This window comes from Girardinichthys multiradiatus, chromosome 8 (genome assembly GCF_021462225.1).
Source record: "Girardinichthys multiradiatus isolate DD_20200921_A chromosome 8, DD_fGirMul_XY1, whole genome shotgun sequence".
NCBI lineage: Eukaryota > Metazoa > Chordata > Actinopteri > Cyprinodontiformes > Goodeidae > Girardinichthys > Girardinichthys multiradiatus.
Window position 1 is genome coordinate 19,233,721 of NC_061801.1, and position 62,106 is coordinate 19,295,826.

Here is a 62,106-nt window from a genome sequence, read left to right on the forward strand (position 1 = left end):
TAGCAGTCTGTATGTTATAGCTTTGCTAATTTTAAAACATAGCGTCACATAACTGTCCTGCAAAACAGTTAAATCGAACATTTATGGACATAAAAATTAATTATTTTCCAATGATTTCACTAACTTCGTTTTGTTTGTTTTTCCAATATTTTAACCATATACAAGATGTTTGATTCTTTAAATTGTTTTTTGCTGACACAAAATAATTTTTTACTGCATAAACAAAACTCTCCCCTGGCATTTGTTCACATTTAAACAACGTAATCAAAATGATCCAGCTCCAATTGCCCTGCAATGACACAATATTACTGTCAATAATGCAATGTGGTTTTTTTTGTGACAAGGTTAAAGCATACACTGAAAAGCTGCCTTAAAATTGTGATTTTTCACCTGCTAAAAAGTTATTTTACCATCCAGTTTGAAAATGAGGGATTTAATCCGCCTTATAATGTCTTTAGTATTAAAAACGTATTAAAATTGTGTCTCTGACACCCCTACTGCTAAAGCTAAATGCTAATAGCTTTGCTACATGCTAAAATAGGACTGCTATTTTGAAATGCTAATCTGGATGGGACTTCAACCGCCAACTCTCCGTTCGTTAGCCATCTTATGAGAGGCCATAAACAATCCTCACTGCCATCTTAAGAGTTTACAACTCCATTCATAATTATTCACTGAGGGCTAATTAATCACAATAAAAATAAATTGTCCAAACAGTTATTGACTTCTCATTCAGCAAATTATTCTTTAAATATTATATAATAATGTTTTATTTAGTCTTCTAATTTGCTTTGTGAACTGGTTGCTGGAACACAAATTGCTTAATTAGCTTTAAACTAATTTGGCCTCATTTAAAATTTTCTAAAACAAACCTTGGTTCTTAAACATAAAAATCCACATTAAATAGTGATATCCTTGCAACATTTTATTGGCTATTGGTTTCAATTTTTTTTCTTTTATTCCCCCTTTTTATAGTTTATTAGTTTTTCTTATTCTTTAATTTCTCTGTAGTTTAGTTGAATGATACTAGCCTAGTTAAAGAGTTTGTTAACTGATGTATGTTGCTGTTTGAGAAGGCCAATGCTCAATTTCCCTCCTTCACATAGTGTTCTATAATGTTAATAATTATTTATTGTTAATTGTTAATCAGTAGTTGCTAATAGCCAATCCATTGTTATTTCACAACTACATGTAAATTCTTCTGCTTCCACAGGCTGTTCAGAACTTTTTTAATACTTTTTAACTGTTTGGACATTCATCTTTTGCTAACACTCAGTTCTCTGCAAAGGCTATTTTGCACAGCACCTGGAACCCGCATTCACTAAGAATAAAAAAAGCCCTGCTGAACACAAGCAGGGGCGCCAAGCAAGACATCTCATGGGGAAGTTCTTACTTAAGCAGAAACTAATAACCATGTTAATGAGCTCAAGCTAGGCCAAGAGAAAAGGATGGTGAAATAGAGGTTTGTCCCAGCAGGATTTACATGATTTCTTCTTGCAGTTTTCAGATCTCTGTAAAAAATGTTCAGAACATGCAGCTCTTCATTAAAACCTGCAAAATATAATTTTCATTAGGCTTTCTTTCTCCCACCCTGTGCAGGACACTGGTGACACATGGAGGGCTATTCTGCTACATCCCTGCTATTCTTTGAACAGTAGTTTTGCACAAAAGTACTAAAAGTACAATTTGTACATGATCCTAATACACGTCTGCACATTATAGTATCTGTATCTGCTATTTTTTCATAACTATACGGTTTTCTTACCTTTTTAAACTAGTACTTTACAGTCTGTTTTATTTTTATCATTTTGCTTATTTTTTGTCACTTATTATTAGTCTCTATTCTATTCTCTGACATGTTTACAACAACGTCCAGTCTGATGGAGTAAAAGCCAAATTGTGCTTCTGTTCTGATGCTTCATCGTGAATCATCCAGGACTGTGTGGTCATCTAGGACAACTGAACCTGGGGTATTTGGTTTTTAAATTCTGTATATCTAACATAGACTCTCAGGAAACTTCAGATCCTCAAAGATCCACTTCTGGTGCCTCAACACAGTTTATTTTCTGTATGTAATTTATATTCTCCCTTGGTGCATTTTAGGTTTCAAGTAAATCACTTCTTTTCAAATTTACTTCATGCTTTACATGAACTCTATATAAACTGTGTATAAATCTTTCCAGTTAAATCAAAGAGAAGGGATTTATGCATGGGGGGAGATTTAATTCTTACCTGCATTTGTGGTTGTCTTTTACACTTAAAGTCGTGTGGAAAAAATAGGACACGTGTGTGTTATTCCGAAATATTTGGACGTGGATATTTTACATAAATTGTCAATGTTGTGGGTTTGGAGGCAGGACCGGGATGCATGGCGAGGAGGCCGCATGGTGAGTAGATGAAGTTTAATAATGAAACTGAAGGTGGAGTTACAGAAGGCAGGCAGGCAGAGTACAGGCAGGTTATCCAAAAGCACAAGTTCAGGAGGCAAAACAGAAAACAAACCACAAGGAGAAACTCGGGAAGATTGCAAGGGTTGATAACATAAGGAACCAGCGGGGAATAATGAAAACTAGAGAGCTTATAAGCTGAGGGAAGTGGAGTATGGACCAATGAGACTGGGAGGCAGGTAATCAGGGGAAACATGAAACAGGTGTGGACTAGGCTGCAGGGAACTAGGGTAATATGTTACTATGGAAACGGGAGCTAGAGAACGCAGAGACAGGAGGGGAAAACTAAACTAAACTAAAGACAAAACTAGGGAAAGGAAACCTAAACATAAAACACAAGGCTAAATCTGGAAGGAACACTAAGTAGACAAAGCAGGGACATGAAGAACTATACTAAAGAGCATGGCTGGGAAAGAACAACTAATCTTAAGGGGAACAAGCTACTGGGTAAATAATAACATAAAAGGGGTCTTAGGCCGAAGGGAAACAAATAAACTAGAAGAATGCAACAAGAACAAATAACCTAACAGTAAACAAGCACAGAAACACTAACTGAGAAACTAAACAAACACAAAACCCAAAATGGCAGATCCTGACATATATAAAGATAATATAATAAGTAATACTGTCAAATTCTAGTGATCTCCACAAATAATTAAAAATGAAGTAAAAAAATGTTTAAAACTATTTAGAAAATGTCATTTAAAAATGTAATTTCATGTGAGGAATGAAATAGAACATCACCAAGTTTATTCCCACTTAAAACAGCAAACAGCTGCACATAATGAGAACATAATTCCTCAGCATTTTGATGCAGGTCTGCCCTCCTTAAACCTCATATTAAGTTTAGAGTCGTCCTGACTGTTGAAGCAAGAGTGAACACTATGGTGAGATCTAAAGAGCTGTCTGTGCCAGTGATCTGGGTGGTGTTGTGTTTGTCTGGTGTTTTTTTCCCAGTAAGCCACAGGTTTCGCCAGAGGGCGGGGCTGAGCGGTGCGCTCCTGCACACCATCTATTCCATACTGAAACCCAGCTCACCGCTTGGACCAGCACCCAGGGACTCTGCTCACTCCTTCCTGGCTCCAATCCATCTACTACAGACCAATAAGATCAACTCTCTGATTCACTCACCTCTATATTGACCCGTTTATTTGCTCAGCTCATCTCTCACCCTCTTCCTCGTGGTGATCCGCCTTTCTGTGACAAAGGAACCCCGTCCCTTTTATTTCAGTAAACCAGTATTAACCTTGATCAAGGTCTGTCAAGAGTTTTCTCGCATGTGGGTCAGAAGTTTGCCAAAGAGAAGTAGACAAACCCAGGGGTTCTGGAAGAATGTTTAATGAATTAGAAACCAGAACTGAGGACATTTTTGCCATAAACCGAATACAGCATTGTGGGAAAAGACCTTCATACCAACTGTAAGGCATGGAGGTGGACGTGTCATGGTACAGGGATGCTTTGCTGCAGCAGGATCTGGGCAACTCAGCATTATAGAATCCATAATAAATTCCACCATGTATTAGAGGATACTCATAGAAACTGTGAAACTATCTATAAAAAGTGAAAGCTAAAGCAGAACTGGAACCTTGAACATGAAACTGACGCAAAACGTACTAGTAAATCCACCAGGAGCTGACTAAGATTTAAGAAATGGAAAGTCCTGTGCTAAATCAAAGCACAGATCCTGATGTTATTGAGATGCCACTAGGTCACTTGAAACAAGCTGTATAATTAAGAAATCCCTGAAACATCTCACAGCTAGAAGTAAGGAGTGGGGCAAACTTTCCTTTGACTGATGTCAGAATCTGTTGGACGGCTACGCAAAGTATCTTAGCCAAAGAGGACTTGCCATCAGGGAATAAGGTGTCCTAACTTTTTGCTCAGTTAGAAAACAAACTTTGTTTAATGAGTAAAACAAGGTTAATATTTATTTTTTATGTTTAATTAAATCACTTACTTTTCATCCCTTGAAAGACCCTGACTATTTAATAGGGTGTCCTAATTTGTTCACATGACTTTATCTACTTTGCCTGTCAGACAATTTGGGTTCTCAGTGTTTGAAAAGTGCTAAATTAATAAGGATACCATGAGTTGTATTAAGTGCTCTAAGCAATTGGAGACTATCTTAATCCCTGCTATGTGAAATTTGAGCGCTGTCATTAATAATTCAGCATTTGTATTTCTTATAATGATTCATTAGCCATTAAAGAGCCCTTCAGAGCTACACTAAAACACACCGATTCAATTCTCTTGCCCTATTTTGTTTGGTGTAAAACTACGCCGACACATCTATGGGAGGTCTGTGGGATTGTGCCTGAAGGCTGGTGTCTGAAACACTGCATCCGTATTATGTTTCCATTAAAATATTCTAGTAATTGATTGCTTTGTATGTGAATTTGCCCTGATTTCCTAGGGAGAAACAAAACAAAACAGAAATGTTCTTTCGGGAAAGTATTACAGAACACCACACATCTGGCATATAATATTATACTGTGTTTGTTATTCTGTTTTAATGACATTTCAAATGATCTGATGGGCTTTTAAACAGATTACAAACTGATGGAGGGTTTACTCCATTAACTTTACATTGTCCAATGATGGAAATATGCACACACCATCTGTCTCATAATACAGTCTTGGAAATGTCATTGAGAAGTGGTCTGACAAATAAACACTCAGCATCTTCAAACTAAGCTCAGTGTTTTAACCCATTGCAAGACATCACAGTTTAATTCAAAACATGGAATAGTCTTTTTTTTTTAATAAAGTATCTTTATTGAACTTTTTCATTTGAAAACACAATCATGTATCAGTCTGTTATAATTATTACATGACAGTAATATAAACCTATAAGCTCTCTATGGGGCAACAACTGGTCCAAGTTGGAAACATAACAGTCAGAATAAAGATAAAATAGACCACAATAACCTTAAAAGTAAAAAAAATAAGAGAGAAAGGAAGAAAAAAAAAAACAGCTTCTCAAAATAACAAGGGTAATTGAGCATTGTCAAACTGTTAGAATAGCTTTGTACAAGTCTATTCAGCATGTCGCCTTGCAGGTTCCAGCAAATCAAGAGTCCAACAAGCCATCTGACAAGTCTAAGTTCTTAGAAATAATCATTTTACTAAATTCTCTTCACAACAAAAATTTAAATTCTAATTACATTTTTAAAAAACTTCTCATATATATCCTCTGTCTTAGAAAGCATGGCTATAATCGAAATGTATTATGTTTTATATGGTTTACATGTTTCACATAGATGCATTACAGCACATTGTGCTATAGTTGAATTATTTAGAGCCTTGCAAAAGTGTTCAAGGCCCTTAAACTTTTTCACATTTAGTCATGTTAAAATCAACAACAGTATGTTTCATTTGGATTTTACATAATAGACACATAAAGAAGTGCATAATTGCAAAATGATGTGAGAGGAACCCGAATGTCAGGGTAAAGCATTCGAAACCGTTATCAGCGTGGTCTGTGTGGTAGACGACCTGCAAGGGTATTTGACCACACCACCAGGCACAGGTTTCATCGTCTTGCATGGGCCAGCGAGCATTTACGCTGAACGAAGTACCAGTGGGTCTCAGCCCTGTTCTCTGATGGGAGTTGATTCACGTAGAGCAGAAATGGCGGTCTCCAAAAGTGTTCGCCCACCCATCCAAATAACTTAAATCAGGAGTCCGGTGAATTCCAGCACAGTACTGTTAGACGACGCCACCTGTGCAACAAGCCCAGTCGTGAAATTTCCTTGCTCCTAAATGTTTAAATATTCCACCGTCAGCTGTAAGCGGTATAATGGGAAAGTGGAAGTGATTGGGAACAACAGCTACTCAGCAATGAAGTGGTAGTCCACAGATGTAACCAGATCGGGGGCAGCAGATGTTGATGGTCATAGTGTGCAGAGGCTGCTGACTTTCTGCAGAGTCAATTGTTGCAGACCTCTATACAGGTCCTTCTCAAAATATTAGTATATTGTGATAAAGTTCATTATTTTCCATAATGTAATGATGAAAATTTAACATTCATATATTTTAGATTCATTGCACACTAACTGAAATATTTCAGGTCTTTTATTGTCTTAATACGGATGATTGTGGAATACAGCTCATGAAAACCCAAAATTCCTATCTCACAAAATTAGCATATTTCATCCGACCAATAAAAGAAAAGTGTTTTTAATACAAAAAACGTCAACCTTCAAATAATCATGTACAGTTATGCACTTAATACTTGGTCGGGAATCCTTTGGCAGAAATGACTGCTTCAATGCGGCGTGGCATGGAGGCAATCAGCCTGTGGCACTGCTGAGGTCTTATGGAGGCCCAGGATGCTTCGATAGCGGCCTTTAGCTCATCCAGAGTGTTGGGTCTTGAGTCTCTCAACGTTCTCTTCACAATATCCCACAGATTCTCTATGGGGTTCAGGTCAGGAGAGTTGGCAGGCCAATTGAGCACAGTGATACCATGGTCAGTAAACCATTTACCAGTGGACCAACACCAGCAGCTGACATGGCACCCCAGACCATCACTGACTGTGGATACTTGACACTGGACTTCTGGCATTTTGGCATTTCCTTCTCCCCAGTCTTCCTCCAGACTCTGGCACCTTGATTTCCGAATGACATGCAGAATTTGCTTTCATCCAAAAAAAGTACTTTGGACCACTGAGCAACAGTCCAGTACTGCTTCTCTGTAGCCAAGGTCAGGCGCTTCTGCCGCTGTTTCTGGTTCAAAAGTGGCTTGACCTGGGGAATGCGGCACCTGTAGCCCATTTCCTGCACACGCCTGTGCACTGTGGCTCTGGATGTTTCTACTCCAGACTCAGTCCACTGCTTCCGCAGGTCCCCCAAGGTCTGGAATCGGCCCTTCTCCACAATCTTCCTCAGGGTCCGGTCACCTCTTCTCGTTGTGCAGCGTTTTCTGCCGCACTTTTTCCTTCCCACAGACTTCCCACTGAGATGCCTTGATACAGCACTCTGGAAACAGCCTATTCGTTCAGAAATTTCTTTCTGTGTCTTACCCTCTTGCTTGAGGGTGTCAATAGTGGCCTTCTGAACAGCAGTCAGGTCGGCAGTCTTACCCATGATTGGGGTTTTGAGTGATGAACCAGGCTGGGAGTTTTAAAGGCCTCAGGAATCTTTTGCAGGTGTTTAGAGTTAACTCGTTGAATCAGATGATTAGGTTCATAGCTCGTTTAGAGACCCTTTTAATGATATGCTAATTTTGTGAGATAGGAATTTTGGGTTTTCATGAGCTGTATGCCAAAATCATCCGTATTAAGACAATAAAAGACCTGAAATATATCAGTTAGTGTGCAATGAATCTAAAATATATTAATGTTAAATTTTCATCATTACATTATGGAAAATAATGAACTTTATCACAATATGCTAATATTTTGAGAAGGACCTGTATATATACAGGGGTTGGACAATGAAACTGAAACACCTGGTTTTAGATCACAATAATTTATTAGTATGGTGTAGGGCCTCCTTTTGCGGCCAATACAGCGTCAATTCGTCTTGAGAATGACATATACAAGTCCTGCACAGTGGTCAGACGGATTTTAAGCCATTCTTCTTGCAGGATAGTGGCCAGGTCACTACGTGATGCTGTTGGAGGAAAACGTTTCCTGACTCGCTCCTCCAAAACACCCCAAAGTGGCTCAATAATATTTAGATCTGGTGACTGTGCAGGCCATGGGAGATGTTCAACTTCACTTTCATGTTCATCAAACCAATCTTTCACCAGTCTTGCTGTGTGTATTGGTGCATTGTCATCCTGATACATGGCACTGCCTTCAGGATACAATGTTTGAACCATTGGATGCACATGGTCCTCAAGAATGGTTCGGTAGTCCTTGGCAGTGACGCGCCCATCTAGCACGAGTATATGGCAGCCCAAACCATCACTGATCCACCTCCATGCTTCACTCTGGGCATGCAACAGTCTGTGTGGTACGCTTCTTTGGGGCTTCTCCACACCGTAACTCTCCCGGATGTGGGGAAAACATTAAAGGTGGACTCATCAGAGAACAATACATGTTTCACATTGTCCACAGCCCAAGATTTGCACTCCTTGCACCATTGAAACCGACGTTTGGCATTGGCATGAGTGACCAAAGGTTTGGCTATAGCAGCCCGGCCGTGTATATTGACCCTATGGAGCTCCAGACGGACAGTTGTGGTGGAAACAGGAGAGTTGAGGTGCACATTTAATTCTGCCGTGATTTGGGCAGCCGTGGTTTTATGTTTTTTGGATACAATCTGGGTTAGCACCCGAACATCCCTTTCAGACAGCTTCCTCTTGCATCCACAGTTAATCCTGTTGGATGTGGTTCATCCTTCTTGGTGGTATACTGACATTACCCTGGATACCGTGGCTCTTTATACATCACAAAGACTTGCTGTCTTGGTCACAGATGCGCCAGCAAGACGTGCACCAACAATTTGTCCTCTTTTGAACTCTGGTATGTCACCCATAATGTTGTGTGCATTTCAATATTTTGAGCAAAACTGTGCTCTTACCCTGCTAATTGAACCTTCACACTCTGCTCTTACTGGTGCAATGTGCAATCAATGAAGACTGGCTACCAGGCTGGTCCAATTTAGCCATGAAACCTCCCACACTAAAATGACAGGTGTTTCAGTTTCATTGTCCAACCCCTGTACATTATATGACACTTCTCTCTTCACCTCACATAAGTGGCTATAAGTGCCTATAATGAGATTCTTTGTGAAGGACAAACTTCATCATTCAAGTTGCAGCAAGTTTTTTGAAAAGTCCAACTTTCATAACTGATAAACACTTCAACATATAATTACAATGTTCCTTCCAGCAATCGCACCACAACAGCATTTGGAGGTCTAATATTTTTAAAAGTAGGCTTTTTGTGTGTAAGTGCTATTCAGACACAGTGCTTTTAAAACTATTCATGTTCAATGGTTCTTTTCCTTTCTTTGTTCCCTAACGCCTGAAATTGATTTTTGTGGGGTTTATATATTATGTCAATCACAGAACAGATATTTCCTTTTGAAGGTTAATTGCAAAATAAAACTTGAAATAAGAATATAAAATAAAAGTGAGAATTATTATTTAAGCTTTGCATCATTTATTACACCCTGCATTTTACGATAGTATTTTTGCAATAAGACTGACAAGTGTCTTCCCAATGTACTTATGGGATTTTGTGTCTTTTCACTGGGAATTTTATCTTTCTCGTACTTGTACTCGTCGTCTTCCGCTTATCCGGGACCGGGTCGCGGGGGCAGCAGACTCAGCAGAGACGCCCAGACGTCCCTCTCTCCAGACACCTCCTCCAGCTCCTCCGGGGGGAGCCCACGGCGTTCCCAGGCCAGCCGAGAGACATAGTCCCTCCAACGTGTCCTGGGCCGTCCCCTGGGCCTCCTCCCGGTGGGACGTGCCTGGAACACCTCCCGAGGAAGGCGTCCAGGAGGCATCCGGTGTAGATTCCCGAGCCACCTCAACTGGCTCTTCTCGATGTGGAGGAACAGCGGCTCTACTCCGAGCCCCTCCCGGATGGCCGAGCTCCTCACCCTGTCTCTAAGGGAGTGCCCGGCCACCCTACAGAGGATGCTCATTTCAGCCGCTTGTATCCGAGATCTCGTTCTTTCGGTCATGACCCAAAGTTCATGGCCATAGGTGAGGGTAGGAACGTAGACCGACCGGTAAATTGAGAGCTTTGCTTTTCGGCTCAGCTCTCTCTTCACCACAACGGACAGGCAATCTGAGAATAAAACAGGTTTTCCACAAGAATCAGGTTTTATTCTAGTTGATCAGATTCTATTTTAAAGGTCCGGTTAATAAGAATGCGCTGCTGCAATATTTCAATGGTATATTTGATAGTTGCTGGTTGATAAGCTTTTGCTAAAAACAAGCAAATTTTGTATATATTTTCTTCAGCTCCAAACACACACATTTACAGTATTTTCTGTCCCCTTTTCCATAAATTTAACTCTTTTCGACTTTTTGAATAGGAAATCATTGACGCTAAAATCTTCATAAGTTAAAAATAATGGGACTCGTATAAGGAAAGGATAGTATTTTTATCTGTATACCACTTTATAGTTTCTGTTCAGACTATTTTCAGACTATTTTGTGAAATAAACATATTGAAAACCAAGAAATATTCAAATTTTATCTTTTTTTCCTTTTGTTTCACACTAATGTTTCAGATCATCAAACTAATTTTAACATCAGACAAAGGCAACTTGAGGAAATACAAAACAAAGTTTAAAATGATGATTGTCAATATTAAGTGAAAAGCAGTTGTCCAAACCAACCTGTCCCCATGTTAAAAGGTAACTGCCACCCTTGTTAAATCATGAATTAACCGTGATTAACCCCATTTTATAGAAAGCTGAGGTTAATTTCTTTAACCATAACCCAGTCGGACCTGCAGAATCAACAAACCATTTAAGTAGAATCTGAATGTGTGGCTCAATTAAAACAATTCTGCAAAACACTGTGGTCCAGTTTCTCATTGCCAATTATTACAAATGCGTAATGGCAGAACCACTTATTAGGTTTAAGGGGCGATTTCTTTTTTAGTTTGGTTTAGAAATGTTTTTTTTCTCACAATAAATGAAATTATCCTTTAAAAAACTATATTTTGACAGGGTGAGGTTTTTACTTATGTTATCTTTGTCTAATATTAATGTTTATCTGATGATCTGAAACATTTAAGTGTAACAAAAAGGCAAAAACTGAAGAAATCTGTAAAGCGGGCAAATATTTTTCACAGCACTATATACTGTATATCACAGGCTGATTTCAAACAAAACAAGTGAACAAGTGAAGCACTGACATCAGATTATTTTAATTGAATCTCAGTTCATTAATAATGCAAAGACACATTCTGTTATCTTGTGAAAACAAGCTGATCTCAAATTAAAAAGAACTATCTTTGTTCCTATAAAGATAAAACATTCATAACAAACTAATCAGATTTAAAGCAAGATATGTGTCCATACAAATCAAATTTTAGGTACTTAATCAGATTATTAATTAGATTATATTCACCATGAGGAACATATTTATGTCTTTAGTACAGGAAAATTAGTGCATTAAGAGCTTGTGATTACAGAGTACCTTTTAAAAAAGTTCCGTTTATAACGGCTACAAAGACTGATAATAGAGGTGGTCAAAAGTGACGTTTTGCTGTTATTACAGATAAAACATTTTTTACTGATGAGCTGTTTTTTTTCTGTCTCGGTCCTCGCCTTTGAGTCATCTGACCTTTATCCAAGCTTTCACCTTCTCTCCATGTAGTTGTGGACAGACTTGTTAAAAACTTCCACAAAGAAGTTGGCATCTTCCTTTGTGATGCACATGGGGGGTTTGATGCGGAAGATCTTCAGAAGAACAACAAGAAATAAATCAGTAAATGCAACACATCGAGAGATTAAACATTCTTGTACAGGTACACAGACAAATATGAAATAATGCAGTGCTCTGACTAAAGTAGGTATTAAAAGGTTCTATAAATGTGCTTTTTTTAAAAATAAAAGTCAACAGTTATTCTGGTTTTGTATTAAAGGTTTTTTGTAATTTAGTGTTTCCTCCTTTTATTTTTTTTGTGTCCTTTATCCTGTCGAGATCAACTGGACTTTATGTGATCACTTCGTGCTTTGGTTTTTTGGGGGATTTTTGTGTATTTGTGAAAATTCTGTTCAGAGTTTTATTTTGATTTTTCTCTTTAGTCCTTGGCTCTGGTTTTATTTCTTTTCTTGAACGCTGTGTTCCTTTTACTGCCTGTTTTCCTGTTATTCCTGTTTCTGGGTTTATTGGCCCTTTTTCTTGGTATCTGGGTTCAGTCTCATGTTGGGTTGTTGACTGTTTCTGGTTTGTATATAGGGTCACAGTTCAAAGCCATTTATATTTTGTGGTTCAAGTTTTGTAACCTTGTGAACCTGGTGTTCGGGTTATGCATTTCATTTGTGTTTGTGTTTTGATCACTTCTGAGTTTGTTATGTTGTTTAAAAGGTGCTGCTGTATACTGTCTGTCTGTGTTTATTATTGCTAGAAAGATGTTGGCACATTAGTTCATTCCTTTGTGTTACTAACCCCAAACATGACAACATACCAGAATATTTACCAAAAATATTTAAATTGGTAACTGAGATTTTTACATTTGTACAATAACGGTATGCCCATATGTGATCTCTTCTGGTTTTTATTGTGTTTGTATTCATTCTGTTTATTAATTGCATTCAGTCTCTCATTTGTAACTACTCTGCATTTCTACCTTTGGGTCCTCCAGAAAAAAGCAAACATTATGCTTTTTATATATCAAATGCTGATTGCTGTTGTGTCATTCCTCTTTTTTTTTTACTACATTGTTGACATCTTCATGTTATCTATCATTAGCTACCTGGCTTACATCTTTACGGTGAATTAAGATAACGTATAAGGAAAAAAGCTAAGGATAAATAAACTGTACAAGTAGGGGTTGTTTTCATTTTATATTTCATTTTCTTTTTTTGTTTGTTTTAGTAATGTCTTCTTGTTTTACATAGCTTTTTATCACTATTGATTGATTGACAAGTGCATCTCAATAAATTAGAACATATCTAATTTTTTATTTAAAAGTTGTACTTCAAAACTTCATTCATTTCAGCTTGACTCATGTTTGCCGACAACATGTCTGACTCTTGGGTCTTGTTTTGCTATAATAAACATTAATAAAACATAAGAGAAAATGAAATAGAAAAATAAATTCAACATAGGTTCATGTCAAACAGCTTTCAGGTGTCAATACATAATTTTTGTTTTTAGGACACATTAAATTTAATAGTGACTATAGGTGAAGTGGCTTGTATGAAGCTGCTACATTGAATAACTTTTTAAGAACATTACTAATATCAAGACAACAATCAGCCTGCTTCTTTCTTACTGTTTTTGGCCAAGTCAGCAGGTTTAAGTTGATACATTTTCATTCCTTTGAGATGTTCCTCTGTGATGTTACACTGTGAAAACTACAGGATGGCAACTGGTAACACAGGTACCTGTACTTTACTGCATCTACTCTACATCCCATTAATGTGACTGAATAGCTAACCAGTGTTAATGATACAGTAACACACTAACAGAGCTTCGCTAAACTATTCATGATCCCTGGAACTTTAACATTTTGTCAAAGTATTTTATGGGGTTTTTGTGTGACAGACCAACATAAAAATGTGCATTCCTGTCAAGTGAAAGAAGATAATGCATACATTTCAAAGACTAGAAGAAGATCTCATCAGAAGATCTAGAAGAAGATCTTAGCAGGAATATAGGTGCTATATGTGTTACTTCAACTTGCTATTATGGTAATAAAATCAATATGAGAAATACAAAAGTGAATCATGTTACCTGTCCATAAACTCCTCCTTTACCAATGAGGACTCCCATATCTTTAACATCCTCAAAGATCTCAGCCATATCTTCTGGAGGCAACGGCTCTCTGCTGGTCTGCAAATGGAGGAACAGAAACATATGAATGGAAGATGTAGTCCTTAGACAGCTACAGATCAGAAAAGCAACATCTCAATACATCAGCCTGGAAGGTAAAGCTTGGACACAAATGGGTCTTCCAAATGGACTATGATCTTAAGCATACCACCAAATTATAGCACTCACTGACAGAGCTGAAAAGGTTTATGCGATGAATTAAGCCTACAAACCTGACCCAGTTACACCAATTCTGTCAGAAGGAATGAACCAAAGTTCCAGTAAACTTGAGGCATAACAGTTGAAAAGGAAACTAAAATCAGGGTTCTGTGTGCATCTTCTGGTAACAAGTTGCTGAACCTAGAGCCTCACACTCACTCTTGCAAAAGTTCTCCAAGTCTATCAGACTTTGAGGACATCTCACAGTCACACACATTCAAAAGGGTTAAAGCTAAGTCTTATGTGTAGGAACAGGCTTAAAAAAGATGAAGACAACTAGTTGTTATAATATAGGTCCTTCTCAAAATATTAGCATATTGTGATAAAGTTCATTATTTTCCATAATGTCATGATGAAAATTTAACATTCATATATTTTAGATTCATTGCACACTAACTGAAATATTTCAGGTCTTTTATTGTCTTAATACGGATGATTGTGGCATACAGCTCATGAAAACCCAAAATTCCTATCTCACAAAATTAGCATATTTCATCCGACCAATAAAAGAAAAGTGTTTTTAATACAAAAAACGTCAACCTTCAAATAATCATGTACAGTTATGCACTCAATACTTGGTCGGGAATCCTTTTGCAGAAATGACTGCTTCAATGCGGCGTGGCATGGAGGCAATCAGCCTGTGGCACTGCTGAGGTCTTATGGAGGCCCAGGATGCTTCGATAGCGGCCTTTAGCTCATCCAGAGTGTTGGGTCTTGAGTCTCTCAACGTTCTCTTCACAATATCCCACAGATTCTCTATGGGGTTCAGGTCAGGAGAGTTGGCAGGCCAATTGAGCACAGTGATACCATGGTCAGTAAACCATTTACCAGTGGTTTTGGCACTGTGAGCAGGTGCCAGGTTGTGCTGAAAAATGAAATCTTCATCTCCATAAAGCTTTTCAGCAGATGGAAGCCTTGATACAGCACTCTGGGAACAGCCTATTCGTTCAGAAATTTCTTTCTGTGTCTTACCCTCTTGCTTGAGGGTGTCAATAGTGGCCTTCTGGACAGCAGTCAGGTCGGCAGTCTTACCCATGATTGGGGTTTTGAGTGATGAACCAGGCTGGGAGTTTTAAAGGCCTCAGGAATCTTTTGCAGGTGTTTAGAGTTAACTCGTTGATTCAGATGATTAGGTTCATAGCTCGTTTAGAGACCCTTTTAATGATATGCTAATTTTGTGAGATAGGAATTTTGGGTTTTCATGAGCTGTATGCCAAAATCATCCGTATTAAGACAATAAAAACCTGAAATATTTCAGTTAGTGTGCAATGAATCTAAAATATATGAATGTTAAATTTTCATCATGACATTATGGAAAATAATGAACTTTATCACAATGTGCTAATATTTTGAGAAGGACCTGTAGTGTGTTTTTCTCAACTCTTTTCAAAAAAGAAAAAAGCAGAGCTACAGTTAGAGAACATGCACTGCAGATTGGGTTGCACTGTTCACAAATGCAGATGACCAATGTTGCAGCCAGTGATTAACTGGGACACAGCTGAACCCTGCCCCCAGGCACATCGTGCAGAGACGCATGTTATACAAACATGTGAAAAGAGGTCAGTGTCACTTCTGTCGCACACTCAGTACCTTGTCTTTAATCATTTCCACACCGATCTGCAGCCCTTTCCCACGAACATCGCCAATGATTTCATACTTGTCTCTGAGTTTTGCCAGCTCTGTCATTAGATAGGTGCCCACATCAAGGCTGTTCTTCTGTGTGCCATCCTCTATAATTGTCTGTTTAAAAAAGGCAATCAGGAATCAAGGCACATTTTTTTCAAGGTAACTTTGGTCAAAAGAAAGGAAATTACTTACATCAAGCACTGCTGAAGCAACTGCAGAAGCCACAGGATTTCCGGCAAAGGTGTTAAAATGCACTCCCTTGGTAAAAGAAGCAGCAATTTCTGGAGAACAAAAAACATGAATAAACAAACTCAGACCTTCAGCCACTGCAGGTTCAAATTAATATTTCTGCAACAGAGAATTCAAAACATCATACAAAAAAATGCATTTCAAGAAGGTATTTTGTTTTTATTTTGGTTTTTGTTCCTGATCAATTTGTCAGTCAGTCATTTTCTACCACTTATTCCATAGTGGGTCGCGGGGAAGCTGGTGTCTATCTCCAGCAGTCTATGGGCGAGAGGCAGGGTACACCCTGATAGGTCACCAGTCCATCGCAGGGCAACACACAAACAACCACGCACACTCTCATTCATACACCTAAAGGCAATTTAGAGTGACCAATTGACCTAACAGGCATGTCTTTGGACTGTGGGAGGAAGCCGGAGTACCCGGTGAGAACCCACACATGCACGGGGAGAACATGCAAACTCCATGCAGAAAGACCCCCGGCCGAGAATTGAACCCAGGACCTTCTTGCTGCAAGGCAACAGTGCTACCAGCTGATCCACCGTGCAGCCCTCTGATCAATTTGTTTCTCAGAAAAATAAAACAATGTCTTGAAAAAGCTAGAGGGGTCTCTAAGTATGGAAAGGTTTGATTACTAACCGAGTACCATGGAAACTTGCACAACATATACCACAACTTGTGATGTGCTTACCGAAATAGGATGTACTTGTTTAAAAGTGTGAAGCAAATCCTTATGGTAATCAACACACAAGGCTGCATAGATTAGAAGGTGGAGAGTAAAATCAATAAACCGTGGGGGTGAGGGCCAAGAGAGCTCGTTTTTCCGGCCCTGATTTATAATTTTTTTTTTTGCCAGACATTTTGGAAGTCAATAAGTCTTGCAGGTTGCTGATAATGTTGCATTAATAGGGATGATACCAGAAATCGTTCTGTTCTTTATTAACCAAGAGCTTTGACAGCATAATCCTCATTATTCACAGCTCTTTGTCTTCTGTCTTCAGCTCATAGACTTACTACCGTTGTAAGAAACAAACTGGAAAGCATATATTGCTTTTAGAAATAAGGCATGATTTCTGGTCTGCATGTCAAGTTGAACTGCTTATGATATTTAAAATCCCAGATAAATGAGTCCTAAAACTGCTGCGGTTATAAATCTAGCAGTATTGAAACTGTTATTTCACCAGTCATTACTGAAGCAAACAATTCACGGCCTTAGATGCCAAACATAGGATGTCTATTCTCTACACTCAAGATGTTAAAAAAAATTTATTATTTAAGCTGACCCTTAACTGTTGATAAATGTTCCGATGTATATTTGATGTATAATTGATGTATAATCTCACCTGGTGATGTAATAACAGCTCCCATAGGGAATCCATTACCAATGCCCTTTGCCATTGTAACCATGTCAGGGATGACATCATGTCCTTGGAAACCCCAGAAGTGGCTTCCAGTTCGACCAAATCCAGTTTGAACCTGCCAGGTGCAGTAAAAGACAATATGGGGAACCATCAGCACCTTGTGATGTGGTGATTGCTTTGCAGTCCTTCCTCCCAGGGATAACATAGCAGCGTTGTCATGGAGTAATCCAACCACACGTGCAGATATACATCATTTCTATTTTAAGGTTTATTTTAAGACATGCAGACGGTAGACTCTACCCAAACACTAATTTGCTATAATAACAGAAGGCAACTAGCTTTTATTGTAATGATTCTTTACTAATGAAACACAACAGTTGATGCTGCAATAAAATCACCATGTATGCCAAAGTAAACTTGGCACTGACGTGTGAAAATTCACATGTGAAGGTTAGAGACCCATAAATTAAGATTGTACAGTTTTAGTACTATCCGTAACATGCAGTCAACAAAACGACTATGAAATGAGACACAACTTTCACAAGGACGCAATCGTGATTGAAAAAGAAAATAGGAACTCTATCGGTTTGGATCAGTTTGGAAAGCCATTTCTAAGGTTTTGGGACTCCAGTGAACTACAGTATGAGGCATTACCAAAAACTAAAGAAAACATGGAACAGTGATTAACCTTCCTATGAGTTGTCAGCCTATCAAAATTACTCCAAAAGTGCACTGACGACTCCTCTAGGAGGTCACAAAAGGACACAGAAAAGCATCTAAGTGTTGCAAACCTCAGTGAGGTTTGTTGACTAAAAAGAACACAAATGCCAGTCCCACATTTTCCAAAAAAACATCTTGATGATCCCCAAAACCTTTGGAAAAAATATTCCGAGGACTAACAAGACAGAAGTGGAACTTTGGGGAAGCTGTGGGTCCTGATACATCTGGTGAAAATTACAGCATTTTAGGAAAAGAACATCAAAGAGATAGTTAAACATGGTGGTTGTAGGGTGACGAACTGCTTTGTTATTTTAGGACCTGGAAGAATTGCCATAATGCATTCTTTTCATTAGCAGTTCATGGTGAAACATAACATCACATTTCTGGATAAGTTACTGTTATCTGGAAATCCTGAAGGAGAATGGCCAGCTGTAAGTGTATGACCTGAAGATCAAGGGCATTTAGTTTACGCAGTAAGACAGTAGTCTGAAGCACACCAGCAAATCAGCATCTGAATGGCTAAAAAAAAAAACCTAAGTGAAGGTTTTGGAGTGGCCTAATCAAAGGACTTAAATCTGACTGAGATACTGTGGCATGTAATTAAACTGGTTGTTCATGATTAAAAACTCTCTGCAACAATTCCTGAAAGCATAGAGGGCTACAGTTCCTCCACAGTAATAAAAAACATTAATTGTCAGTTAATACAAACAGTTGATGGCAGCTGTTGGCGCAAAGGGTGGCAAAACCAGTTATTAGATTTAAGAGATATAACTTTTTCAAATAGGATGATGATGGTTTAGTTGTTATTATGAATATGAATATATTATTTCATATTAATACTTTAATATTTTATTAAATGGAGGTTAAACCAAAATTCAACATGGAAGACTCACCATCACCTCCAGCTTCGTCTAATTACTCCTCCATGCGGCTCTGCTCCATCAATCAGCGTCAAGTCTGCATTTCTCCCTGGCCAATCATCCTTCAAGGCTCTGCTTTAAAAGATCTTCATCCATGGATCCCTCCGTTCTGCAGCTCAACTTTGACCCTAATCCACCCCATCTCCACCATTTGGCCTTCAAACTCCTTCCAAATCTCCTCAGGCCTCCCCTTCACCACCAGAATTGGATACCAGGTGGGAAGACACCTCTAAATCTAACCCTAAGATGTTCATTCAACCGCATCTCATTCTCAGCATTCACGTCTTCCACTGGGGTCCGAGCGCCAAAGAAATAAACATTCACTAATAAACTTTTCTAATTGCATCAAAATTGAAAGGGATGAGCCAACCTCTGGCATTATTGAACAGCAAACCTCTGTTCATAAACTGAATTAATTCACACAATTTCCTAAAATAGAATTCTTTAACAAAAATAAGTCAACTCAGAGTCAAACATATTTCAATCAACAAACTCTTTACTATGCTAAAACAACCCATCTAAACTACCAAGCAGAATGAAAGAATAAAGAAGACCAACTATGTAAATTATGAACAAGTGAATCAAAGATGGTTGAAAATCATGACCAAAAGAGTGATGCAATATTACCATGCAATGTTATTTATGTTTGCGAACCAAGGATTATCTCCAAGAATCCGGAAATGAAGTTAAGTTAGTCTAACTAACTTAGGCAATAATTGGTATACCTTCAAACAACCATTCACAACGCAAGACCAGATAAAACATTATTTTAATAAAATAACATTTTAAAGAATGATTTGCTGAATAAAACCAACCTTCTGGATGATTAATTCTCAACAGTGTTTAATTAGCTGCCTTTATTCATTAAAATAATATTTAAAGAAATATGATTAAGGAAATATTAAAATAATATTTAATACATTCTTGTACAGTACACACCAAAGGTTTGTACACACCTTCTCATTCAAAGAGTTTTCTTTATTCTCATGACTATGAATATTGTAGCTTCCCACTGAAGGCATCAAAACTATGAATTAACACATGTGGAATTATATACTGAACAAAAAAGTGTGAAACAACTGAAAATATGTCTTATATTCTAGGTTCTTCAAAGTAGACACATTTTGCTTTGATTACTGCTCCTCACACTCTTGGCATTCTGTTGATGAGCTTCAAGAGGTAGTCACACTTCACAGGTGTGCCCTGTCAGGTTTAATAAGTGGGATTTCAAGCCTTATAAATGGGGTTGGGACCATCAGTTGTGTTGTGCAGGAGGTGGATACAGTACACAGCTGATAGTCCTACTGAATAGACTGTCAGAATTTGTATTATGGCAAGAAAAAAGCAGCTAAGTAAAGAAAAACGAGTGGCCATCATTACTTTAAGAAATGAAGGTCAGTCAGTCCAAACAATTGGGAAAACTTTGAAAGTGTCCCCAAGTGCAGTCGCAAAAACCATCAAGCGCTACAAAGAAACTGGCTCACACGAGGACCGCCCCAGGAAAGGAAGACCAAGAGTCACCTCTGCTGCGGACGATAAGTTCATCCGAGTCACCAGCCTCAGAAATTGCAGGTTAACAGCAGCTCAGATTAGAGAACAGGTCAATGCCACACAGAGTTCTAGCAGCAGACACATCTCTAGAACAACTGTTAAGAGGAGACTGAGTGAATCAGGCCTTCATGGTAAAATAGCTGCTAGGAAACCACTGCTGAGGACAGGCAACAAGCAGAAGAGACTTGTTTGGGCTAAAGAACACAAGGAATGGACATTAGACCAGTGGAAATCTGTGCTTTGGTCTGATGAGTCCAAGTTTGAGATCTTTGGTTCCAACCACCGTGTCTTTGTGCGGCGCAGAAGAGGTGAATGGATGGACTCTACATGCCTGGTTCCCACCGTGAAGCATGGAGGAGGAGGTGTGATGGTGTGGGGGTGCTTTGCTGGTGACACTGTTGGGGATTTATTCAAAATTGAAGGCATACTGAACCAGCATGGCTACCACAGCATCTTGCAGCGGCATGCTATTCCATCTGGTTTGTGTTTAGTTGGACCATCATTTATTTTTCAACAGTACAATGACCCCAAACACACCTCCAGGCTGTGTAAGGACTATTTGACCAAGAAGGAGAGTGATGGGGTGCTGCCCCAGATGACCTGGCCTCCACAGTCACCGGACCTGAACCCAATCGAGATGGTTTGGGGTGAGCTGGACCACAGAGTGAAGACAAAAGGGCCAACAAAGCACTTGTTGGCCCTTTTGCCCTTTGTGCTTAGCACAAGCATCTCTGGGAACTCCTTCAAGACTGTTGGAAAACCATTTCAGGTGACTACCTCTTGAAGCTCATCAACAGAATGGTAGACGTTTGGTCTGTACTGTATTTTAAGAAATTGTGTAAATTCATTCTATTTGTGAACAGAGTTTTACTGTTCAATAATGCCAGACCTTGGCTCATTCCTTTCAATTTTGTCCTAATACTACCGCCTTATTTGGATGGTATTCACAGGACAACCCTTAACAGACTGAAATATTATTTAATGAAATATTAAAGTATTAATATTAAATCATAAATAACATATTCATAATCACAACAGTTTGGATAGCTTTTTCCCTTTCCTTGTATATACTGGTGCAGTTTTATGAATAAAATTAAATTATCTTACCTAATATGACGTAAAAAAACTCTGGTGTCGATATTGGTTGCATAAAATTATGCCAATACTATTCTAGAGATGTGGCTGGGCAGATGTATTACCTTGTAGAAGTATTACCTCAAAACTTTACTGATATTCTTTACAGCTTTTAATTTCTAAATAAGAAAACCATTTAAAATATATATCAGACCTCATCAGCAATGCAGATTCCTCCCCTCTCTCTTACAAGTTTGTAAGCTTCCTTGAAGTAGTTTTTAGGGTACTGTACGGCTCCTCCGACTCCCTGAATAAATCAGACATAACAGCAAAAACATGGAACATAGTGTAAAGAAACATAAGAAGAAAAATTATAGTTTGGAAATGTCTTGATTGTAGCTAAATGTACTCAATTACCATACACGCATATTTACCTATGCATTAAATACTAATGGAAACAAAATTATCAGTAAGCTTTCAAGTAAAAATTTAAACTGAAAACAATCCAGATTTATATGTGCAGCATTTCCAACATAAAGAACTGCATGATTTCTTGCAACATAAAACAGCACCTGAATAGGTTCTGCAAAGAAAGCTGCAATTCTAGGAGGGACGCTTGTAGCTAATGTCTCTTTGAGTTGTTTGATGTATTGCTCATTCGCCTCACAGTGACCTATAGCATAAAAACAAAAAAAGGTAACAGGGTAGAAACTTTTAAAACATGTTCAACCTCTCTCCCATGTGATTTTGACTATTTGTTTAGTTCTACATCGATCTTTTTTAAGATAAATAGTTTTTTAGGAGGAGGTTTTCCTTGACTTATTTACTGTGTCTACAGAGCTTAGTAGACAAGTAGTGTCAAAACAAACCTTGCAAAATGGGAAACATTTAATAGTGGTTACAGTGGTTAAAAAGAAAAAAAAGTCAATGATCAACAGGAGGAGAGTTTGAACTTTATTGTGATCATTCAGCATTTGTTCTTGTCTCCTCACATCACATTATTCGTCAAACCATAATAATAAGTAAAAACTGCTCACAATATAGCATAATAATGTAAGATACGATTGAGAGCTGTACAAACATTTAAAGGCTAGGCAAACACTGTAGCTCTCAAACATCAAACATTCATTTTCCAACAAAACATGTCTTAATGACATAATGCTACGATTTCCTTTGCCTGTCAATGAGAACTGAGATGTGTGTGTACCTATTTGTACATATTTGTGTACCTTGAGCACAGCTACACTCTCTGGTAGTCTGCACAGGTGAGTCCCTGCAGTGCTTTCCTCCCCATGGACCTCTGAACACATCTGGACACATGGTCTATTTAATTGGCAGAAAACAACACAGCTGGGTTAGGGAGGCACAAACAGTGATTCTTACATAACAGAGTAGCAGAAAAGGTTTTAAGACTAGGGAAACTGCAGGAGTATTAGTTATGTTGATTTAGTGGTATGACTAACTGCTGACCTCACCAAAAAATTTTTAAAAAGCATGAAATATGAAATGTAATGTTCTGAATTCATGTATAAAATAATAGAATATTAACTATTAAGTCCATGAAAAAACATTAGATTGACACTGCACTGTGAATCCATCTCTGTCCATTAGAATATAAAACAGCTCCTTTTTTTCAGTAATTAATTTCAAAAAGTAACAATCCTTTCATTACACACAGAGAGAGATATTTCAAACATTTATTTTGATAATTATGGCTTACAGGTAATTAAAACCCAAAATTTAGTGTGATGCTAACCGCATAGTTTATGGGTCTGGTGTCTTTTTTCTTCCTCTTAATAAAACTCCATAGATTCTCCATGGAGTTTAGATCAGGTGAGTTTGCCGGCTAATCAAACACAGTTATACCACGGTCATTGAAACAGGTATTAGTACAAGTCCTTCTCAAAATATTAGCATATTGTGATAAAGTTCATTATTTTCCATAATGTCATGATGAAAATTTAACATTCATATATTTTAGATTCATTGCACACTAACTGAAATATTTCAGGTCTTTTATTGTCTTAATACGGATTATTTTGGCATACAGCTCATGAAAACCCAAAATTCCTATCTCACAAAATTAGCATATTTCATCCGACCAATAAAAGAAAAGTGTTTTTAATACAAAAAACGTCAACCTTCAAATAATCATGTACAGTTATGCACTCAATACTTGGTCGGGAATCCTTTTGCAGAAATGACTGCTTCAATGCGGCGTGGCATGGAGGCAATCAGCCTGTGGCACTGCTGAGGTCTTATGGAGGCCCAGGATGCTTCGATAGCGGCCTTTAGCTCATCCAGAGCGTTGGGTCTTGAGTCTCTCAACGTTCTCTTCACAATATCCCACAGATTCTCTATGGGGTTCAGGTCAGGAGAGTTGGCAGGCCAATTGAGCACAGTGATACCATGGTCAGTAAACCATTTACCAGTGGTTTTGGCACTGTGAGCAGGTGCCAGGTCGTACTGAAAAATGAAATCTTCATCTCCATAAAGCTTTTCAGCAGCTGGAAGCTTGAAGTGCTCCAAAATCTCCTGATAGCTAGCTGCATTGACCCTGCCCTTGATAAAACACAGTGGACCAACACCAGCAGCTGACACGGCACCCCAGACCATCACTGACTGTGGGTACTTGACACTGGACTTCTGGCATTTCCTTCTCCCCAGTCTTCCTCCAGACTCTGGCACCTTGATTTCCGAATGACATGCAGAATTTGCTTTAATCCGAAAAAAGTACTTTGGACCACTGAGCAACAGTCCAGTGCTGCTTCTCTGTAGCCCAGGTCAGGCGCTTCTGCCGCTGTTTCTGGTTCAAAAGTGGCTTGACCTGGGGAATGCGGCACCTGTAGCCCATTTCCTGCACACGCCTGTGCACGGTGGCTCTGGATGTTTCTACTCCAGACTCAGTCCACTGCCTCCGCAGGTCCCCCAAGGTCTGGAATCGGCCCTTCTCCACAATCTTCCTCAGGGTCCGGTCACCTCTTCTCGTTGTGCAGCGTTTTCTGCCACACTTTTTCCTTCCCACAGACTTCCCACTGAGATGCCTTGATACAGCACTCTGGGAACAGCCTATTCATTCAGAAATTTCTTTCTGTGTCTTACCCTCTTGCTTGAGGGTGTCAATAGTGGCCTTCTGGACAGCAGTCAGGTCGGCAATCTTACCCATGATTGGGGTTTTGAGTGATGAACCAGGCTGGGAGTTTTAAAGGCCTCAGGAATCTTTTGCAGGTGTTTAGAGTTAACTCGTTGATTCAGATGATTAGGTTCATAGCTCGTTTAGAGACCCTTTTAATGATATGCTAATTTTGTGAGATAGGAATTTTGGGTTTTCATGAGCTGTATGCCAAAATCATCCGTATTAAGACAATAAAAGACCTGAAATATTTCAGTTAGTGTGCAATGAATCTAAAATATATGAATGTTACATTTTCATCATGACATTATGGAAAATAATGAACTTTATCACAATATGCTAATATTTTGAGAAGGACTTGTACTTTTGGTAGTCTGGGTAGCTACTAAATATTGCTAAAAAATTTAATCTGCATCTCTAGAAAGCTTGTCAGCTTGTCAGCAAGACTCATCGCCAGTTATCACAAACGCCAAGGGTGGAACAACCAGTTATTACATTTAGGGGGGCAATTACTTTTTCATATAGAGCCAGGTTCCCTTATTAAAGGATGATTTGAAACTAACTTTTTCTATTTTCTTAGGTTTTTTTGTCTGATAAAAGGTGTTTAATGTTCTGAAACAAAGTGTTTAAAAAAAGAAATCTGCAAGCAAGCAAATACATTTTCCTTGTGTAATAAACGTAGATGAAGTTCACATTTTGAATTTAATTACTTAAATAAATAAACGCTTTTTGATGTATGGAGATGTAACTGTTCATTGATCATCATTTCTGATTCATGGATTGGGTTAATTTACATCCTCTTCCACACCAGCATGTTTCAGTTAGCCACTGATGTTCCACACTTTAGAGCTGCACAAGAATAGCCACCTGAAATGAGTCATTGCCAAAGCTATTTATCAACTTATATTAGTTTATATATTGTTTACAATAACAAAACATGCTCTTAATAAAACTTAAATGTGCATAATAAAAACAGCATAACAGATTCTGAGGTACTGCCACATGAGGGGCACTGGATGTATGAATGGCTTCTTGAGACATTTTACTGTTATACATACATTTGTACAGCCTAAACCATTGGCAATAGGGTATTTATATGCTGCGTTTGATGTAAGACCCATGGTCATCGGACTGCCACCATGATACGATCCTCTGAAAAACAGACAAAACTCTATGGACATGTTTATCTTAGACAAGTATTCCTGACAATTCAGCTATCCTGACAGAGACTAAATACAATTAGAAAAATGTGTCTTCTTGCTATCTTCCAATTTTGTACAAATATGTTCAGGTTTAATGTAGTCTAATAGGGAGCTTTATTAACTTTTGCGTTATTTAATATTTATACTCTAACAAAACTAGTCATTTATGTATAAAAAAAGAAAATCTCGTACCTGAAAGTGATTATGTCAAAATTGCCAGTGTAGAGACGAGCCATAAACATTGCAAGTTCATTAGCTTCAGAGCCGCTGTTTGTCAAAAAAACCACCTGTGCATGGAAACAGACCAGCATACATTTTAATTACAGCATTAATTTACATACCCTTGGCTAGTCTAAAAATATACCACCGTACCTGAAGAGGATCAGGGAAATAGGAGGCAAGTTTTTCACAGTACTCGTGGAGAGTAGGATAGACGTAAATTAAAGTGGTATGCCAAAGTTTTTTCAACTGCTTTTCTGCAGCAGCATTTACCTTCCTGTGCACAGAGATATCGAATAGCAACAAAAAGTACACAAAAAAGTGGAAAAGTGAAAGGAAACAAACAAAAACAAATCCTGCTTGGCAAAAGGACAAAAGGACCTTACGGGTGGCAGTGGCCCACGCTTACAGTGGCAACACCAGCAAACATATCCAGATACCGGGTCCCATCCACATCCCACAGATACTGCATGTATCCCTGATGGATGAACACTGGTTTCTTATAGTAGGTAACCTTCATGGTCATGGGGTTGCAGTTCTGTTTGCGGATTTCTATCATTCGTGCTTTCGACATTCCCTGGAGAGGCACATGAAATAGAGTTCAACTTAATAGGAAATACAGCAGAGTATGTTTTTTTATATTTTATTTGGTCTTAGATTTTCAAAGTACAAGACAGTGTGTGCTTATCAGCGCACTTGAGTCTGAAGGTGCGAGTAAAACCTTTTTTTAGCATAACAAGCTCCTGCCAGTTGGATAGATAACTTAGTTCTTACATAATACAAAACCGCACCATCCAAGGTTGATCTACTGTGTGTCCACAGATGTTGCTACTTACCTTGTATTCCTCTGGACTGAAATTGCAAGAAGGCATCTCTGGTATTTCTGAGGGAGAGCATCTCAAACCTGATTTCTGACATGATGGACCTGTAAAGCATTGGTGATTGGACTTCACATATTGCGTCAAGTTACAAACCCAAATGTAATCTATTGTGATTTTACATGCTAGACCTACACAAAGTAGTGCATGACTACGTGGAAGGAAAAAACACCGGGTTTTTAAAATGTTTTGCAAATAAAAATGTGAAATTTCTTTTTATTCATTCTGCTCAGTCAGTACTGTTTTTAGCTGTTTCCACCTTTCGTTGCCATGAAAGCTGCTATTCCTTTGGAGTTATGTCTCAACCAGCTTTGAACACTAAGAGACTAAAAGTTTTGTCTTTTCTTTATTTGCAAAATATCTTATGGTCAGTAAGACAAGGAGCACCTTTGAACAGCAATTTTCCAGTCTTGCTGTAGATCTTCATTTGGATTTAGGTCTGCACTCTGATTGGGCCATTCCACTACATGAATATGCTTTATATTGTAGCCCTGGTCATATGTTTAAAGTTGTTGTATTGTAAAACAGTATGTTTCACATGTTTGCGGTGTCACCTACATGGCTTGTTCTGTACCAGACTGATACTTGTTTTATGTCTACAGCTCCTCCACAGCTGCTGCTGACCTAACGGCTACTTTTCTGATATGCACTCCTTGCCTGGCCTATCAATTTAGGAGGAAGCCCAATGTTTTGGTAGGTTTGCAGTTCTGCGGGACTAATTACTTTTTTGGATGATAATTGAATGGTGCCCCGTCAGCTTGGCATATTATTATGTTCTCCAGAACCTATTCTCCAAACTGTCTGGTGTGTTGCTTTGTCTTTATGGTGTAATATCACTCCGGGCACTTCACATTACAGCTGAGGTTAAATTACATATAGATGAAGTCAGATTACTAATTATGTGGAAATTGATCGTAAAGGAAATTAAAGAAAATTGATATGGGAGTTGTACAGGGGGATAAGTAAACATTTAAAGGTTTTTACTAGTAAAACAATTACAGATCATTTATCTTTTCCTTCTACAGCAAAATTGTGTGCAAAACCAAAAATAAAATAGATTTTTTCGCCGCGTTTGAGATGATAAGGTATGCAATAATCCAGTTTAGTTCATTCCAAGAAGAAAATCATTTTAAATTGAGTTTATGTAAAAGAATGTTTTGTATTGAGATTTTTGGTGCTGTGAAGAAATCAATCCAGACTATTGCCGCCTCCTGTAAGGTAGCCTACTACCTTACAGGAAGTAGTAGGCTACTAAATAAACACCCTGAGTCACTTGCTGTGTAAAATGAGGCCAACAAAATGATTGAAGCAGTTTTCTTCGTGCTACATTTTAACTTTTTTCAAACAGAACTGGGAATTGAAAAAAAAAAGTGAATATGTTCACCTTAATACAGCTAGATACCAAACTATTTTAGATACAGAAAGTGTTCTCGCTATAGGAACATATGGTGAAATGTGTATCAGCCTATGATGACAGATGAGTTGTTGTAGTTCAAAAAACCAAAAAATATGAATATATAGAGTAAATCTTTACAACTGTACCGTCTCTACCTTACCCCAGTTTTACAAAGTCAACGGTTTATGTTCTTTGAAACAGCTGGAGCGAGTTAAAACTGGTTAGATCTGGATTTGCTTGGTCTCCATGGTAACTCACCGCTCGCCCGGAGGATTTTAGCCGAAAGGAGCCGATTGCCGGGATGTCCTGTAAAAACTGCCCAACGGCCACTCACACAGGATACAACTTTGAGCATGATGAACAGGTGGTGGTTACGCTCTGTTCAACTTTCCCCAGGACAGCAGGTTCTCGTGCGGGTTTTCTCAGCCTACAAGGTGGGCGTAGATTATCTCTGCCTCGCTAATGGTTCTTTTCTCTTCCAACGCACTAAGAGGTGTGCGCCTCCAGGAGCCCTGCACGGAGTCCTATAAACCACCCCTAGGTGTGCCCCCATGCATTTTTCTCCCCATGGTTTAACAAATGCGATCTCAGCTTATTCACTATATTAAGAAAATCATTAGCAATTGCTGGTTATGAGGCCCAAACAATGTGGTGTGAAAAGAATATTGGGGGGAAAAATGGTATCACATAGCTAAATCTGATATATGATATGAACATACAACCATGTAAAGAATGCCAGTCCACCAGTCTACTGTCCAGAATTACTGAACTGATAATAGTCATTATTTTTCATATCTAACTCTGTGTTACACATAATGTTGTTAGTGTAAAGGTAAAAAGAAAATAAACAACATCCTGTTACAGCATAAAGTAAATTTATTACAAGCTCTATCTTTAAAGCAAGCTTTCAAAAATAATTTGAAGGCTGTTTCGTATGCATTGCAGATGTCACCACAGGTGTAGCTACATGTATACATATGAATGCACAAAGACAGAACTGTGATATACAGGGAGATCCAACTGTTAAGACAGAAGTTTTCCATCAAAAACTACACATCTTTGTAGATTTCTCTGACTTAATAAAGGTATGCACATAACAATCTTCTCTGAATAGAAAATAGCTCAATAAATCCTCGTTTTTTTTCTTTTTTAAATCTTATGTTAAACATTCAAACACACACACTCACACACACACAGACATATTAAAACACATGTATAAACCAAAATAAAATTAAAATTAAAATAAAAAAAAAAGTCTCTCTATATCTCTGAACTTCTATTGGCAGGATGGAAGCCACATATTCCCAAAGACGTTCCCTCTTTTAGTGTTTTTATGATGCTCCAATAGAAACTCTTTAACATGTCAGCGAAACATTTCCCACTGGTGCTTATCTGCATTGAGAGCTGGTAACATATTTATATCCATCTAACGATTCCTTAACCCAGGGGTGTCCAAACCTTTTGTCATGTGGTCGAAAGTACTCGTGGGCCAAAAAACAATGCAATAACGTAAAAAATTAAAATCACAAAAAAACTTTGTTTTGATTTTTTTTTTTTTTTACCTGCTCTACAACAAACTTGGCAAACATTTAATTAAACAAATAAAGTAGTCAGAGATGTTGTGATAAAGGGATGTGTATATCACTGTAGACCCAAAACTTAAAAAGGGTTTTGCATGTTTTGCTTATTAAAAGAAAGGCATCCAGTTAGCTAATTTTTTGGGTTCGACTGAAAAAAAAAAAAGCCAAAACAATTTAGTCTATTCTCAGTCATAAGGCCAGAATTTGTGTCACTCTCTAAAAAAGCTTCTGTAATTAATGAATTATTTAATTATGTAAAAGTAGATTTGGGTTCACCAAACTCTGCTTCTTAATAAAAGTCACTGCATAGATGGGGTCCTATTTACTTTGAAATAAGTAAAAAGAATGGTTATTAAAAGATTAATACTTTGTGTTGTTAATACCATCTTCCATTGCAAAAAGATTTTGATTTAACAGGAATAATTTTGCCCTCAATAAAAATACAAAATCTCCATCTGCATCAACTACCAAATCTGTATCATTCTTGAATTTCAGTCGGCTCTTTGGACACCCCTGCCTTAACACCCTCCCTGCATTAAAGGGATGTTGTCATGGGGTTCGGAATATTTAACATCAGCACAGAAATGATCAGAAAACAGACAAACTTTGCATTGATTTGCACAGACCCTTCCCTCAGAGGGGGCAACTGGGTCCGTACAATGAGGAGAGACCTACAAGCCCCCTCACCGGGTCAAGGGTTTAGTCTTTTTAAATAATTTTTGTCATGTTTGTATATGTACAGTATGCAACAAGCAGCCTTAAAATCTATTTTTGGAGGTAAAAGAACAGTTTACAGTATAATAAAAATAGAAGCATGTAGTACCTCATAAATTGATATAAATTTTATTCATTCTGAATCTGAATAAAGATTATACTTCTAATCATCTGAAAAAAAATAGTGTCTCTGAAAGATCAGTATTTTACCTTAAAGTAAAAAGGAAAATAAATATTTCTTTGCAACCGTTTTTGGAAAGCTGCTTTCAGTGTCAGTGTGATTTTTCTCATTGTTTCAGTTCCTAAACTTAAAGGGAGCTGCTTGCAATGTCCAGTAGCTTCCAATGGAATGTCCGCAGCATCTAGTAAGTGGGCAGGCCAAACATGGTAGTGGTGTCAACGTAACCACTGGCTGCCCTTTCGTCCAGAATTGGCAGGGAGGTGTTAATGCCAGCCGCAGACTTCTGTGAAGTGGGAGTGATGGATGCCGTGTAGCCATTTGATGTTACTCTGCTTACCACCTCTTCTTCATTAGGGCACATGTCCATCTCTTCCTCCATGCTCTCTCTCTGAAGCAGAAGAAGCCCTTTGTCATTGTTCAGTGTCTTCACCCTGCTGTAGTCCTCAGTTTGGCGTCTTATGGTACAGCTGTTTTCCTGGCCTGAGGAAACAGGGTGAAGAAGAACCATATTCTCGTCGCTAACCCTTTGGACTTCAACATATTCAGTGGGCCGGACATTGGGCACGTGCACACCCAAAGGTGCTCCTATGTGCTCAACGCATGCCATGATGGTGTCATTCTGAGCCTGGAGGTGCTCATGGGCTGCTGTCTGGGGATGGAGTGGATGAGATTGCTTGTGGTTGAAGTTACACTCCCAGTAATTTGATCTAAAGTCCGTTTTGGTGCTGGGGCCAGGGTGAGTGAAGTAAGATGAAAGGGCGTCTGGGGCGAACGGGCTGTCAGAAAGGCAGTGTTGTTTCCCCATTTCAGGAGGGCTTGGTTGATTCACTGGGCTTAGGCTGTACTGGGGCAGTGGAGAAAACAAAGAAGGCCAGCTCTTTACCTTCTCACTGGAAATATCAGGGCTGTGAACATTTCCATGAGAATATTCCAGGAGTTCCTCTTCTGGGGCTTGCTCGTGCCTTTTTGAATCCATCTCAGGCTGACTGCCCTCCTGATCCGACTGCAGCCCATCCTCTTTGTCACATCCACCCTTATCAATGAGCAGGGTGTGGCTATCACAGCTGCCCCTGCCAGAGTCATTGTCACATGTGGAGGTCTCTGATTTGAGGCTATCTTGAAGCTCTTTGCTATCCTCCATGATTAGTTCTCGCTCCTCAGGGACGTACACCTCTAGGTATTCCACAAGAAAGTCCTCATAGTTGGATGTGGTTGGGGGGAAATCAGACACCACCAGTGAGCTGAAGATGTCCTCAGACTTGCCATTCTACACAGAGATCATGATGCAAATAGTTACTTTTAACAGTCGCTATTTAGTGTTCAGCACAACTTCAATCAAGAAGATCTGGTTTACCTTGAGCTGTTTATCGAATCCTTTGATTTTAGGTCCTGGCACCGGTGGCAGAAGGCAGTGCTTCAGACTACAAACACAAAAGGTTAGAAAGATAATAAAAATCAACACCCTTAACTTCTGTTTTGCTGGAAAAGTGTAAAATGAAAACTGGAGGTACTTGAAAACAAAAGAATACAATATTAGATTTCTTGTATTTTCACTAAATTGGAAATACTCATACATTGAACAAAAGATTTGGAGTCTGGTTAAATCTCTTTATACAGTCTTAAAATCACTATTGAATTGCTGTGACTCTACGGTGAAAAAACAGTACTTCTACGTGTAATTGTTAATTATTACCGTATCATACAGGTCCTTCTCAAAATATTAGCATATTGTGATAAAGTTCATTATTTCCCATAATGTCATGATGAAAATTTAACATTCATATATTTTAGATTCATTGCACACTAACTGAAATATTTCAGGTCTTTTATTGTCTTAATACGGATGATTTTGGCATACAGCTCCTGAAAACCCAAAATTCCTATCTCACAAAATTAGCATATCATTAAAAGGGTCTCTAAACGAGCTATAAACCTAATCATCTGAATCAACGAGTTAACTCTAAACACCTGCAAAAGATTCCTGAGGCCTTTAAAACTCCCAGCCTGGTTCATCACTCAAAACCCCAATCATGGGTAAGACTGCCGACCTGACTGCTGTCCAGAAGGCCACTATTGACACGCTCAAGCAAGAGGGTAAGACACAGAAAGAAATTTCTGAACTAATAGGCTGTTCCCAGAGTGCTGTATCAAGGCACCTCAGTGGGAAGTCTGTGGGAAGGAAAAAGTGTGGCAGAAAACGCTGCACAACGAGAAGAGGTGACCGGACCCTGAGGAAGATTGTGGAGAAGGGCCGATTCCAGACCTTGGGGGACCTGCGGAAGCAGTGGACTGAGTCTGGAGTAGAAACATCCAGAGCCACCGTGCACAGGCGTGTGCAGGAAATGGGCTACAGGTGCCGCATTCCCCAGGTCAAGCCACTTTTGAACCAGAAACAGCGGCAGAAGCGCCTGACCTGGGCTACAGAGAAGCAGCACTGGACTGTTGCTCAGTGGTCCAAAGTACTTTTTTCGGATGAAAGCAAATTCTGCATGTCATTCGGAAATCAAGGTGCCAGAGTCTGGAGGAAGACTGGGGAGAAGGAAATGCCAAAATGCCAGAAGTCCAGTGTCAAGTACCCACAGTCAGTGATGGTCTGGGGTGCCGTGTCAGCTGCTGGTGTTGGTCCACTGTGTTTTATCAAGGGCAGGGTCAATGCAGCTAGCTATCAGGAGATTTTGGAGCACTTCATGCTTCCATCTGCTGAAAAGCTTTATGGAGATGAAGATTTCATTTTTCAGCACGACCTGGCACCTGCTCACAGTGCCAAAACCACTGGTAAATGGTTTACTGACCATGGTATCACTGTGCTCAATTGGCCTGCCAACTCTCCTGACCTGAACCCCATAGAGAATCTGTGGGATATTGTGAAGAGAACGTTGAGAGACTCAAGACCCAACACTCTGGATGAGTTAAAGGCCGCTATCGAAGCATCCTGGGCCTCCATAAGACCTCAGCAGTGCCACAGGCTGATTGCCTCCATGCCACGCCGCATTGAAGCAGTCATTTCTGCCAAAGGATTCCCGACCAGGTATTGAGTGCATAACTGTACATGATTATTTGAAGGTTGACGTTTTTTGTATTAAAAACACTTTTCTTTTATTGGTCGGATGAAATATGCTAATTTTGTGAGATAGGAATTTTGGGTTTTCATGAGCTGTATGCCAAAATCATCCGTATTAAGACAATAAAAGACCTGAAATATTTCAGTTAGTGTGCAATGAATCTAAAATATATGAATGTTAAATTTTCATCATGACATTATGGAAAATAATGAACTTTATCACAATATGCTAATATTTTGAAAAGGACCTGTATTAGTGCAACTTCACTTGGTCACTTTAATAAAGACCAACTCAATTTACCAGGAGAAATGCACATTTTGTCAGCATCACAAACAACACGATCTATTGATAAACAATGGTTTGTAAACACAGACTGAGTTTATGCCTTGTTGCTTCAGCCCGGTTTGTATAAATATATTCTGGGCCGTTAGTAGGTTAAAAAAAAACTGTTGGGTTGGCTTACATTACTTTTACAAGACCATTTTGCAGCAGGTATTCTGGTGTTCATGCTACATTTACAGAAACTGACATTGAATATATGGATTCTGCACTAAATAAAATGAAGTAATTGATTTAAATAGTATCCAAATTTTGTTTGCTAGAAAAGAATCTAAAAAAAGAAACACATATTAAATAGATGCGGACATAAAGATTACAGTTTACAGAACTGTTAGTTCTAACCTCACTGCTGTGCCTGTATAATAAATGCAGAATATGAAATAATTTAATACATAGTCTAACCTGTTAACTCACAAATACATTCCAAAATGTATACAATTTATAAAGTTAGCAATTAATCATTTATTTGTCTAAAATAATATATCTAATTTTATTTCTTTTTCTTGACAACTACCCAGCCAACTTTACTGATAATGATAATCTTTTTTTAACATAACTCTTTTTTTAGCTCATTGTTTTCTTTTTAAACTTTCTTTGTTTTAATATTTTTAACTAGTTCCATATTAATACAGAGTTTAAATGTTTTAAGATTCTGCATTTTTAAAAGTTTTATTATACATTGTCTAAATTTTGTCAAAAGGTAAAGGTCATGAAGTAGATAGCAGTGACTGGGTGGTTTCTATGCAAGAGTAAAAAACGCACTAGCCTCAGTGACATGTCCTACATATTTATATCAAAAGATGCAAATGTAGATAATGTCTAAATATACATAATTCATTAAAATGTTTACTCTTACCTGTAAATGTTCATGTATATCAGCCAGCTGAAGATGAAGAAGATGAAGGCAGAAAAGACCACAATGAGAATCCACATTGACTTTTCTCGTGGAAAATCTGAAAGAAACAGAAGAATAACGGTTTTAGAACAGGTAAATGACTGCATTAATGTGGCATTTTTCTACTCAGGGCCACTCAAGGCACTTTTATGTAATGAGTCAAATTTTTCCAAGGTGTGGTTTAGTGAAAAAGAAAAAGACGATAAACTCAATAAAGAATTAGGGCACAATTTAAACACATGCTAATTCAGTTTTCTTTACAGTTAATTGCTTACTTGTGTGTGTGAAGATAGGGTTAACTAAGCATGCAGGTTACAAAGGGGAGTATGGTAAGCATGGCTGTGGTTTTAATTAAAAACAAACCCTCCCACAGCTCTCTAAATTACTGATTGACACTTTGTCTTTTCACTGAATCCACACAAAAACCAGGTAAAGTTAATTCACTCCGACCAGAAAAAGTAAAACATCCACTCCTCTAGGTGTAAATGTTGTATTCTGCATTAAAAAATAATCAGACTACATTAATGATGAGGGTTGATGCTGTGAAATCTTATGGAATGCCTTGACTGATTCAGTCAAGGTTCTGGCATCTCAATGAATACAATGCCTTGCATTTATATATTATACTCCTTTTCACATTTTTTTTCATGTTACAACCTCAAATTTCAGCGTGTTTTACTTAAATTTTATGGGACAGACCAAATAAAAGTTGTACGTAATTGTGAGGTGGGAATATAATGGTGATGTAAATACTTTTTTACTGTACTTCTAAACAACAAAAATATTCTGTGTTTTTGCTTAAAAATGTACGCTGTGCATGTTATGTGCAGATTAATATCTGTGGGTGAAGGTCTTACACTCAGGAACTTTGACATATGTTGAGGGGCTCCATTCACTCCAGAAGCCATGATCAGGCTTACAACGAACTTGAACTTGATATGTACCACCTGACCTCGGGCTGAAAATGTTAAAAACCTTCTGCTGGCCGGCAGGGTGCACCTGAAAATGAAACACATGTAAATAAGAATCAACTAAAGCCGCCTTCAGTATATGTATTTTAAGTGTGGTATTTGTGTTTATACATCAAACTCCATCATTGTGACATATCAGCTAATCCTCTAACATGGGGGTTGAACTAAATGCAAAGTTTCACATTTGAAAGACAAATACTGAAACCACCAGGCCTCTCCATTGCACTGGCAGTGGTTTACTCACCTCCCATTCATCCTCATTCTCCAACTGGATTCGGACCTCGTAGATGAGAGTGATCCAACCCGAGCGGGTGTCAGCCTTTTTGGGGGGTTCCCATGACACTCGAAGGAAAGGCCAGTCTGTGTTCTGCGTGACGCTCACTCTCACTTCCTCTGGAGGATTGGGCATGACTGGGGAGAGAGAACATGAGATTCACTGACCTGATGAGACACAATTAAGAACAAAAGTAAATCAAAGAGATGTGTTCCTCACTTCAGAGGAGCTAATACTAATTAGGTCTGAAATAAAATCAGTAAAACTATTTGATGCAAAGGTTAGGAGGAGCACTTACAAATAGGTAACCTGGAGGCTATTTCGTATCCTTTAAATCTTTAAAAATATATGCACCTGGTCTGTGTGTAGGTTAAAAAATGTCAGAGAGAATAAAAAAACAGCAATAGCAGAAAACCGTAGATGTTGTTAAAGTGTTTGTGACAGCAGGATGTGTGTCCTATACTTTCTGAGAGCAATCAAGCTCCATAGAGCATACAGTGGTGGTCAGAAGTTGACCTAAAGTCATCATCATGGAAGTTAAATAAATTTTGGGCTTTTTTGCGCCGGTCTTTTTCTGGAATGGTATGCTTACACAAAAGCTGTATTTTAAAAACAACAAGGTATTCCACAAGTTTTAATTTATTATGGATTTTCTCTAATCACACCAATTAAAAATTATACGTACACTCCCATTAATATACTACTGACAACAAGCTTGACAGCTGGTGTTGTTAGGTTTAAAGCCTAGCCTTGACTCTACCAAACAATGCTCTTGACACTGTGGCCAGATAGCTCAGTCTTTGTCTCATTTGATCATAAAAAAAATTTCTAGCAGACTTTGAGTTATCTGTGTAGGAAGCTGCAAATTTCAGATCGGAATTTTGTAAACCTGGCTTATTTCTTGGGCATCACCTTCTCAGTCCAAATTGATGTTAAACTCTCTTTACTGTGGACAGTGACACTGGTGAGGCAGTATCTTCCAGGTGATGATCGGCTTGACCTTATTGAATCTTGGATTGTTCCTTAACATCCTGACATATTTCAATTTATCGGAGGTCACAGTTTGGGTTAGATGACTGAAACATTAAAAAAGTTGGGTGCTCCAACAGGGAAATGACCTCAAATACATGTCTGGTGTTTGACTGGAAAAAACAATCTAACATTAAGCTTCTGGAATGGTGTATGGCCTATGATGAAAAGCAGTGTCCCTGCCAGGAAACCAACCACTATCACTGCTGTGGATACTGCTCAGATATCCAGCCAGTGAATAACCAACAAATATTTGGCAGGATATAATATTTCAAGTGTCACCCATTCACACTTTGCATATCTAAAACATGGTTGGCCAGCTGAATGAACTCTAACTTCGCTTAAGGCCCACATCAGGGGCTTTTCATTAGTGGTTAAGATGCTAAAGCTCATGGAGGATGGTTGATGATGGCTAGAAAAACTGTAATTTTTCTCAGCTTTTTTCTAAGGGATATTTTTCCAGTTATTAACGTTCATGTATGTAAATTATAGCATTTATAGCCATGATGAGTTTCTTGTACATTTCTGTCCTGTAACAAAACTCTGAATAGCCTGAATAAGCCTATTTAGGACAAAACAATGAAAGCTGATTAATTTTCTAGATTAAATTTGTATCCAATAACTTATACAATGTTTAATACTCTTCAACGCATTCCTTTTATTTACTTTAATTTTGAAAAATGTCATCTTGTGTGAGCTGTAACATGGTTATTTCATTTTGATGAAAAGGCAACCTTCTGTGAGCAGCTGCTTTGCTAAGATTTTTCCAATAGGCTAAACAACATCAGTGCTATTCAGTCAAAAAATAGTTTCCACTCATGTCCTCACAAGGAGTCGTGTCAGGGTTGTCACACTGAACCTTGCTAACAAAAAAGCCCTCACCGATGTAGACGACATCAATGTCAACGGGATCGGAAAATGTCCTTCCAAGCACATTGGTGGCCACAACAGTGATGTTGTAGTTCACCCAGATGGATGTGTCGTTCTTGCTAAAGAAGCAGGAGTTCTCTCCGGCCGTTTTGTAGTCGGGACACTCGTACACCGTCTCAGAGCTGACAGAGGAGAAGGAGAACAGCATGTAATTATGTGATGGTAGATACTGTGTTGTTACATGGGAGGAACAGTGTCCAGTAAGGAAGCCCTAAAAGGCAATAGAAAAAAAGATTTTTTTAAGGACTCATTTTCTAAGTCTGACTAAATTATATTTTTCTTAAGACATTAGAAGTTAGCTGCAAGTAAAAAATAAGAAATAGATCAAAAAAAATTGTTTTTTTGGTCTTTTTGTTCTGCCTTCATGTCCTACATGAAACAATAACGCAATTATTTGTCCACTGCTGTGGCTTAGTTTATATGAACAATCTTAAATACAACATGGATTTCTTCCTTATGAGGAACATAGAAACTGCTCTGACTGATTATTAATAGATCCTTGATTTAAATATTGTTTTCAGTAATCATAGCACACTTAAATCATCTTGAGAGTTGCAGGCTCAAGCTATCAAGCTAATAAATATGCTACTTCCTGATAGAAGAGACGGACAGTGTCCTTCAAAATAAGTGTTGTAGCACAACAGCATTCAGGAACATTCGATTATCATACAATATAGTTAACTCTTTCCATAACAATATAAACGAATAATAATTTTTAATATTCCGCCACCTGTAATTATTAATCACAAAGCCTTATATCTCTCATATACCAATTATAAACATCAAACAAGTAGTGGTAAAATGACAGTGTGCTGTCCTGCTGAAGCCTGCTACTGATGCGGGCCTTTGCGTCTCTGAAACCACCGTGGTGAATTTAAAAGCACGCTAATTCTTAAAGGACTGATTCCATATATGGTGTCTAAATGGCAAATCTCTCGTCTGAAAACAACCAAACATCTTTGAAACTAGACCTATAGATTTTTTAAATTAAATGCAACTTTCTGCGCTCACCTACACCTTGCTGGCTGGCTCCGCCACCAAAACTATACACTTACACATACAGGACAGAAATATTTTTTTTCTCACTTGCTTTACACTTGACTTATATTAAATTAGAGTTTTTATTCAGCTGTTGTCACAAAAATATAAATAAATAAACATATAAACACAAATATAAATCATCATCAAATGCTTCATATTTAAATTTTTGCTTGGTGATTTTTTATACCCCTTTCTATTGTGACAAGTCTTGATAAGCATGTTTTGACAGCAAGTTTTAAAGCCATTTGCAAGATACAGTCTTGGTTCCAAGAAACAGCAGTCATGGTGGGCAATAGTCATTTGTCCTACAGATATCTTTGATCAGTGCTGTAGTTAATTCTATATCACACATGAATATACAAGCTTGGTATGAGAACAACATAGCATGGCCAACAAATACAGCATTTATGCGTTTTTACTGTATTTTATTTTACTTTACAACAATCTCATTTAGAAAATAGGACATTGGTTCTTGGAAACCTGCTCTTTGACTATCTGATTGAACAATACAGCTGTTAGTGAAGGCTGGTGGTTTTATTCCAGTGCCTCTAGTGGCAGATCAAAGTATTACAAGAACAAACAGAAAAATATTTGTTTTTCCTCACTTGCCTTTCAGGTCTTGTTTTTTTTTTACTTGCAGCTATCATGTCAGACTTAGAAAATGAGTCTGTAAAAAAATATTTTCACTTTTCTTTCAGTGTAAAACAAAAAAACAAAAAAACTTGGAAATATTTAGGCTAGATTTTTTGTTTTTTTTTTACTTGCCTTTCATGGCTTCCGTTGTCTATTCTTTGCACTACAATTTGTAAAAAAAAAAATTGTTTGTGTATTTTGAGAGCATTAGAAACGAGGATGATTCAAGGATGAATTAAGGTAATATTTTCTCCTGAATGGTGGTCAAAAATACAAAACAGAGGAAGAGCCATTAACTACAACAATAGAAGATACTTCAACAACTAATGGGCTCAAAGAATTATACTTATGTAATTATCTCGATATTTCCGGCGCATTCAACAAACCTTTTTGCTGCATCTTGTGTAATGATGGTGCCTTGTGTTTAGTGTGTTATGTTTATAAAAAGAAAATAGTTTTGCTGATTTAAAGGACACTTAGCAACCATCGCAGGTTGAAACATCCTAGCCCTGTGATGGTTAAATGAGTTGAGCCTTGAGAGTTGGGTCGGAACAGATGGGAACATCTCGTTGTTACTGTGGCAGCAGCTGCTACTGACTGAGCAGAGGACCTGTTCTGTTGTAACTTTCTGGATGTAATGATCTCAACTAGCAAAGAAGCACTTCGCTGCTAATCTTAATGAAGCATCGTTTCAAGTTGTGGGATGAAATTCCCAAGCTCTTCCTTGTGTGTGTTTCATATTTAACTATACTTTTCCAACTGAGTTTTAAATTTAAATAAAATAATGTAAAAAAAATGTAAATGAAACAGAATACCATTTCATTTGAAAATATACACCAGAGAGTGCACTTCAGAATGAACTTCATTACCTGGACTTATTATGGACTATGGACCAAGCATTCATGGCTTTTATTGCTTTGGCACAAATAAAATAGTTTATTGTAAGCAAAATTGAGTTGTAAACAAAATTTATAACAGACAAAAATAATGATCGAGGGTTTTGTTTTCAACTTAAGACTCTACTCAACAGACCAAATCAACAAGAATTGCTTAACTTTAGGATTTTCAGTGGAGTCGTAATAAGTTCTTGAATTCATAGCTGATTCATAGTTTATTGTTAGCTAGTTCTTGCAATTGTTGAGCCATTTGGAATTCATCCCAAAAGTTTTGAGTGGTTCAAAATGTTTGTGCAGAACTCCCAAATCCAAAAAATCTCAGTTCATTCTTAACAAATTTCTAGTTCATGCTTAGGTATTGTAACCAATTCCTAATTGATTTGTAGGCACTCCTATGTATTCGTAACTTATTCGGGCATTCGTTAAGCAGTGTCTTAACCACGAAACAAAAGCATTCTCATTCACCACCCTTAGCTCCTGCATCAGTCTGTTGTAGAGACCTTATTCTAGCCTTCTAGCAAGTGTCCGCCATGGTCTAACCCAATACCTGGTGGCTCTTCTCCTTCCTCTCCAAACAAGTATTCTAGCCATCAACAGCTGGTGTTGATACTCCAGTTCCAGGGTGAGTACTACAGCGGCTCTACATTACACATCCATTTTGGATCTGACGTTCAGGTAGTGGTGAGGACCATTTTATTATATATTGATGGAAAATTCCACGAATTGTCAAGAATAGTAACAAATTCAAATTTACTGTACTTGATTTTTAGATGCCTTCAGCCTTTTGTTTACTGATTCCTAACTGATTCCTAACATTTGTGCAAAATTCTTAATAAATTCTTGTAAATTGTACTGAATTCAAATAATATTTGTACAAATCAAGATGAATCTCATGATTTATCTTTATGTATTGTACCTGTGTCATAACTGGATCTTAGAGCGTCACAAATCTGATCCTAATGTGCAAAATCCTCACGAATCCTAAAATTTTGCAATTCTTCTGGCAATTCGTGTTCATGGTCTGTGTGGAACATTAGCATAACTTGACCTCGAGGGAGGGATTCTGAATTCAATTCATAAAATACGTTGCTCTGCCTTGCCAGGTGGCTGGCTGAAAGAAGGTTACCACATTTCTTGGATACAATGAACACAAATTGTTGTGCTAAACAGTTGAATGTCATAGTGTAGACAAGGCAAATCAAATGCATTTAAAAAAGGCTGTTTAATGCATTAAAAAACATTTTAAAGATGAGTCTGAGACATCACCTTAGGATATATATATTTCAATTTTGAAATAAATAGGAAACATTTCTCTATGGCCAAAAACACAAATATCTTTGCCTTGTCTTTGTTTGGCTAAAGAAAATGTTGAAGCTATGAAGTATGTATTAATCTGTGGCACCTAATTACTTTGTACAAGCTTATAAATTATTACATTCCTCTTACAATATGGCAGTGCCAGTTTTTGCCGCATGCATGCAGCTTTTGATCATTTATGTTTCTGCTTAACCTGAACAAAAGTGAGCATTTTGTTATTGAATAGAAGACGGTCTATTGCAGAGCACTGTGAACTTCCATGTGTCGTTTCTATCTTAGCATATGTCTGATAGCCCAAAGTCTTTTTTACCAATTTAGCATGCAAACAATCTGCATAAAAACTACAGGCAGATGGCATAATCTTCTGACTGATGTTAAAAAAACATTAATTAGAATAAATAAGAGCTGCTTCTTTTGGATGTTTCAAATAAAGGGTTAGATGTTAATTCTACCTAAGTCTAGGGGTTCATTAATTAACATTTATGGGTAAACATGTCATAGTTATTAAAATATACAGCTGAAAGCAGATATTTACATAGACTGTTTATAAATGATTATATGGACTGCTGCAGATAGACACCAGCTTCCCCACGACCCACTATGGAAGAAGGGGTAGAAAATGACTGACTGAATGTTTATAAAGACAAAACTTTTCCCTCACTGAATATTACCTGTTTTAGGTCAGTTAGAATTACCAAATTTATTTCAGTTTGCTAAATGCCAGGGTAATGAGACAGGGAATTTATGAAATATTTTAATATTATTATTAAATGAATTTTAATATTAATTTCTTCAAATTTGGAAGTTTATATACACAAAGAATACTACGTTTTTTAACAATTTGTGAAAACCCAGATGATGATGTGCCGTCTTTTTAGACTTTCTGAGGTTTATTCAAAACATTGACTTATATGGAGGCACACCTGTGGATGTGGTCAATAGCTACATATCAAACAAATGGCTTTCTTGTGTAACATCATGCAAAAATTAAGGCACTGAAAGGCACTCAGAGACAAAGAGCTTACACTTGAACTAAATGAAACTAAAATAAAGTGTATTGAAATGTGAAGTATGGGGGCATCATGTTGTGGGGTCTCTTGCTGCAGAAGAGACTGTTAAACCTCACATAAAAGATGACATCTTGAGCACATAACATAATATGGAAATACTGAAGCAACATCTAAAGACAGGACATTAAAGCTTTGGCACAAATGGGTCTCCCAAAAGCACATTAATCCTAGGCATGCAGCAAAATGTGTGGCTTAAGAAAAACAAAGTCAGTGTTTTGGAGTGACCATCACAAAGCCCTGATCTCAGGCCCATGGAAAATTCATGGGCAGAGCTGGCTTACAAAGCTAACTCGGTTACACCGCCTCAGTCTGGAGGAATGGGCCAAAATTCCAGCAAAATATTGTGAGGAGCTTGTGGAAAGATACCTTTAACATCACTCATGCAGTTTAAAAAAACAATTCTACCAAATACTAAAGAAATGTATGGAAACTTCTCAGTTTGAAGAAATTATAGAAAAATCTCCTGAAGATTATTTCTTATTCAGGCATTTAGCAAGTAGAACTAATTTTTGGAATCCTAAATGAACCAAGGAAATGTCAAGTTTAGTCTGATTTAATGTTAGACAGGAATAATAAAAATTTGCTTTTTTATACAATTTACGTAATTATGTGAATTTCACTGTAGGTTGCTGATAAATAAAGTTATATAGCCTGCTTAAGGGCTAGAGGTTCATATAGTCAAGTGTTTTCAGTAAATGTACAAGAATTTATAACATAACCATTTCTGTTGTTGTATAATTAGCTAAGACACTATAATAACAAGAGCATTGATTGCTGTGTTCTGACCTACTAAAAATTGATGCCAATAAGTGCTCTTTTCGCACTTTTCAACATTCCTCTGTAATTACTGGATGGATGTAACGAGAAGCACAAGAAGAACAGCCATTCCTAACAGAGCTGTCAACCTAAGAGATGAGCAAAAAAGTAACCCCACTTTCCCCTAATCTTAATTCAGTCACAGCTGTCAAAGTCACAAAGAGGTCTGAGTCACTCAGACCTGTTATTCGAACTTCATTTCTCCTTTCTGAATACTGACATTCTGCATTAATCATGCAGATTTTGACTTCACCTAACAGACAAAAGACCCCACTAGGAAGAACTAATGTCTGCAGTTCTTGTCAACAGTCAAATAATAAGAAACATTTAAGATTTTTGGGGGGGATAAACACTGCCTCAGCCTTAGTCCTTCAAAGGAAAAACAGAGACTGAGATAAAAGGGAAAAAAAATTAAAATCCAGAGTTTAAAGATGCAGTTTTGTGTCTTTTGTAAAACATTTATGGTGTTGGATTGTGGCTTGGCTGAGGGCAGCAGGATCTGGAAGCTATATAGTCACCTTTAACAGATAGCTCAGAACTATTGAAGCAAGGCTATATTAAATGGTTATAAGCACTTAATATCTTACCTGTAGTAGATAATTCACTCGTGTCCATTTAGCACAAATTCTGATAGGTTGTCCAGCTGAAGCTGAAACTAACAACTACTCTGAGAGGGGCCAAGATTTCCACCGTCTTAATCAACATTCAAAAACATTTTAGCGGTTTATGCAAACATCATTCTCTGGACTTTTAAACATATTATTCTTGCATTGGGTACTTATTTGCACAGAAGAGAAATTATGGTAAGAGAAGATATATCACCAATGATCTTCCTGTGTGAAACACGTACTGAGAACGAAACATGTAAAGCCTTTCCAGTTAGAGTAACTGCATGAAAGAAAAATAAAGTGGTGGAAAAAGCTATAAAATACCATTCAACTAAACCTTCATAACATGTTTAACATTGTTTAAAGGTTCATAAAACAGCATCTGCATAAACTGATATGATGGTTGAAAGACTGGACATGTTTTAATGCCACAGGTCTGCTTTGATCTTGGTCCCTCTCGGTTTAGCCATTAGCTTCCGCCTCAAGGACCAACCTAATCTGGAGTAATACTAAATAAGGAGAGTTATCTACTGCAGATCACTTTACAAAGTCTACCCCTTTAAGGTATTAATACATAGCTAATCAGTTTCTGGTTGGGGTTTCATGTTTTACAGGTACAATAAATATAATAATATTCCATTCATCAGCACCTTTTCTCTGAATTTAGATTCTTACAAACATAGTTTCCTTCCGCTATCAAACATTCACTTCCTGTGTTTTCAGTTTCTATCTGTCTCCTTGTTAACATGTATCTCAGCTGAGCAGATTAGCCCATAAACAAAAACTAATCCACTGCATCCTCTCCTTTTCCACATCTGTGTTGGCTCCTAATCAACCTCGCTCACGTTTTACACTTCACCTTTACAGGAACAGGAAGTGCCACATGACCCCTTACAGTCTTTATCCTCTTATGCCAGTCTGCTGCCCTCAGTGATTTACACTATGTGGTTAACACTCAATGGTTCATACAGAGGGTGGCAGGTGAAATGCGTAACTCCAACACTGAATCATTTCACTTGTAACAGCAAAAGAAAACAATGTAAATCTTCGAAATTTAAACTGTACTTTCACAGATGCCCCCCATCCACATCTGACTGTGCTTGAAAATGGACAACACATTTAGTAGATGTGCATAGCTGATAGACCAGAAAATATTCCTAATTTTTTATCTTTAAAAAGTTAACACCATGCCTTTGTCCTTCCACTTCACAATTATGCAATTCTCTGTGTGGATCACATAAACCCTTTTAAGATAAATTCAGTTTTGTTGTGGTAATGTGACATGATGCAAAAAAGGTTCCAGGGATATGAATACTACTGCAAGGCAGAGTATTATCCTGGGCAAACACAAACACTGATTGATCAATATCTGTTGTTATAGTTAGTAAAGCTGGAAACAGATACCCTTTAAAGTACTGTTCAAAATAAGTCAAACGCTTCTCTCTGTCTATTATTTTGTCCCTCTGAAAAAAATTGGAGTTGTAGTTTACTGTAGAGTTGTATGAATAGCGGTACTCACTCAGAAACATGCACATATATGTACTATTTAGTCTTAATATCCACATGCCAGAAAGGAATGACAATGACAATGTGCATTCCTTAGCCTTCCTCTGTACACTGCTCCAAACATGTATCCATACTGTTATTATTATGCACTGCTGTATGTGTCAGTCTATTCAAAAATTCATGTGGTCAAGCCACAACTATAGTAAAACATTTTTTTTCTTCTGGTCTCAAAAATAACTGACTGCTTTCTTTCAAAATCTCAGATTAGATTTTTTTTCTGTTTTTCTAACCCTATATTTAACCCATTTGGACAAGGTTTTTTTTTAGTTTTTCTAAAGAAAGACCATGTACAAAGACTTATATTCAAAGCATTACCGCAAATATTTTTAGGAGGAGGTTGCAAAAAGCATACAGCCTGTATTTCTAAATCTGCTATTGCTATTATCACTCAAAAAAATTTTAAACAGGTTCCACATAACTGTATTTTGTCAGTTGAAAGCAAAAGATCTGAGTTAATTTTGCCTTGTGACGTTATGTTAATTTAAAATGAAATGTTAACAAAGTGGACAACTGCCCTGGTTCACTTTTTTGAGTGTTCTAATTCTGACTATTGCCTCTTCGCAAAATGTTTTAAAAACAGGAAAAAAGTGCTACATTTGGTTTCATTTTTATTTTTGGCTGTCTCTTCCCCACTAAACTACTCATATAAAGAAAAGTTGTGATCAGACATGTCCAAACTCTTGTATGACACTGGGTAGAATACCTCGGTCATGCCTTTTTTTCTTTTAAATATTTACTACATGCTTCAGCTCAATGACAGCAGATAAAAAAAATGCCATCTGTGGTACACTATTCACAGTGTGATTTGTTTAAAGCATTTTATACTGAAATATGATGACCAGAAGTGAAATGGATGACCACAAATAATCCTTGTGTTTCAGTTTGTTTCCATATCTGTTAAGTGATACAATAAAGTTGCAACATAGTCCTACTTCATAGCAGACACGTGGAATGGTAAGAAAGGCATTTGAGATAAAGGGTGTGTTTAATGTAGAGAATGTTCTGCTTTTGTATCTGATCAGAGCAAACTGGTTAGGACAAGTGCAAAAGTGTAAAGCAGAGCCTCATTCACGCACATGGGCTTGTCCAACTCTTTCAAATTCAGAAAGCTACAGTCAGGGCCATATTAAAGCTAATTTACAAGCAGTCCATATGTCATGTTGTTGTTGTTAGTTGGGCCCAAATGCAAAGGGGAGCTTGGAAGCAGCATGATAAGTAGAAATGCTTAATTACAAAACTGATAACTTACAGACAAATGAGCGTAGGACATGAAACATGGGTAGAGAAACTGACATGGAGCGGGCGGGCAAACAGTAGAATCCCACGAGGATCCATAAAAATCTAACAGCTTATATACGGAGGCAGGGTGAAGAAATGACCAATGAAACAGAACCGCTAATCAAATGAAACGTGGATCGGCTGTGGCAGGGAGAATGCAGAGCAATTGAAGGAGGGAGGCTAATAAACACAGATGAGGAGGGACATGGAGAAGTCCAGGGAAGTAACAGAACTATCTAATGTAGCAAGACACAAGAATAAACAAGGAACCTAATTTACAATGAATGAAACAGAATAACAGCATCTAAAGAACATAAACAGGAAGTGGAGAGAAACAGACGAGAAGGAAACTCAAAACTCAAATACCTAACAAGGGCAAATCATGACAGCATATCAGTACAGAGTTTTGCCAGATTTTACTTTCGATTTTGCTCCACTAAATTTGTGTTGTCTTTTTAAGCTGAGCCTGACAAAAATACTGATAAAAATGCTAAACAAAATACTTAATGAGAAAACACCAGTCTATTTGGTGTATTCTCACCAGAAGGTAGAGTAGGTAGTGAACCTGCTACTTTATAAAATGAAGCCAAATGGATGTAATGACCCATGCTCACAAGGTGACACAATACACAACAAAATATTAAAACCTTGTTTGGAAATAATTAAAATGTTTAATGAATTCACAAATAGAAATGGTTGTGGCTGCCCTGTCGTTTCCCTGTAATCAGTGTAAACTATTCCAGTCTAGGTTTGGCTGATATTGTAAATTTCATGCTGGATCTAATAGGAGTAGGCTATGTAGAGTTACAAACTATTAGGCTTTTTTGTGGTATTTATTGCAATAGTGATACAAGTATTTAGAAATTCATCACTGTCTACTAAGTTATACATCTGTACACCAGTTTTACAACAGTTCAATTCAGTTAAATTTTTAAATCATTTTTTTATTTATTAATGCTTCCTTGCAACAAACAATTAAAAAATAGTTTAAGAAGCAAAAGTAACAATGTTAATCATACTAACAGTTTTGGGGGTTTGAAAATGCTCCTTTTAGTGAATAAAGTTTTCAGAAATCTTAAGGAATCTCTATTCAGCGTAAAATAATCTTTTTCAAAGTATCTTGGATTTTGATCTAAAATTGATGAAAAGAGGATCTAAAACATGCAATAGCCCTTTAGATTAGCACCAACAGAAAGCTCTGGATCAGATGCAAACTTTGCCATCGTTAGCACCTAACAGTTAGCCAGTCTCAATATTTTCACAGTGCTTACAAATGATCTGTATTTTGTCTGTCACAGTCTCTTTATCTATCCAAAACGCTGTCACACAAACAACTTTAAAAGAGTTGGAGGGTTTTTCAGTTGTTTATGTAATAGGGTAAGAAGTTCTAATCGGTCAACTCCATCAACACAACTGGCCAACATGAATTACTTCATCATTTTACCTCAAAATAAGAACCTCAAACATAGACACAACAGACTGTCAAGTTTGTAGCACATGCCACCATAGCCACAACCCATATAAATATTAACAATTCATTAAAGTCACAGACTGATCACATATGTTGAGGTGTTTTGATACCACAAGATCTACAGTAGTTACACCCCAAAGAAGCCACTTACTTTTCTTTGCGATAGTACAAGGCATGGGTGGTTGGAAGCCCGCCATCAGAACCTGGCTCCCACCAGCAGGTAAAGGTCTCTTTTTCTGGCGAGCGGCAACTAGTAAGTGTAGGTTTCCCTGGTGGGCTGTAACCTAAAAACAAAAAATAAATAAATTCAATTGCAGAAAAAGAATGGTCAATCATTTACTTTATAACCAGTTGTTTATAACTTGTTAATTATTCAGCTCTGGTTCCTGTTTCTTGTTTCAACAGCCAACCAACCCTCAGGTACATCTTAGATATCTTAACTCATCAGCAGAAACTGATAAAGGTTTGTTTAAAGTGTAGCTGAAGACCAACACCTGATGTGTCCCTTCTTTTTGGATTTGAAAACCAAAAAATAGGAAATATAACATCAATACCGATAAATGAAAGAATTTCCCAGATTTTTCCATCACTCGCCATGTTACTGTTCTTTCCCTTTAAACACTGAGAAAAGTTGCCAAAGTACTCATGATGTTTTTTTTCTTCATGAGAAGTTTTCTTGGGCAAAATCATTTGAAACAGATATTGATTTATCTATTAGACCTCATGATCAAAACAGTGTCAACTGGTCCGTTAATTATCTGTTTGGAAAATTTCACCAGGCAACAAATAACTGTAATTGGGCTCAAGGTCATTCAGACTACAGACTCATACAATCTACAAAAAAAAAAAAAAAGATTTCTGCACAGATCACATCACATTTGAATTTTTCTTCCTTCCATTAAGAAATTCATGTTCTCTGTCTGGATGGATAATGAGAGTATAGCATAACATCGTTTTTTAAAACCCTTCATTCTTTTTCAATACATATCCAGAGCTGGAAAGTAGTTAACTGAATTTGCATATTTTATCTGATTTTTCTAGACTGCTTAGGAAACCCTGTCTTTTGCATAGAAAGTAGACTGTTAAAAGCTAGTTGTTCCTTTCCATTGTTTCCATATACATACTGAGAATTGGGATTGCTTGGTGATTAGCGATTTAATTCAGTCAACCATCCATTGTTAAAACAGGCTCACTCATTATTTTGAGGAATGTGTTGGAAAGTATGTAATTGAATTAAAAGCAGTCTATGAGACCAGATTATATTGGATCGATCTGATAATATATTTCTGGATTGGATCTGTTTTTCTTGTAAAGTGCCGTAAGATGACAGTTGCAATGAAATATATAAATAAACTAAACAAAATAAAACAGAAAAAGAAGACAAGAACAGGTATGCCCTTTCTGTTGTATACACAAACAACATAAACACCCTGAAAGCATGGGGGTATTATGTTTAGATATAGAGTGCCAATCAGATTTAACTAATGAGCTGGTACATTAGGGTCATTATTTCCTTCCACATGTAGCAGTGTAGGAGCAGATGAATGCGGATGCATTACACGCTGGAAAATCAATTTGATTACCATGCTTTGGAAAAAATAATAGCCACAAAAGATCATTTAATTTCATTGTTGTGAATATGACTTCTTAAACTGGGAAAAGAAGATTCTGATCAGGTCAGAATTGGTTTATATTTTTTAACAATACTGGATCTATAGGAGATGTCTAATTTTATTAGAGGACAGGGCTAAACTAAGTGCAAAACCAAGGGCAAACTTACGCTTTCCTTCTGCAAGCTGGATAAATAATAGTAGCAGCCACAGTAGAACTCCCCCAACTTTCTTCATCATGGCACCACAAAGCCTCTGCTGTGGGATGGAGCAAAAAAACACAAACAAAGACAGGTGAGCATGGCAAAGTGGCTGATACGGGCACTTGACCAATCACTTGACCCATAACGTGATGGCACGGGAAAAAAATGCTGTTTGCAGCATAGGCGTAGGCTGCCTGCACATTCTGACTGACAGCAGTGCCCAGCATGCAGTGATAACATTACCCAAAGGAACAAAAAACACATGAAAAGAAATGGCACAGGTTAACACTAATTATTACAGATGAGAAAACATCAAATATTTGATACTTTACAACAGAGGTAAAATGTCAAACATTTACAAAAAAAAAAACATTTGTGCAGCGATTAAGAGCAGTTAACATTTAACCTGACTTACAGAGGGCACCGAGGAGAAAAACTGAATAAAGAAAAGCAAATGAGGGAAAAACAGGTCTTCCAAAGAGATTGCATTCTGTTTAACTAAGGATTTAAAACACACACACACACAAACACCACACACACACGCATTCTCTCAGTTTCTGACTACCTCTACCAGCTGGTACATGCAGCGTAACTGATTGCATAACCTGAGTTGGAACTCCACAACAGCAGGAGCCTGGCTTGCCACTGCCTGCAACAGTCTAGACTTCCCGCATTTGACTAGCTATGGACAGATGTCTTCACTCTGTGTTTGCAAGTGTTCATTCCTAAAATGACCGATAAAAGGAGGGGGAATGGAAGACTATAGGAACAGAGAACACATGGAAAAAGTTGGAATTGCCCTCATGTGCTGTTGCCTAAAACTAGAATTAAATGCCGAGCAGCTTCTGTGCAGCGTTCCCGTAGAGAACACATAGAATTTCTATTGTCTGTTGCGAACATTTGCAAAGTAACTTTTGTTTTAGTGCTATGGGTTTTTATGCAGACACAATGTAAAACAAAATCATCTTTCAGGAATTTTTCAGTGATTTCCATCCGTCATCTTCTTAATTACTTGTTCTTTACAAAGCAATAACAGCAACTATCCTCTTGCTTTAATTTTGATTAAAGTGACTGACGGTTCCTATCTCTAAAAAAAAACATTCTCCTTGATGAAAAAAACATTCATTTGTGTGTAATTAATGTTATTTTGGGTTGGCTATTTTCAACTGAGCGCACTGCCTGTTTTCACGGTTCAAGGCGGCAAGACAGAATGTGGAAAAAAAGCTTCCTTTCCTTTCATGCTTTTCAACACACACACTCTAAAACACAACTAATGATCACGCTGACAACATAAAGGTACAACATTTAAATGTAGGAGTGCCAGCGGCTTTCCAAAGCATTCCGATGCAGTGCCGTGTACTCTAACCCTGAACGTCAGGGTTGGAGTACATACACATTTCAGTTGGGGCTTTTTCTCCAGCTGTTTGTTTTCTTTTCTTTTATTCTTCAACTCAACTATTATTTTCTTTTATTTTACACACGGAGCATAAAAAACATGTATCACTAAATTAGTACCATTTCCACTACTTAGATTCCCACATTAAATGTCAAAACTTTCTACAACAATCCATTTTTACATAAATAAAATAGCTAGAAACCAATTTGTCTCTAAAAGCCTTGCATATCTAGAGACTGAAATTTTTGCCCATTCTTCTTCATAAAATACCTCAAACTTAATCAGGTTACGTGAAATGTCAATTTTCAGGTTTTGCCACAGACTCATTTGGATTCAGTCTGGTCTTTGACTGGGCTCTTTTGGTACATTAATATGCTTTGATCTAAGACATTCCCTTGTAGCTCCGGGTGAATATTTAGTCCTGCTGAAAAGTTGCGTTACTTACCAGAAAGTAAATTTTTGGCCTCAGGACTTTTTGTGGCTTTCTTTAAACTGTTTTTTTTCTTGCCACTCAGCCATAAAGGGTAGATCTTTAGAGTGATGACTACTAGTTGTCCTTTCAACAAACTGTCCCAACTGAATCCCTGCTCCTCTTCCAGAATTACCAGTAACTGCTTTGTTTACTGCTCTCCTTGCCTAGCCTGTCAGTTAACATAACCATGTCTTGGTAGGTCTGCAGTTTGCAGACTCTGTTTAGATGATGGGTGGAACAATGCTTTCTGAGATGTTCAAAACTCTGGATCATGTTTTCTAAACTAACCCTGCTTTAAATTTCTCCACAACCTTACTTCTGACCTGTTTGGTCTTTAGGTTGGCTTAAGGTTGCAGCAAACTCTTTTTGAAAAAAAGATTGATTGATTGATTGGTTGGTTGATTGATTGATTGATTGATTGATTGATTGATTGATTGATTGATTGATTGATTGATTGATTGATTGATTGATTGATGTTTTTTAGAGGTGTCAGTGTAAAGGGGGCTGACTACACACATGCAGCTCTGACATAAAATCCTCATAAATTACATTCAAGTTTGTGGTCATAATGTGACGGAATGTGAATAAGTCTTAGAGGTATGAATGCTTTGGTAAGATCCGGCATTTGTTTTACTTTATTGCTATGCATAAATATCGATGGCTCTTACAAATAGTAATAAAATAACTACTTCTTTCCACCGCTGGAATGTAAACAGCTTGTGGGGTGAAATAGGTGATTTTCAACATGCTGTGACCCTCTCTGACTGATCTGAATCTATGCCAGTAACTCATTGGCTGCAACTCACAGCGCTATGTATGCCTCCAGGTAAATTCTACATTAATAATGCGCCGCAGCACTACTCAAGGTTGTAGCTGCCTGGGCATGTGTTGTCACATAGTTTCTGCCAAAACACCAGTTAAGCCTTACTTGTGTAATAGCCAAAGTGTTTCTCAACACATATTTGAAACCTTTCTATTTATACATTAATTCTGAAGACACCTTGCTTCGATCCTATCACACTTTAAGAACCTTAGGACATAAACCATATCCAGCTCATGTTTATGGTGCCTTAATTTTAGGAACGTCACCATGATCGGATAATTGGCATTAAGATCAAGGCACAGGATTAGCCTCCTGCTACATATAGCCTTCTTACGTAACCAGTAGCTGAGACTGTGGGCCATAAGCTGCTGGCCATTACAGCAAAGCTTTTCCCCTAAACTAATGATGCTGGGCAGTTTACATGTTACGGTGGTGCAGTTTTCATGTGTTACTTCTTCAGCCACTTCTCAACCACTTTTTGTCTTGCTTTTTGCTCTCTTGGTACACCTGTTTGTTGCCAATTCGCACCCCAGTTGAGCCTTTCGCAACAACTATCCTCAGTGTATACAATGCCACGAAAAGGGTATTTACCCCCTTTCATATTCCTGTTGTTTTTGCCTTATTGTCACACTTAATTTTCACATAATCAAAACGATTTTATTATCAGACAAAGATAACCTGTTTAAAATCAAAATATAGTTTTTTAATTATTTCATTTTTATAGAAAAAAAAACAAACTGGCCCTATCTGAAAAAGCCCCCTAAAACTAATATCATGCCTAGTGCCATCAAACGTTTGCGGTCACAGGAAATGATTTTTTGGCACCTTTGTGAATGAATTTTGAGCCACTCATCTTTGCGGAATTGTAATAATTCAGCCACATCGGTGGGTTTTCGAGCATTAACAGCAACTTTCAAGTCACGTCACAGCATATCAATCAATTAAATCCAGATCTTGACTAGGACACTCTAGATCCTTAATTTATCTATCATTTAGCCATTTAGAGCCAAACATCCTGGTATATTTTGGATTATCGTCCTGCGGCAAAACCCAAGTGCTTTTGCTCTTAATGTCACAAACTGATGGCAGCCTTCAGGATTTTCTGCTAGAAAGTAGAATTCATGGTTCCATCAATTAAAGTGAGTCCAGGTCCCAAAGCAGCCCCAGACCATCACACTACCACCACCATGTTTGATTGTCAGAATGTCGATCGTCTTCTGAAATCCTGTGTGAGTTTTATCCTGGGTGCAACTAGACACCCACCTTCCACAAAGTTTCATTTTTGTCTTGTAAGTTTACATAATATTTTCGCAAAAGTCTTAGGTATTATCAAGGTGTGTTCTGGAAAATGTAGTTTGGGCCTTTGTGTTCTTTTTGGTCAGCAGTGGTTTTCACCTTGGAACTATCCCACGGATGCCATTTTTCCCTGGAATCTTTCTTGTTGTCGAATAACAAAAACACATTTCTTAACTGAGGCAAGTGAGGCCCACAGTGCTGAAAATGTTCTGGGTTCTTTTGTGTCCTCCTGGATGAGCCATTTATGCATTCTTTGAGAAATCTTGGTATTCCAGTCACTCTTAAGAAGGTTCACCCCTGTTCCATGTTTTCTCCATTAGTGGGTTAATGGCTCTCACTGTGAGTCACTGGAGTCCCAAACCCTTAGAAATTGCTTTGTAATAATTTCAAGACAGATTGACTGACTTTGTATCCCTTGTTCCCTTAGGTCAGGTCATGATGTGTTTCTTTTTGAGATATTGTCAGAGATGTCTATCTAACATGATTTTTTGATTCTATGGGTCTGGCAGTAATCAGGCGCGAGTGTGGTTATCAGAGTTAATTAATGATGTAACAAGGAGTTTACTTTTCCACACAGGGTCAGATTGCTTTGGATAGCTTTTTTCTCCTAAATAAATAAATTAATCATAAATCTAAAACATCTTTTTGTATTTACCCAGCTTATATTTGTCTGATGTTAAAATATATTTGATGACCTGAAACATTTGACTGTGTCAAAAAGCAAAAACAGAAGAAATACTTTTTTTAAGGAAAGTATGTACCTTCTGAATTTTCAGTTATAATCGATCTCCTGTTTTGTTTGAATAAGTTTTGGATTCGTGCCCGAAGTTCTTACGTGAAACACCTTTAATTTTGCCTTGCTAAAAAGCTTTATTTTTTCCCCTTACTTGCCTTCTGCTTCTTAGCATTAAATTGCATCCTGAAACACATCATCTCTGCTGAGAATTAACATAGTACACATGAGAAATTTATACCTAAGCAACATTCAACCTGTGATGCAACATGAAAGTGCACTTTCATATATGTCTATATAGCATGTTAATGGAATTAGATTACTAGGCAAAACTGAATGATGTGCGAAAATGTTCTTTAAAATTAAATGTATATCATATCTGCTTTCTGCCTAATAAATAGGCACGTATGTGTTTTAAGATGTGCAGAAAACAGTAAGATTAATGATCACACACATGTTAATTGTTCGCATGGCTAACAAAAGACACAACCCAGAATACTAACACCTGAGTTAAGATTTTAAATGAATTATTCATGAGCTGTGTCCTTCTCTGTCCTCTCCATTTCAGAAGGTGAGAAGAGGATGTATCAAATGGCATGCTGAGGGCAACTGTGAGCAGAGAGAGGTGTCACTGGGTGGCAGACGCACAGTTAAATAGAACACCTTTGTACGGATCACGCGTACATAAAGTTCCCCTCTCATGAAAAGTCGAGGCATTCTGCGGAGGGCTGATCGACACAGCTGAGTTTACAGCATTCCTGTTTCCGAGAACCTGTTTCTCATTTCCAAAAGATTAAAAGTACAACTGGAGGAGTGCACAATATATCCTGAATGATTTACGGCACATTTATGTATTTCAGTTTTATATTAACTTGTGTTTAGTGTGATTGAAAAAAAGCTAAAGAGACCATTTGCGTTCTTGGTAACACTTTCTTTAAAAGCTGGAAAAACAGCCTCTGAATTTCCTGGTACTTGAAATACTATATACACACAGAAAGAATAAAGATGATGTGGTCCAGCAGGTTTGGCGTGACTGAAACGTCGTTCGTTATGGCAACAGCTCCTCGACTTTTTAACCCTTTATGAGTGAATTCACGGTAAAATGCGTATTGTGATTCTGGCCACATGCTGGCAGTTTGGCAGAAGGAATAACAGACACTAGAAATGGCTGAAACCTCTCTCATATCATAAGCTTGACCTGAAACCCTGCTCAGACTGGAACTAACTTAACACTTCCCGGTATTGTAAAAAAACCGGTTTGAACAGCAGCACCAACAGATTTCTAGGAACTATTTTCCCCCCTTCATACGGGTAGCCAGGGTTAGGAAACAACAGCAAGCAGAATCAAAAGGTGTGAAGAGGTTTCAGGTACAAGCAAACTGGACCAACTAAACCATAGGCTATGATATATTATGAGTTTAGTGAAACGTTTAGTTAAGATTTAATCTGTACATGGCTGGTTGGTTGCTGCTCTATATTAACCTCACAGACTGTAGGGTGTGCTGTGGATTTTACTTTAAATAATTCTGATAGATATAATGTTCAAATTTAAGTTCAAAATTCGTTTTATCAATTTGAGTGGACAGAAAATGTGCAAATAAAATAAAGATTAATCAATACCCTTAAAGAAGAAAAAAACACCTTAATGTTTTTTTGATGGAGGACGTATTTTTATATCAAACAGGACACTCAGAGCTTAAAGCACCTTTTGACACATGTGCCAACCCTTAATAAGATGTTTACAGAAATAAACAAAATGTGCATCAAAGTACATTCTGGTTGTTGATATATTTATAGACCAATATTAGCAACAGTTTTTAGATTTGACAAATGTAATGTATAGGCAGAGAAGAGAGAAAACTGGTACATCTGTAGTGAAAATAATTAACGATGCAAGTATACTGCTCAATTATATATTCTGGTAGACGCAGTTACAATATTTTGCTGAATAAAATACATATACTTTAGGGAAGATTGTTTTAGTACAGACACTGAATGCACAATACCTGAACTGCAAGTACATTTTAGGCCCAGAAAACTTTAAATATAGTTAAAACATATAGGGTTGTCCCTGCTTGTGAATGTGTTGTCTGTGGAATTTAATTTGCTAACTTTTCTTGCCCAACCTAACCTACGTCTGATGGACTCAACATGGAAAAAACAGCTTCAAGGACAGCAAACACACCCTTGCCTTGCTGCAGCCTTAATGATCCCACTTATCTTCCGTCAGACCGAAGTCAAGACATACGTTTGCGAGATAAGAGCGGCAGCTAAATTTATGGACCACTTCTAGTCTGGCAACTATGTTTGAGAAAGAAGCAATATTAGTTCAGCTGTTTTCTGAGGGGGACACTCTGGCCTGATGTTTATGTTGCCTTATCTATCGTTGGGAGCATGCACAAGAACACAAATCTACATAAATCTCCAATTACTGAACATGCATCTGATAAAGGCGAATCTGCTGGGATTGTGGGCGAGCAGACATCCCAGCTCCCATCAGTCCAGAGTGCTGTTGAGCATCCAGTGGGAGGAACAACAATGAATATTTATTGGCTGTTGAAGCGAAAAAACTGAGGTCAGGTCACCTTTTGACACTTCTATAAACAAAACAGCAAGCGCTTTAATGGTGAGGCCGTGAAATCATTGCTTACTGTGGTGCCAATCAATGTGTGTCACTACAAAACTTTACACCATCCACTGTCCACTGCACTCTTTACATTGTGAACAATAGCTTGAAGGTTCATTTACAGCCAAAAATCCAATATATGTCATTTAAAAGGGGCTGGGTCCTTATTGACCTTTCACAGACAGTATTTAGACTTAGTTTGGAATCAAATTAGCACAAGATTAATCTCTATTGATGAAGTTTGCACATAAATTGTTAAATATGTACTCCTTTAAATATTTTAAAGCCTTTGCATTCTGAACATCCTGGCCATTAAACCAACAATAAGCAACGCTGAAGTTAATTCAAGCCTCCGTGTCTGACTTAAAGGAAAGAGTCAGTAAGCTGCAGTCAACTAACAGCGTAATCCAGTAGTGAGATGATCAACCTAGTCCTATAAAGGTTGATAACCTTCTCCGCATCTTCCTAACCTGACTAAAGTCATTAAAGAATGACGAGAATAAAAACACTGCAGGCACCTCTGCATCTTCATTCTGCACGCCAAGTACAAACAAAGTGACAATCACATTCATATATATTTTTTTTTTTTTGATTGAGACTCATGAGACTGGAGATATTTTAATATTCCCTCCTAACAGTCTCATAATGATTACAAAAATATGTAAGAAAATAGAGTTTACCCGCAGCTGACAGGTGTATCAGCGTCTCCCTCGCCGAAGTGACTCCTGAGACGACCGACCAACTTTTGCCCGTATCCCTTGGAAGTGCGACTCATTCTGTCCGCGCCCCGTTGATCCAGAGGAGGGCGGGGATGGTTCTGGTGAGCCCAGCCTCCAGCGCAGAGCCCGCCCACGGTTCAGGTTGCCGCAGATGTGAGATCGGAGACTCGATGAGCAAGTTCTGTCAGTTTAGAAATAACTAGAGATGACGTTTTCTGAAAATCTACATTTGATACCAATAACAAAAATCAGAGTAAACCTTTCCTATTTGCGGCCAGTTAGGATTACCGAAATTATTTCTATTTGCTTAATGAAAGGATAATCGAGAGATTTTTCCCCTTACAGTGACACATGTAAATAAAATAAGATTACTATAACTTTAAACAATTTCAAAAAGGCAAAAATGATGATGCCATTGCAATGAAACCTTCATATTAATTTACAACATTTGAAGAGGCACACCTGTGGATGTACTGTGTTTAAAGATAACATCTTAAACTCATAGCTTACACGTGTGTCATCATAGGAAACAAATCTAAGTAAATCAGCCAAGAAATCAGGAAGGGAATTGCACACCTCCACAAGTCTGATCCATTATTGGGAGTCATTTTCAGATGCCTGAAGGTGCCACTTTCACCTGGTCAAACAATAACATGCAAGCATAAACTGCGGGAATGTCCAGCAATCATACAGTTCAGAAGGGAGAGAGGTTCTGTGTGCCAGAGGTTTTGGTGCAAAATGTGTGCATCAACCCCAGAACAAAAGCAAAAGACCATGTGAAGGTGCTGGCTGAGTGAATCAACATGGCCCAAAAGGCAACTCAGTGAGAAGGAACCAGTTACTCCAAAGATAACTTAAAAACAACAGATTACAGCTCGCAAATAAAGTCAGGAACAAAAACCTTCATTTTTGAAACATGCCCCAGGGTCTAATGAAACTAAATTGATCTGTTTGTCCCTTGTTGCCTTTGGAGGAAACAGGGAAAATTAGCAAGGCTGAGGGAAGTTCAGTGGTGGCAGCATCATGTACTGAGGGTGTTTTGCTGCAGGAGGGACTTATAATCTTTGGAAAAAAGATTGCATCAGAAGGACAGAACAGTATCTGGAAATATTGATGCAGCATCTCAAGACATTAGCCAGGAAGTTGAATTTAGGGCATAAATGGGTCTGCCAAATGGATAATGAGTCTACTTGTATCGCCAAATTAGTTAAAAGTAGATTAAGGACAACACAGTCAAATTTTTTGGAGTGGCCATCACAACGCCCTGATCTCCATCATGTAAAAATTTGGAGTCAGAGCTAAAACTGACTACAAATTTTGCACATATTGTGTAATAATCTGTTCATTACAGAAATGAAGAAAATACCTCTATTTTTCTCTTCTGTGATATCTGTTTTTTCATTGTTGCTGTGATAAAGCTCGGGCCTCGTGACATTTGCTCTTGGAACCTTTTGGAACTCTTGACTACATGTGTCTCTCCAAACAAAACAAAGTGCTGTTTCCTTGGGTCTTATTTTAAGGTGAAACCACAGTTTAGGTTCTGTTTAAGGTAACTTGACATCCTAGACTACTTGGTGAGACAACTGATGTAATTGTGATCTACATGTCATCATAATCCAGGGACCTCAAAACATAAAGGCTTGGGGTAACCTCAGAGTGAGCTTTCAGGAAATGAATGCAACTTGGCGACCATGTTGCACAGGTACAACTGATAGTTGTTACCAGATATAAATCAGGTTGCAAGGAATTATGATAACTTTGAAGAAAATAAATACCAAGTCCAGTTGAATGACAAGCATTTGAATTTTAAAGGTGTCTATGTGTGTTTGGGAAAGAAGGTCAGCTCACTGCAGCCTTTAAAAAATGTAAACACGTCCCCTATCTGTCATACTATCAGGGAGCAGGCGTCTATGTTGGTATCAGCAAGGAAAACACTCTTAAAACGGCCCCCTGTGGTAAACCAGGACAATTTGCCTGTGCTGTAATTATGCCCATTATGGCTGTAAGAAAGGCTGCTGTCTTCATGCTGCAAGATCCTGGCTTTCTCTGCAAAACAATAATAGTCACGTCTCCTAAGGGCAACACATGGTGCCTGACTGGCGCTACCTTAGTAACTTTTGCTCGGTCTGAGTATGAACAAATATTATAAAACCCACCGTGAGCATCAGAATGATGTGCCATAAATCACTTTTTATTCTTTTCCCTCGTTCCTCTTACTGAGAGCTATAAACATAGTTTCGTCTCCAAGTATTTTATATCTATCCAGACAACCTGTTGTTGACTCGCTCACATTTTTGTGCATAAATGTGTGAATAGGAGGTCATTTTAAAAGAGCTATTCCTGTCTCTTTATGTGTGATTCAGCACAAAAAAAAAAAAAAGGTGAGCCGTTCATCATGGGAGATATATCTTTTCTCTGTGAACAGAAGTGCCCTCATGCTGCAGCTCTACACACAAAAGTAAACAATTTCAAGTTGCATTTTGTTTCCAAGGAAACTCAAACGCTGCTTTGGAGGGCACTGGAGATGTGGAGACAGATTCCTTCAGGGATCTTTGTATCCGATTATTGTCTGTCGCATGAAACTTCCTCAGAGCTCATTGTGTTCAACCTCTGGAAAGATACGCCTCCAGAGATTTTCACGGGCACTGACGCAAACGCACACATGTGCTTTCTTGCCAAAGACTTTCAATGAAGGGGAGTAGAAGTTTCTGGAAACATGCATTGTGTGGTATGGACTGGAAAAGCATTAAGCTAGGCGTTGTCTACATAAAAGGGATGCAACTGTACAGAAAGAGCACTTGCTGATGTTTGACTTCTTTATGCAATACTGTCGTTTTTCAGCACTGAATAAATTCACTTCGTATTTCAAAAGGAGAGGCCTCTATATGCACATGCAGCTACTTTTATTGTGAATGAATACTTACAGTCTGATTTTTCTTTAAGACTGAATAATCTCAACGGTGATCTATTGACAAGGAGCCACCCATATTCATATTATTACAATATCTTAAATAAATGCTGCTATCTGTGAGTAATCTGCTTTTAGCCAGACTAACTGGTGGCTCTCTATCAGGGATGGCCTAGGAAATCCCTCCCCCTCCCATTTTC

At 37.9% G+C, this 62,106-nt stretch overlaps 2 protein-coding genes across 3 annotated transcripts; both read right to left on the reverse strand.

The window, feature by feature from the left end:
- Nucleotides 1-11,270: 11,270 nt before the first annotated feature.
- Nucleotides 11,271-28,935, reverse strand: agxt2 (alanine--glyoxylate aminotransferase 2). The gene is made up of 14 exons (XM_047372788.1): nt 28,708-28,935; nt 27,012-27,100; nt 26,562-26,752; nt 26,329-26,452; nt 26,149-26,243; nt 25,813-25,906; nt 22,851-22,944; nt 22,194-22,294; nt 21,836-21,928; nt 17,339-17,471; nt 15,942-16,030; nt 15,714-15,863; nt 13,827-13,925; nt 11,271-11,824 (listed from the first exon to the last, which is right to left on the reverse strand). Exons 1-14 carry the CDS (start codon nt 28,802-28,804, stop codon nt 11,723-11,725), a joined length of 1,551 nt encoding a protein of 516 aa, XP_047228744.1. The 5' UTR covers nt 28,805-28,935; the 3' UTR covers nt 11,271-11,722.
- A 372-nt stretch (nt 28,936-29,307) lies between these two features.
- Nucleotides 29,308-59,061, reverse strand: prlra (prolactin receptor a). Of its 2 annotated transcripts, none has more exons than XM_047372786.1 (9): nt 58,960-59,061; nt 50,901-50,988; nt 49,272-49,404; nt 38,377-38,546; nt 36,436-36,602; nt 36,078-36,219; nt 35,182-35,278; nt 32,279-32,345; nt 29,308-32,191 (listed from the first exon to the last, which is right to left on the reverse strand). In XM_047372786.1, the coding sequence occupies exons 2-9, from the start codon at nt 50,968-50,970 to the stop codon at nt 31,106-31,108; spliced, it is 1,932 nt and encodes a 643-aa protein (XP_047228742.1). In that variant the 5' UTR covers nt 50,971-50,988; nt 58,960-59,061; the 3' UTR covers nt 29,308-31,105. The 2 variants fall into 2 exon arrangements, with proteins under 2 accessions (XP_047228742.1, XP_047228743.1); XM_047372787.1 differs by having other exon boundaries at nt 50,901-50,985; nt 58,960-59,014.
- Nucleotides 59,062-62,106: the final 3,045 nt, after the last annotated feature.

What these genes read in the sequence shown, in the direction of transcription:
- agxt2 (XM_047372788.1), bottom strand. Translation starts at nt 28,804, where the DNA reads ATGCTCAAAGTTGTATCCTGTGTGAGTGGCCGTTGGGCAGTTTTTACA. An exon ending in GAATCTGCATTGCTGATGAG is followed by an intron (nt 17,472 to 21,835) that starts GTCTGATATATA and finishes TGCACCTGGCAG; the next exon opens with GTTCAAACTGGATTTGGTCG. An exon ending in TTGCTTCAGCAGTGCTTGAT is followed by an intron (nt 15,864 to 15,941) that starts GTAAGTAATTTC and finishes TTTTTTAAACAG; the next exon opens with ACAATTATAGAGGATGGCAC.
- prlra (XM_047372786.1), bottom strand. Translation starts at nt 50,970, where the DNA reads ATGATGAAGAAAGTTGGGGGAGTTCTACTGTGGCTGCTACTATTATTT. An exon ending in AGAATGAGGATGAATGGGAG is followed by an intron (nt 36,220 to 36,435) that starts GTGAGTAAACCA and finishes TTTCATTTTCAG; the next exon opens with GTGCACCCTGCCGGCCAGCA. An exon ending in ATATGTCAAAGTTCCTGAGT is followed by an intron (nt 35,279 to 36,077) that starts GTAAGACCTTCA and finishes TGTTTCTTTCAG; the next exon opens with ATTTTCCACGAGAAAAGTCA.